This window comes from Manacus candei, unplaced genomic scaffold, assembly GCF_025592945.1.
Source record: "Manacus candei isolate 608988 ecotype Guabito, Panama unplaced genomic scaffold, ASM2559294v1 h1tg000112l, whole genome shotgun sequence".
Lineage (NCBI taxonomy): Eukaryota > Metazoa > Chordata > Aves > Passeriformes > Pipridae > Manacus > Manacus candei.
The window spans coordinates 983,256-1,054,535 of NW_026138160.1; the positions used below are offsets into that span (position 1 = coordinate 983,256).

General features: G+C 43.0%; 6 protein-coding genes and 1 pseudogene across 12 annotated transcripts; 1 reads left to right on the forward strand and 6 right to left on the reverse strand.

The window, feature by feature from the left end:
• Positions 1 to 823: 823 nt before the first annotated feature.
• On the forward strand, positions 824 to 2,078 carry LOC127461766 (olfactory receptor 4D9-like). The gene has a single exon (XM_051769808.1). It carries the CDS (start codon positions 1,155 to 1,157, stop codon positions 2,076 to 2,078), a length of 924 nt encoding a protein of 307 aa, XP_051625768.1. The 5' UTR covers positions 824 to 1,154.
• A 16,529-nt stretch (positions 2,079 to 18,607) lies between these two features.
• On the reverse strand, positions 18,608 to 19,419 carry LOC127461767 (olfactory receptor 4D1-like; annotated as a pseudogene).
• A 502-nt stretch (positions 19,420 to 19,921) lies between these two features.
• SDR39U1 (short chain dehydrogenase/reductase family 39U member 1) lies at positions 19,922 to 25,510 on the reverse strand. Of its 7 annotated transcripts, XM_051769685.1 has the most exons (6): positions 25,450 to 25,510; positions 24,937 to 25,043; positions 24,520 to 24,602; positions 23,814 to 23,935; positions 22,611 to 22,754; positions 19,922 to 22,386 (listed from the first exon to the last, which is right to left on the reverse strand). In XM_051769685.1, exons 1-6 carry the CDS (start codon positions 25,478 to 25,480, stop codon positions 21,971 to 21,973), a joined length of 903 nt encoding a protein of 300 aa, XP_051625645.1. In that variant the 5' UTR covers positions 25,481 to 25,510; the 3' UTR covers positions 19,922 to 21,970. The 7 variants fall into 7 exon arrangements, with proteins under 7 accessions (XP_051625645.1, XP_051625646.1, XP_051625649.1 ...); XM_051769686.1 differs by lacking the exons at positions 24,937 to 25,043; positions 25,450 to 25,510 and adding an exon at positions 24,771 to 24,913; XM_051769689.1 differs by lacking the exons at positions 23,814 to 23,935; positions 24,937 to 25,043 and having other exon boundaries at positions 25,450 to 25,488.
• Positions 25,511 to 32,155: 6,645 nt separating this feature from the next.
• On the reverse strand, positions 32,156 to 33,191 carry LOC127461668 (olfactory receptor 1009-like). The gene has a single exon (XM_051769684.1). It carries the CDS (start codon positions 33,083 to 33,085, stop codon positions 32,156 to 32,158), a length of 930 nt encoding a protein of 309 aa, XP_051625644.1. The 5' UTR covers positions 33,086 to 33,191.
• Positions 33,192 to 38,718: 5,527 nt separating this feature from the next.
• LOC127461768 (olfactory receptor 6Y1-like) lies at positions 38,719 to 39,698 on the reverse strand. The gene is given in 2 exon segments (XM_051769809.1): positions 38,719 to 38,902; positions 38,904 to 39,698. Coding segments are annotated over 2 exon segments (924 nt in total). The 5' UTR covers positions 39,644 to 39,698.
• Positions 39,699 to 63,830: 24,132 nt separating this feature from the next.
• On the reverse strand, positions 63,831 to 64,898 carry LOC127461769 (olfactory receptor 6P1-like). Its single transcript, XM_051769810.1, is given in 4 exon segments — positions 63,831 to 64,024; positions 64,027 to 64,192; positions 64,194 to 64,578; positions 64,580 to 64,898. Coding segments are annotated over 4 exon segments (789 nt in total). The 5' UTR covers positions 64,624 to 64,898.
• Positions 64,899 to 68,565: 3,667 nt separating this feature from the next.
• LOC127461770 (olfactory receptor 6B1-like) lies at positions 68,566 to 69,516 on the reverse strand. The gene has a single exon (XM_051769811.1). The coding sequence runs from the start codon at positions 69,514 to 69,516 to the stop codon at positions 68,566 to 68,568; it is 951 nt and encodes a 316-aa protein (XP_051625771.1).
• Positions 69,517 to 71,280: the final 1,764 nt, after the last annotated feature.

The following is a 71,280-nucleotide window of genomic DNA, read 5'->3' on the forward strand; positions in this document are numbered from 1 at the left end:
GGAGATACCAGACCGTCACGAAGACCCCCCCTGTGTCTTTGTGGTATGACCGTGGTGGAACGACCTTGTCTGGGGTTACGAAGCCCACGGAAGACCCCTTTGCCTGCGTCAAGGGGCCTCGTGAGTGCTGGCAGAAATCCAGCTATCAGCTGCTGCATTCAAGAGAAGGAGAATCTGCTGCCTTAGAAGAGACTCCCGCCTTGAGACTGGAAGCGATCTGTCCTTCTTTCCCTCCTGGACTTTTATTTGGAGGGGAGAAGAGATCTGATCCATTGTAAATACTATATGTCATGGTAGAGATAGTTGTGATTGTGTGTATAATGTGTTATAGTATTTATTTGTACAGTCATTGTAATATATTCCCTTTCCCCCACTTTGAGTCTGGTGTGTTTTGTCTGGAAAAAAACCATCTCACATTAGATTGAGATGAGGGAGGGGGCTTAGACTAGGGAATTGGATTTTTGGGGCTATCTCAAACCATGACATACAGGAAACATTATTACACCATAAAACACTCTGAAGTACTCTGAAGTATTTATTTTCTCAATGATTGCTGGAGCAGGAATCCCTGAGTGGCTACAGTAAACCCACCTTTGTTCACACCCAAGAAAGTTACAGATTTCATAGCAACTTTGTTCCTACCGTGATGCTTAGACAGAATGAATGTGTGAGTGGTTTGTTTGGGTTTTTTTCTTGTTTTCTCTTTGTAATCCTCTGTGGAGAAGAGGAATCAGACAGCTCTGAGACTGCAGACAAAGCAGTCCTATGTGGAATAAGTGGTTTAGATGTGTGAATGGTAAAAGGTAATGTTAGAGGGAAGAACTGTTGCACCGAGGAGGGGCTAAAGCCTGGAGTACTGGGCAAACAGAAGCCTATTTATGAAGATAGCAACTAATTGTAAAGTCACACTGGATTTTAAGGGTAGAGATGCAGAGTAAAAAACTGGAGATCAGAAGAAACAGTTCCAAAAACTCAGATTACCTCCACTGAACAAAATATTCACTGTGTAGTGCAGGGATATAAGGAGTTTGCTAGAATGGGAGTTTTCTGAGCCAAGAGAGCAGAAAGATCATCTCTCTTGGTGTTGAAAATCTTAAATTCATCTGTGTCCTTTCTCTGTTTTTCCTCTCACAGGCATGCGCAGACAGTAATGGATGGAGCCACAGAATGTAACCAATCCTGTAATGGAATTTGTCCTCCTGGGTTTCAACCACAGTCTTAAGATTCAGCAATTCCTCTTCACAGTCTTCTTCATTGTCTACCTGATGACCTGGTTGGGAAACATCACTATCCTCATCACTGTTATCACTGACTTCCACTTGAACACACCCATGTACTTCTTCCTGGCTAACTTAGCATTCACAGATATAACCAAATCATCAGTAAGTACTCCCATTCTATTGTCAGGTCTTGTCTCCCAGCACAAAACTGTTCCATTCAAGGAGTGCATTCTTCACATGTTTTTCTTGCACTTTGTTGGTGGTGCTCAAGTCTTCCTTCTTGCAGTGATGGCAGCTGACCGGTACGTGGCCATACACAAGCCCTTGCAGTACTTGACAATAATGAACTGTGAGGTGTGTTTAGGTCTAGTGGCAGGGTCATGGGCAGGTGGACTCATTCACTCTGCAACGCAGATTGCTCTGCTTCTTCCCTTACCTTACTGTGGACCTAACACTTTGGACAATTTCCACTGTAATGTCCCACAAGTGCTGAAAGTGGTCTGCATTGACACCTACCTGACAGAGCTGCTGATGGTCTCAAATGGTGGACTGATCCTCACAGTAATTCTTGTCTTTCTGCTCCTTTCATACACTGCCATTTTAGTAAAGATAAGGAGGCAAGTCGCAGAAGGAAAGCACAAAGCTTTGTCTACTTGTGTTGCCCAGATAATGGCAATAAGCATAACATTCATTCCAGGAATATTCATCTATGCTCGGCCCTTCAAGACATTTGAACTGGACAAAGTGGCCTCCATCTTTTTCACTGGGTTTGTTTCAGTGCTGAATCCCCTGGTCTACACCTTGAGAAATACTGAAATGAAAAAGGCCATCAGGAGACTTGTTTCTAGGGTTCTGTAAGGGAATAGCTTTACTCCCTGATGAATGGTCGCCCTTATTCTTTGTAACTATTGCAACTTACCATGACTGAAATACCCAAAATTCCAGCAAAGACATTTGCATAAGAGAAACCCTTTTAGAGAACTAAGTCAGAGGAAACTCAACTAAGCTTCCTTTACTTTAAGTGCAGTTTCCACCAATACAGCCTGTGGAGTCAAGGGCAGGTTCCCCTAACACTAAATAAGGTGAGCGGGATATTCTGCTGAAAGACGGTTTTTCACTGTTTTTTGGGAGGTTTGGTTTTTTTGGTCTTTTTTTCAGAAGTAAAGGGATCCTGCTGGCTTTTCAGTGGCATGATTTCTTTTTCTGCTACTATGTCTAATGATGAGTGACTTCTCTTTTTTAATATCAGTCACCTTACATTCTTGTGAGAAAAAAATAAATCTGTTCTACAAAATTATTCTTCTTCAGATCACTTAATTCTTATTGACACAACTCTTAGGGTCTACTACAGGCTGCCTGATCAGGGGGAGCAAGCTGGCAAGGGCTCTTGCTTCAGGATACAGGACTGCATTTGCAGGCTCTCATCCTCATGAGGGATTTCAACTCCCTGGATGAAAAGTTAGTAAAAAATGAGTGAAAAATCTTTGGTTTGGAACTGTTTAATAAGCTGAGAAAAAAAAAGAAAAAAAAAAGAAGTGTTGCAAAGCAGTCTCTCCCCAGCAGCAGGCCAATGCTGAGCTATTCTCAGAGCAATGGCTACTTTCAAAAAACTCCCTCCAGTTTCCTTGGCGAGCATGATATCATATGACATAAGATACCTCTTTGAACAATTTGGGTCATCTATCCTGGCTGTGTCTCTTCCAAACTTCTTGCCCACCCCAAGCCTACTTGGGGGTAGGGCAGCAAGAGAAACAGAATGTTTTTGCTATTGCTGTTGATTCTTTTATAATGCATGTTCACTGTTTTATTAGTCAGAAACCACTTTTCCCAAGCAGTTAGTACCTTAAGAGACAGTATTGTCATTTTAGTCACTTGCTAATTATTGTTATTTAAATTTCCTTCTTTTTCAAAAGCAAAAGTCAATTATTAATTTGACAGTATCTGTTTCTCTGATTTTTTTTCACATTTCTCTGTAAAAGAAAACAACCACACCAAGAAAGGTGAATTTCTCATTTTGAAAGTTGCGATGTTTTATAATCCATTGATTCTTCACCTCTGTGTTCCTCAGTGAGTAGATTATGGGATCAACCATTGGAGCAATGACTGATTTTGAGCAGGATGACTTCTCTCTCAGTTCTGAGGAAATTTCATTCACTTTTCAGTTTTGTACACAGTAAAGTTGACACTTCTCCCCAGAACCAATCTTGCAAAGTTATCACAGCTTTTGCTGCACTCTCAAACACTTCTGCATGACTTTGCCATATGTCTTGGACAATGGCACATTTGAATTCAACATCATATCTGAGTTATGGTTCATGTATTTGGAGCCAAAAACAATCCCCAAACAAAAAAACCACCAAATTTGAGCATATGACAATAACTCTTGTCCTTTAAGATGCTATATATGGTACAGAGGAAGATCAAGCTTAACTTAATGTGATTACAGAGAAGTGAGTGTGAGCTGCCTGGTCACATTTGTTCAGAGGGGAAAAAAAAAGAAACAAACTCCTTAGGAAAGATCTTTCTCTTAGAGGTAAATATGCTGAATCTGGTAGTCCAAGTGAGGTGAGTCTGATGCAGCTCCATGTCCCCAGGTCAAACCAATATCAAGTTCAGTCCAACGAGAATGTAGTAATGCAGCAACTGTGAAGAAAAGAGCAACTACTAAGGAGTTTTACTGTAAGGTAGCTAACAGACATCCATTATAAAAACCACAAAGTGAATTCCATATCTCAGTGCTGCTGAATGCCAAATGATCCAAGGTGGTGTTTCTTCTTTTTGGTACCAATGCAAAGAGACAAAGGAATGAGAAATTTGCCCTATGGAATTTTGTAATCTTAAATATTACATTGGAAATGAACGAAGTATGAATGGAGATATGTGTTTGAAAGCCTCAGGAGAAACTGTAGAAAAAAGACTTATAAAAATATTGTGTTTTAATTGCTTTGTTACATTGCATGTGATTTGATTTAAACAGCCACAGAGCATCATGCAAAAAAAAAAGAAACTGAAGCAGAAAAGATAAAACCAAGATGAAGAACCAGACTGGACCCATAAAATACCTACACAAGAAGCAGAAGGGCAGTGAAATAGCAGGGGTTTGCACACCTCTGGCTTTCACAACAGTGATAACAACCAGAATGTTTGGACACAAGCGTCTTACTAGTTATGGAAGTGTGGAAGCAGAAACAAGTGAAACCTTTGTGAGAATGACTATGAATGAATGAAATCAGGCGTTTAGAACTAATATCACCCTCCCTTTCGAGAAGATTTCACCTTATAGAGTGTTGCATTAATTGCATATATTCCAAGGTCACGTACATGCACCTTGCCATATATCAGTCCTATTTCCACACATTGAATTAAATTTCCTCTAAACCTTCAAATGTAGGGATGGTTTTGAAGTTTGTTCTGAATGGAATAGGCAATTTGGCTTGGTTAATAGCCTGAACCTGAGCTTGCAACATTCAAACTGTAGTTTCCAAATTGAGGTTAAGCAAAAGAAATCTTCACTGCCAATGTGGTTATACTGATCTTTAAAGTCTGTCTCTGCCAGGAAGGTTTAGAGGTGTCATCTGACTTAGTTAACTGACCCTTTTTTCTGGAGAAACAGAGTTAATGAAACTTCATTTACACTTCTACAGACTTTCCTTCTGGGAGTTAATGTATTTGTACTTCTGCCAAAAGATATTTTTGTTTGTTTGTTTTATTCCTTGAAAAGACAATACTGAAAGAAGCCTTTCTTAAAAAAAAAAAAAAAAAAAAAGCAAGCTTAATTGCTCTAATAAAATAACAGTAGTGTAATTAGCCTGAATCACTTTAAGGGACATCGCATTTCAAATGATTCAAGCTTTTAAATTCATGCCTCTTTTAAAGATGTTTCAGACTGCGGTCCAAGAAGAAAGAGACATCCAAAATCATTCATCAGTTTAGCATAAACCTTTTTTATAACTGCTGCAGGGCCCTCCCATCAAAAACTGTCAGCAACTTACCGTGTTTTCTGAACTCATCTCTTCTGCTCCCTATCTCCATATGTCATGTCTGCATGAAAGATACTCCAAATAGAAACTGGCTTGGTAAACAGTGAGACAGGTCTTTGGTTTCTGTAAATCAGAATTTCACACCGAGGAAGGAGCACCGATTTTTGGTATTTTGGAAGGAGCCCTTGATTTTGCTAGAGCTGAGCTCACTTACACCGTCCTCTCTCCTCTATAAAGAAGGGAAGTTCTGGTTAAATTATGCCTTTTAGTGGATCAGAACTACACAAATAGACTAAGGCAGAAGTTTGTGGCTGGGTGCATTTCCCCAACCCCAATATTTGAACTATTGATTTAACATGCCTAATCTGATTTCAAGCTAGTATTAATTTTATATAGTTTTTCTATGCCTCAAAGAGACAGGCATGGGACTCTGTAGGGGACATTCCCATAAGGTTGATCCAAACCCTAGTATACAGTATTGATGTTGCCCGTAAACAAAGACACAAACCAACAGAGTGCCGGTTTATGGGTGCTTTATTCGGGGCCCCGGGAGCCTGCGGGCTAACGCCCCAAGTCAGGATTCCGACGACCCTCGTTCTCAGTTCAGCTTTTATACACAAACAAGTTTACATGTATTCTCACGGCTAAAACAATTACAGTTTCTATAGCAACCCAGGTGCAGTAGTTTATAACAATTAACAATCATCTACTCTAATCATAAATCTGCTTAAGTTGCCTTACCCCCCTAGAAACTGTTTCACAGACCCTTACCACATCTAAGGTACAAATCGTTACGTACATGCTTGACTAAATCTTTTGATTATTGTTTCTACTTCTTCAGTACATTCTATTCCCACGAACAAGGCTGCTGCTTAACTCACTACTGTAATGTGTTGCTTTCTAGGCCTTACCCTTTTACTTAAGCCTTAGCCATTCTACTACTAAATTTAAACTGCTTTGCAACAGTCCCCCCTTTTGAGCATTCTTCAGGCTTTGCTTGCAAGGATGCTCAAATACAGCAATCTTCAGGTTGCAGTTTCTTGATGGATAGGAGGTGATCCATTTTGCGGTGAGATTACTTCTTTTCTTGTTATAGCTTTCATGATTCGTCTCGTATGTTGACCTTCTTTTACAATCATTCCTAAAAGACACTTGTAAACAGTTATGGCTATGACAACAATTATTACAATCAATATTCCGTACTGGATAACAGAAGATATCCATCCTGACACATGGAGACCTAGGGAGCTGAATAATTGTCCTATCCAATTGTGTTCCGCTTCTTTCTGCAGTTTATGAACATTCTCGTCAATTTGTTCTAATTGATTAATATCTTTCTCTACTTCTTGGGTGACATTTGGGATGTGTACACAACAATGTTCATCCTTTGCATGCAGGTAACCGCAAACTCCATGTTCTTTGAGTAATATCAGGTCTAATGCCATGCGGTTTTGTATGGTCATTCTAGAGGTGGCTTGTAATTGTAAATTTAGATCTTTAAATCCTTTCTTAGTGACTGCTGCTAACCTTTCGGTCTGGCTCATCAGTTTGAACAATATTTCTCTATTTCGATATGTTGAAATTGGGGCAAACAAAGATTCTAGTGCCCATCCGAATTTAACTCCTGCTGATGGCTCATGCCAATCTGTTAGTTCCAGGTCATTAATGTCATTACTAACTTCTCTTTTCTCCCGTGATCGCATCTCTGCTGGTGTTAACTTCTCTTTTCTCCAGAGTGGACAAAGAGTAGGTATCCCTAGTGTGACAGGTACAACCGGACCGTCTAGTGGCATGTGGGTGGTCCATTGACCATGTCCCATGACCCATACTAGGTTTCCGGGACTTCTAACTGTAGTAGTGTGACAATCAATGTTTCTCACATGTCCTTTAATAGTATGGTTATATCCTCGACACTCACATCCTAACTGCAGGAGGGCTTTGACTGGCATTAAGCCTATTTCATCGTCTGGGGTATCACATGTATATATTCGGGTACAATTCCAATCCTCTTTTGTATGTGTTTCTGTCCTCCAATTATGATTCCCTCTATTTCCTGTAGAATAAGTTTGATTCTTTTTCCCCTTCCAGTGAATGCACCACTGTACCTTTCCAATATAACTATATGTCTCTAGCAGGCTGGGTCCCCAAATTGTTTGCCATTCTTCCATGGTTGTAGAACTGGTAATATTTTGACAGACCTCTTCTTGTTTTTCTCGTTTTACTGAAGCCGGAACTTTAGAGCATAGGTGTGTTGAATTTGTAACTAAACAGTATCCTTTTAATTCATTAATTGTTTCACTTGTTACCCATGTCCCAATTACTACCCATCGGAAATATCCCGGCATCTGTTCACATTGCTTCTTCATCATTTTGTCACTTAATAAACATACATCTACCGTTTCGCTCCATGTGATGGTTACAAATTTGCAATTCCTTGTAATATTCTTAAACATTTTGGGTATTTCCGGCACTGGAATTATTCCCCATGGAATTGGGTCTCCTGCTGCATGAGGCATAGGGAGACATGCAGTAATTTTAGTAATGTTTTGTACTTTCCCAAAATCTCGAATCAGGCCCACAATTAAATTTTCCTGTTCTATTTCTCTATTCGGAATCTGCAGATCTCTCACATGTCGAGTTTTCCTAGGGGGTATAACTTGTACCTTAGTCATTATTTCCCGAGTTGTGTTTATCATGTGTATTTCTACATATCCATAATCAAAACTCCTTTGAATCCAAACTACACACATGTATGTCCCTTCTACGGTTTTAGACACCTCTGGTACCTGCAGGACGGTATAACCCTTTTGTTGTGTCGCATCCCAAACTGTTGTCACTCCTTCTGTTATGATTCGATCTTGATCCCTCCGTCTCCACTTGACGTGGACATCTCTTAATTCAGCTCCCTGGTCATCTGAAAACAGACAAGTTAAGTTTACATCAGTGTGTTCTGGTACAAACAAATAAGGATCTGGGGTCTCAATTCTCACGATGGTCTCTGCTAAACTTATCAACCCCAGGAATACCACAATCTTCAATTGTTGGCTCGAAATACCATCTTCGTAGGTGAGAGAGGTTCTACCGACCATGAGACTGGAACCTTCTTGACTCGGGTGTAATGGATCCAATTGTCGATTCCCTCGACTTTCACCGCCGTATAAGTGGTCATTATCACCTGGCGAGGACCGTCCCATGTTCCCTTTAATGGTTCCACTGACCAGTTTTTCACATAGACTTGGTCTCCTGGAGAAATGTCATGAACCGGATTCTCCAGGGGCAGAGGCCGATTCCACTGCAGCGCTCCTCTGAGGGCTGTGAGGGTCTTATTCAAAGATAACACATAGTTAAATACTGCCTGATCACCCACTACATGAGGATCCCCTTGGTAAGTAGCCGCATGATAGGGCTTGCCATACAATATTTCGTATGGACTTACTCCTATTCTTTCCCTTGGTTTAATCCTAACTCTCAGCAGAGCGAGGGGTACTGCTTGGGGCCACTGGATTTTGGCTTCCTGACAGATCTTCTTCAATTGACCTTTTAATGTCTGATTCATTCTTTCTACTTGTCCACTAGACTGCGGTCTCCATGGTGTATGGAGATTCCATGTTATCCCTAATACAGCTGACACATCTTGGACTATCCCTGCTGTAAAGTGCGGTCCTCGATCAGAGGACAACCCTAGGGGAACTCCAAATCTTGGGATGATTTCCTTCAGAAGGGTTTTCACTACTTCTTTTGCCTGATTGGTCCTGCATGGAAAAGCTTCTGGCCACCCTGAGAAGGTACAAACATACACTAGCAGATATTTAAAAGTTTGGGCCTTAGGCAACTCAGAAAAATCTACTTGCCAATAGTCTCCTGGTAACTGTCCTACTTGTAGTTTTCCCATTTGTACTTGCTTCCTGACTACTGGATTATTCTTTATACACATAGGACACATTGCATTCACCCTTTTAGCTAGTGTTAACATCTGGTTTGAGAAAATTTCGTTTTTCAAGAATTTCACTAGTGCTTCTGCACCCCAGTGGCACTTGTTGTGTTCCATCTCAAGCACTGCTTTCATTATTCTGACTGGTAAAATTACCTGTCTCGTAGGAGTGATATACCACCCCCTGATATTTTTCTTTGCTTCCATCATCACAGCTAATTTCTCATCTTCAGGTGAATAATGCGGTTTCTCTTCCATGAATGCTATTGCTGGATTATTCCGGGTTGGTAAAAGAACCATTTGAGTCCATACCTTTCTCGCAGCCCTCCTGGCTGCTTGGTCAGCGTATCGATTTCTCTGAAACTCTCGTCCTGGATCAGCCTGGTGTCCTCTGACATGCATTATTGCCACTGCTGAGGACTTATGTATTGCCTCTAGCAATTGTAAAATTTCTTCCCGATGTTTAATCGTTGTCCCCTGAGAAGTAAGAAGTCCTCTCTCCTTCCAGAGTGCTCCGTGAACATGAACTACCCCAAAAGCATATTTGGAGTCAGTCCATATGTTAACTCTCCTTCCTTGGCTTAATATTAAAGCTCTCACCAATGCCCATATCTCGGCCTTTTGTGCAGACGTACCTGGGGTAGTGCAGTCGCTTCTATCACTTGTTGTAAAGTGACTACTGCATACCCAGCGTACCTGGTGCCGTTTTCCACAAAACTAGATCCGTCGGCGTACAGCTCCCAGTCAGGATCTGTCAGTGGTTCGTCCTTCAAGTCTCTTCTGCTCGCGTAGACTTGTTCAATGGTCTCTACACAGTCATGCTCCAGGGTGCCTTCTTCCTGTGTAGACCTAAGAAATTCTGCTGGGTTGAGATGGTTAGTAATTTTCAGTTCAACATCATCTTGTTCTCTCAACAAAGCCTGGTATTGCAACATGCGGCTGGAGGAGAGCCAATGCCCCCCTTTTTGCTCTAGAACTGCTATGACCATGTGAGGCACATACACTATCATGTGTTTTCCCAGAGTCAATTTGCGTGCTTCCTGTATTAAAATGACCGTCGCTGCCACAGCTCTGAGACACCCCGGCCATCCCCCACTTACTGCGTCTAGCCGTTTGGAGAAGTACCCAACCGGTCTCTTCCAGGATCCTAATCGCTGAGTGAGTACTCCTAAGGCCATTCGCTGTCTCTCACAAACATAGAGCTGAAATTCCTTGGTTGGGTCCGGTAGTCCCAGGGCAGGTGCTTCCTGGAGGGCTTTCTTCAGTTCCTGGAATGCTTTTTCTTGCTGTGTCCCCCAGGTTAGCTTGGACTCCTTTGCTGCTTCATACAGTGGTCGAGCAGTCAGTCCGAAGTTAGGAATCCACAGCCTGCACCATCCGACCATTCCTAGAAAAGATCTCAGTTCTTGATTATTTCTAGGCACAGGTATAGCACATATTGCTTGAATTCTATTTGTTCCCAGGCGCCGGACTCCTTGGGAAATTTCACATCCCAGATAGATAACTTTCTGTTTTACTAATTGTGCTTTTTCTTTTGAGACTCGGTAGCCTGCTTGGCCCAGCATGTTTAACAGTTCAATAGTTAACTGACGACAAAGTCCCTGTTCTGTAGCTCCTAAGAAAATGTCATCTACATATTGCAGTATTATATATAAAAAAGGAGATTCTTTTACCTGAGTAGTCTTCCATTCCTCTAGTTCCTTTGCTAACTAATTACCAAATATCGTGGGTGAGCATTTGAATCCTTGTGGTAATCGAGTCCAAGCGAGCTGTCTCTTTCGTCCTGTCTCCGGACTTTCCCATTCAAAGGCAAAGATTTTCCAACTTTCTCGTGCCAGTGGTATGCAGAAGAAAGCATCTTTCAAATCAACCACAGTAAACCACTGAAACTTCTCAGAAACAGATGTTAGCAAGGTATAAGGATTTGCTACAACCGGGTGAATATCTTTTGTAATAAGATTTACTGCTCTCAAATCTTGTACTAATCTATATTTTCCATTTGGTTTTTTTATCGGAAATATGGGGGTGTTAAATTCTGATTCACATTCTTGTAATATTCCTAGAGTTAGGAACTGTGAAATCATAGGGGCTATTCCCTTTCTTGCTTCTAAACTAATTGGGTATTGCCTAACTCTGACAGGTTGTGCTCCTTCTTTTAATTCTATTCTAACTGGGGTGGCTGCTTTAGATTTCCCAGGAACCCCGGTCTCCCATACCCAGGGTACAACAGCCTGTTCAATCTCTTGGGGTATTTCTTCCTTTTCCACTTCTTTCACAACAAAAATTTTTGCTAAATTTTCTTCTGGAATTTCTATCTTGACTCTCCCTTTTTCAAATATAATTTTAGCTTGCAAGGCTGAAAGCAAATCCCTTCCTAATAAACATTCAGGACTGTTAGGCATGTACAGAAATTGATGATCTAATTCTCTTCCCTTAAATTTGATATCTAGAGGTCGCAGAAATATTCTTTCCTCTATCTGTCCTGAAACTCCCACTACTTGTACGGTTGAATCACTTAATGGCCCCATCAATTTATTCATTGCCGAAAAACTAGCTCCAGTATCTATTCTAAATTCCGTCGGCTCCCCCTCTACTTTCAAAACAACCTTTTAGTCTGAATCTAGCCGACTCTGTCTTCCACAACTCCCTAACATAAATGCTTGGGCGACACCCTGTGGCGTGCCCATACCAACAGGGTTTTGTGGATTCACAAAGCTTTGAGGATTCCAAGGATTCATTCCATTTCCAGCATTTAATGGGCATTCGTTTTTCCAATGTCCTTGTCCTTTACAAAGAGCACACTGATTTGGTCCTATTCTACCACGTCCTCCCCCGTATTGATTTCCAAATCCCGACTGATTGTTAAATCCTCTACCCATTCCTCCCCTTCCCCTATTACCACGACTTCTTCCTCTATGGCCACCGGCCCCATTGTTCTCTCCTGAAGCTTGTAAAAGCGCCAACAAGCTCGCTTGTTGTTTCTTAGTACTTTCCTTTTCCCGATTGTTATATGCTTTCCAAGCCACTTCTAACAATTTCTCTAAATCTCTTGTTTCTCTCCCTTCCAGTTTTTGAAATTTCTTTCTAATATATTCTTGTGATTGTCCCATAAAGATCAATGCTAATTGTAATTTTCCAGACTCGTCTTCCACGTCTAAGTCTGTATACTTTCTAGCTGTTTCCTTTAGCCTTTCTAAAAAGGCAGAAGGAGACTCAGTCTTATCTTGCATTACTGAATATAACTTAGACCAATTCAACGTTTTTGGAATGCCACATCGTATTCCCTCTACCAATAATTCCTGGTAAATTTTTAACTTTTTATAATCTGCGGGGTTATTAGCGTCCCAATCGGGATCCTCCCGCGGTACAAAATCATTTACCGTCCCCCGCGCTGCCCGAGGCAGGGTACGAATCCTTTCCTTTGCTCTCTCCACCATCACCTTTAATACCATTTCTTTTTCTGTTGAATCTAAAATTGTATCTATTAATACCTGTAAATCATTCCAGTCCGGGTCTTGTGTTTTTATAACCATTTTTATAACACGAGCCACCCGCTCAGGATTTTCTCTATATGTCCCAGCTGACTGTTTCCAAATTAGTAAATCATTAGGCGAAAAAGGAACTTTTATCATGATTTTTCCCCTGCCTGCTCCAACCGCTTCTCGCAAGGGAGCCATCAATCTAGGGGGTGAGAGCGAAACGTCTGTCTCCCTCCCCCCTCCCCGTCTTCTTTCCCTCTCCCTTCGCCCTCTCCGAGTCCGTTCTGCTAGAGGAGTTCTGTCACATTCCCACCCCCCTTTTTCTTCCTCATCCGAGGATGATTCTAACGGGGGCATGGTGTGTGATTGTGCCCTTGCACGTGAAGGGAGACTATTTCTCGGGGGCGCACTTGGAGTTACTCCGGGGGAGACTAACAAAGACACATCCTCCTCTGGTTCTGAAAACCGTATTTTCCGCCCATGCTTATCATCCAATCCTTTCAATATCTTTATACTCCGCTCTTGACATTTCTTACATTTATCATCCTCCAGTTCCAGTTCTTTCAACACTAAGATACCACATTCCTTTTGCCATTCAGTGTTTTGTTCTAAATAATAAAACAAATCCAGATATGGTATTTCATCCCACTTCTCATTCTCTCGTAAATATCGCATCAAAGGGGTTATAATTTCCAAAGTCAGTGATCCATTTCTGGGCCACTGCATTCCTTCTGTTTCATATTGAGGCCATACATTATTACAATAATCAATCAACTGTTTCTTGCTTAACTCTTGTCCAAGATTTCCTTCCTTCCAATGTTTTAACAAGCAACCAAGCGGAGAATCGCTAGGGATATCTTTTTCTGTGCAGGATAGTGCTCTAAAGGTTTTAAATGACATCATGCTTGCTACTTGCTCACACACACACCACAATCTAAATTCATCAAATTCACAATAACACAACAACACAAAACAATACTTTTAACGACCAGCACGATAACACAACAATATAAACCAGAACAAAACCAAAACCAAAACCAACTCGCCGATTCTCCCTCTGAGAGGCGAGTGCTGGTACAGCGCAGCTTTCGCCGCGTCTTACGACCAGCGCCTAGGCTTCCCAACCAAGGTACCTTTAGCCCAACCCAGCGGGACACTCACTATCCCGTCTTATAGGCAGGCTCCCAACCAACAAACCTAAAAGAATAAAGCACCTTCGGGCTTACCTAGAGGGTTGTCCGGCGGGCGCGGGTCGGGCACGGGTCGATGTCTCCCCAGAAATCACCTGGTTGCCGGCATGGAGTAGATCAGCTCGTGAGCCGCCCAGCTACCCCCGGAGTTCCATCTGGTGTCGCCAAAACTGTTGCCCGTAAACAAAGACACAAACCAACAGAGTGCCGGTTTATGGGTGCTTTATTCGGGGCCCCGGGAACCTGCGGGCTAACGCCCCAAGTCAGGATTCCGACGACCCTCGTTCTCAGTTCAGCTTTTATACACAAACAAGTTTACATGTATTCTCACGGCTAAAACAATTACAGTTTCTATAGCAACCCAGGTGCAGTAGTTTATAACAATTAACAATCATCTACTCTAATCATAAATCTGCTTAAGTTGCCTTACCCCCCTAGAAACTGTTTCACAGACCCTTACCACATCTAAGGTACAAATCGTTACGTACATGCTTGACTAAATCTTTTGATTATTGTTTCTACTTCTTCAGTACATTCTATTCCCACGAACAAGGCTGCTGCTTAACTCACTACTGTAATGTGTTGCTTTCTAGGCCTTACCCTTTTACTTAAGCCTTAGCCATTCTACTACTAAATTTAAACTGCTTTGCAACATTGAGATTACATGAGGAAGACAGAGAGATTTTGGTAAATATGTCACAGAACCCAGTACAGGTATTGTCCTCCTCAGAACCACCACGGCACAGATCTTGGAAAGGTGGGAATTTTTTGTCAGGTGCTGCTGTCCCACAGTATTAGGCTTCTCATGAACCAAGATAGTGCCCATATCTGGTTCCTTAGGTGCCTATCAGAAATTAATTTAAACAATTAGTTTCATTCAGAGTTCACAATAAGCTGTAATAGAGCCAAACTCATGTTTTGGACAAAAATAAAGAAGAAACAGAAGTTGCAAAGGCATTTCGTTGGCTCTTCCCCAGCCTTTAAATATTAATGCATATGTATGCAACTATGTATGTTCATCTGGTATGTGTGCACACAACAAACTACACCCAGCATGCTATCCAGAGTAAACAAATGAAATAAGTGTACCATATTTGTGATACCTTAGGTAATGCTTCTAATGAAAACAGTATGAGTTTTGGTTTAAAGGGAGATCTAGTAAAAGAAAAAAGAAAGATAAGTAAAAGATAAGAAAGTTAGTTTCCTTATGTTATGAAGGACATTACCATAGATATTACCATGTCTAAAATATGTTTCACTTACTCTGAATGCATTTTTACGGAAGAACTCATTTTAACAAAAATAATACATTTCAACATTTTCATTCCTTTCTATTATTTTCAGAAGTCTGTGTGAAATAGTATTTAATAACTAATTAATTAACTTTTTTTGACAAAAATGAGCTCTTGACATGCTGCCACAGCTTATGGTTCTGTCAAGATCACCTCCTGCCATGGGAGAACTTGATCTCCTCAAGGAGGCTCTAAGGGAGATCAAGCCTTGAGCCATGGCTGAGTTACAAACTCCCTCAGGCAACCCACAAGTGGGCAAAGTAAACCAGTGAGCATGACCCATGTGAGTTTGGATCATGCAATTCACACATGAATAGCAGGTGGCTTTTCCAAGACTCCTTTATCAAGGAACAAAGGTATGAGGATGTGGGTACAAGGAGTCTCATGCACACCCTTCCCTTTGCAGGTAATTTGACTACAATCCAGCCACCTCATTCCATAAATATGGCACTGTGGAATTAATTTCACTTAACTTTAGACACATGGACTGTATATCTTTAGGTGTGACCTACCCATTCTTTGTATGCAGTGAAAAGAAACAAACACCTCTCAGTTCTGATACATCAGATCCTTTGATATAATGTCAGCACAAATTAAAAGAAAAATCATGGGAAAAGAGAGAGAAAGAGAGAAGGAAGGAAGGAAGGAGGGAAGGGAGGAAGGAAGGGAGGAAGGAAGGGAGGGAGGGAGGGAGGAAGGGAGGAAGGAAGGAAGGAAGGAAGGAAGAGAGAGAGAGAGAAAAGAAAAAGAGAGAGGAAGAAAGGAAGAAAGGTAGAAAGAAAGAAAGAGAAAAATAAAAATAAAAACATAAACCAAAAGAAAAATATGAAAAAGAAAGAAGAAAAGGAAGGAGGAGCAGCAGCTGAGGGACCTGGGTGTGTTTAGTCTGGAGAAAAGGAGGCTCAGGCGTGACCTCTCCAACTCCCTGACATTGGAATGGGTTGCCCAGGGAGGTGGTGGAGTCACCATCTCCAGATGTGTTTAAGAAAAGACTGGATGTGGCACTTAGTGCTATGGTCTAGTTCACGTGGTGGTGTCTAGTCATAGGTTGAACTCAGTGGATCCAGAGATTTTCAATAAAATGCCCAAGTTAACAGGAATCTAAATTACAGGTTTTCAAGTATTTCATCATTAGGAATTCCCTAACACCAGGAAATGGGAAAAGGGTACGCATTTTAGGCAATCCAAATATGCCCTAAGTTGTTCAAACATTTCTGTAGATTTGCACTGGACTGTAAATGTTTTTTTATTTTCATGATTACTGTCTTTTTTTTCAGGGTTCTGCAGAGTGAAAATGGAATATGAAAACTACGCAGTAGTGACAGAGTTTGTTATTTTGGGATTGTCCCAAACCTGTGAAGTTCAGATTATTCTCTTCCACTCCTTCCTGCTTTTCTATATGATCATTCTGCCAGGCAATGCCATTACCATTTTGCAATTTGAGAGAATTCCCAGCTGAAATCACTCATGTTTTTTTTCCTGGCCAATTTGGCATTCTTGGGTATCTGCTACTGTTTTGTGACCCTGCCCAAAATGTTGGCTGCTTTTTTCTCACACCATAAGACCATCTCCTATGGGCCTGCATGGCCCAGCATTTCTTCCTCCACTTCCTAGGAGCAGCTGAAGCTTTTCTGCTCATGATTATGGCCTTGACCTCCATGCAGCCTCTTTGAGCCTGACCTGTCAGTCAGCTGCTCACCCATCATATTTTGGACTCAGTCCTCATGAAACCTTTTCTGTTGTGTGCTATAAGAATCCAAATATAGCTGCATATGAAGTAGGTTTTATTATTATTATTATTATTATTATTATTATTATTATTATTATTATTTGCTTATTCCCTTTCTTAACTCTCCTACCTGTCCTCTGGCAAAAGAAAAGAAGTGCCTTACAAAGAGAGCATCTCCTGTCAGAGGCCACAAGCATCCAGCCTCTCCCACCCTGAGTCTTACTCACTACTCAGTAAAGCGTGCCTTCCAGCTGCATGTCCATCAACGCTGTAAAGGACTTTGCTATCATCTCTGCTCTGTCCCTTCTTGCAATCCTTCCACCTGTCAACTCAGTGCCTTGACCACAGCTTGTTTCCCACACATGGTGCCACCATCCCTCTAAACCCAGCAAGAGGCACCTATACCTGGACAGAAGCATCCCCAATCTGGGATGGTGTCCATGATCAGATTTGATGTACTGGGGAAATTTCTTCACCCAGGGTTGGCTCCATGGTCCTTGAGAAGCATGATCCTTAAGGAGCACAGTTACCACCATTCTGAGCAGCCTCATGCTTTCTGGTGCAGAGTTTCTGTCCCTTTGCACTCCTGTCACACAACTGACCCTGAAAGCAGTCCTTCAGCACTCCTTCAGAAGTGAAAGACAACCAGTCTATGTCACCTAAGAGCTCCTCAGACAACAGACCAGAAGTATTGACATCCGGCTCCTTTGAAAGGGATTTGGTGGCACCTGCAGTGCACAGACCTTCATTATCTCTGGCACCTACTACACAGGCCCTTCGTGGCCTTGTTAGCCTACCATATGAGGCATAAGGACACTTAGCTGTATCTGAGACCCAAAGGACTATGCTAATTCTGAGTTTGAGGTCATTTGTAGGTTGGGTGGCTTGGTGTTCAGCAGCACTTTCTGTGGCAGATCTGAGAAACTTCTAAGTTTTCTCCTCCATACAACATCCTCCATGAGGTGATGTCAGATATTCCTGCAGACAGAATTTTCTCTTCTCTACATCCATTCTGCTCCCCCAGGTCTCTTCCTGGTTCCAGGTGGCCCAGTTTTGGGCCTGATATTTCCTCAAAAGAAAATTTTAGATCTTCTATCAGGATCTACAAATAAATTTTAATTTCTTAGTGATTCAGAAACACCATGGGAGGTCTGCCTCCTCACTTGTCACATTTGTCCTTCTTTAGCATTATGTTCAGAATGCCTGTTCCATGTAGAAGACTCTGGATTTGTAGGAGACCATGATCATGTGAGGATTGCTGAGATGAAACTGGAGGATGGGGCAGAGCAAAGAAGAGGGGAATGGTGTGGGGGCAGAACCTCCATCCCTGAAGCACCCTTGAGCGAGCCCTGGGACAATCTTATCCCCTCAACCAGCTCCATGTTGTCTAATGTGGGACCAGGACGCTTCCTTCCAGGACTGATCCTAAAATCTACACAGTCCATCCAAAGTGAGGATAAGAGAGGGAAAAGGAGTACAATGAACCTATATCTGACTCTACTATAAAGACCCTTTGTAACTATGTGACAAGCAGATATAAAAATCAAGTTTACCAAGCTAGTTTTCTGGTATGCTAACCTAGAGATGAAACTACACTAGATTGCTGAAGAGAAGTGAGACATGCTGGAGTGGAATGCCCAGCTGTGATTTCCACCAGAGAGAACAAGGGCGAGGTTAGGGCCCCTCACATGGTCAGTACCCTGGCTCTAGAAATCACACCATACTGCACATTCCATGGAGGACAAGAAAACATGTGACTGACCTTCCTGAGCTGATGGGAGGTGAATGTTGCCTTCATCTCACACCTAGAAAGTTGCTCACTTACTGAAGGAGAGATGAATAGTTTTCTCATGGAAGCACCAGACCTGATGTCTTTGGATCTGCTGTCTGGTCTGGTTTCTGTATTCCTCCGGAGAGAAATATTTTTCCCAGTGTTCTCCTCATGGCCTTTTTCATCTCAGTGTTTTTCAATGTGTGAGTCATTGGATTTACCATTGGAGAGACCACAGTATAAACAAGGGAGGCCACCTTGTCCCTAGGGAATTTCTTATAAGGTTGGGCATAGATGAAGATGCAGAGGATGAATATTAAGCTCACAACAGTTATCTGGGTTCCACAGGTACACAGGGCTTTCCATTTCCCTTCTGTGGTGCATGTCCTTATCTTAAGCAAGATGTCAGTTTAAGAAATTACAAAAAGAGTAATAATAATCACTCTACTATTAAACACTATCTGTAGTTCAGCCATGAGAGTATCAGTGCAGGCCAGTTTGATGACTTGAGGGACATCACAGTAGAAATTGTCCAGTACGTTTGGACCACAAAATAGTAGCTGGAGAAAAAAATCAATCTGTACAACAGAATGAAGAAATCCACTGAACCATGCAGTTGCCACCAATCCTGTGCACATATTCCAGTTCATGATAGACAACTAGCACAGTGGTACATAGATAGCCACATACTGATCAATTGTCATCCCCACAAGGAAAAAAGCTATTGCACCTGCAACGAAACAAAACCCTAACTGGGATCCAAATGATGCAGTACAATATGGGTTGCTAGGACAATATACCCATGAACAATGAAGGCAGATTAGCATACTACCAAGTATGAAAAAACACTATCCTGAAATATCATAACTAATGATAGGCCTTGTTTGGTCCTTTTGATTTTTCATACAAGAAATCCTTGACCTTAAAAAGGAAATAACTGCATTGAATGATAGTTATCCTAGCCAACAGATTTTCTTTCCCTCCCTCCTGCCCAAGTACTACCGATTTCAATTGTGAGGAATGTGCATGTCTTTGTCCATGTTTCTGAGACTGTGCGTGTGTGTGTGTTTCGAACCAATACATGCTCCCTACAGGTAGGTAGGAGAAGAGTGCAAGTATGTGGTTGGAGTCTACATTATGGAATTTGGGAGCTACAGGCTTGTTTTGGATTTCAGCTTCAGATTTACAATTTTTTAAGCTGTGAGAGGGGATGTTTGGGTTAGACTGGGAAATCTATAGGACAGGTAATCACAACATGTTCCTACAATCTCAGAAAATTGTCCCAGTCAAGTCTCAACCATGGTTCAGTGGAAATAAAGAGGTACAAGGAAGGGAAATGACAACTTTTATTAGGAAAACAGCAATGTCTCACAATTTGTGAAAGAATGTGTAAGGTGGACTAACAACGCAAATGGTGCAGAACTATCAGTGGTTCCAAAAACTCCAAATTAAGCTGTCTTTGATACTGTGATGCAACTCAGCAGTCAGCCCAAAGCTAACTGCAAAGCAAGGCACCAGTGCAGATCACTCAGCTTGGCTGGAATGAGACCAAAACCCCAGGATCCATTCAGCCACAGACATCCCACATCCCGGTGCCTGGAGAGATGCACCTATCATACACTGGACTTGCCTGTACAAACTGATACACTTACAGAGGTGCTACTGATTTTAAATGCCTCAGCATCTCCCTGCCTATTGCCTCTGATGAGGCCAGCGATCACAGCCCCTGCACACACACAACCAACCCTTTCAATGCCCAGAGGGGTCATTGCCCCCATGAGCACAGCCCATAGGGAGGCCCATTTGGGCTCCAGCAGGTCAAGGAGGAGTGCAGCTTCTGCCAAAATTCCTGGCAGTGGGGCAGTATCAGGGGATGTGGAAGGAGCATGTCTGCTCATTTAGGGATATCTGGTCAAAGGAGTCATAAACAACACAGAGATAAACCAGACACATGATGGGGAGCCAGACGCCATAAAAACAAACCTGATCAGTCACCTGAAGGGGTAAGGCTGAGAACATTTATTTTTACAGTAGGGAAGGAAAGGGAGGGAAACAAAAGAGAGAAAACCTGACCTATTAACATTAACAAAGCAAATAACCAGAAAAAAATGGCACCATTCACACCAACTGATGAGCTCTCAAGAAGCTATAGGCAGCCAGGACTTTGCAACTAAGGATACAAACTTGAGTAGCCAGGATGTTGGATGTGTTAATTGTTGAGGGAACGGGCAAGGGTAGTGAGCAGCCAAAAGGGGGTTAGACAGAAAAGGGTTATAAGAGGCTGGGTGGGTGTAAAACAGGGCCAGTCAGTGCTGGTCTGACTGAGCTCTACACATGACCACAACGCATCCTGGCTTATTCTATCTTTCCATAACTCTCTGAGCAACCTCACTGTCCCATGTGAGCACTGCAAGGGCTAAGTGCCAGCTACTGGGGAGCTGGCATGCATGGATTTGGGACCAATACTGAAGTCAGATGGGGGAGAGAGGGAGCAGGCACCACAGCCTGTGGTAGCAGCTCTGGGAGCCAGCAGGAACTCGCTCTTGTGTCTTGGGACTTCTGGTACCACCCACGGGATCCAGAGAAGGACCAGAACCTCGACTGGACTGTGACCACCACTCTCAACCAGACTGCGACCATCACTCGCACCAACACGTTTTTCTCCTCTCCTTTTACTTTTGGACTCAGGGGATCACGTGGAGCTCAGCATGGGAGCCAACAAACAACATTCTGTTCGTGCCCCAGGGTGCTGGGTTATACATCTGGGTTTTTGTGGGCTAAAACCAATTGTTCGTCTGTATAATTGTATTTATTGTATTATTTTTATTAAATTGTTATTCTGACTTACAATCTCTTTTGAGTTGGGTTCATTTCCCCTGACGGTTTACCTTTAAACCAGCACAACCACTGAGATTGAGAAAGGCAAAGCAGAAGAGCGTAAGTAGGTTTCTATGTCATCATGAAGGAAAGATGGGGAAAAACTTCCAGTACCATGGAAGAATTACAACAGCTAATAACTACAACCAGTTTCCTGCTGCCACCCACCTCTCGGGGAAGAAGACATTCCACCCCCAGCTACTTTGCCAGCAGTTCACATGCACATTGTGGAAAAAGAAAGATGTGCAATTCCACAGTCACAATCCTTTGAGGGGCTTGTGCCCTTCCCCAAATGCAATGCAGCTAACGCAGACTGCAGATGGCAGTAAGAGGGATGACTCAAACTGGGGGTGCACACAGGGAGACAGATGGGGAAAAGATCGCTCACTCTTTCTGGATGGGGATGGGGAAGTGTCAAGGGGCAGGGCTCCCCTCTTTCACCCAGGCGAGTGCATGTGAGCTCACAAAAACAGGGCCCGGCCCAGCCCAGCCAAGGAAGCCTCAAGCCACAATCTCCTTCAGAGCTCCAGCCAGGTCAGGGAAGATGAAGCAGTAGCCACTCTCCAGGGTGCGTTTCGGCAGCACCCTCTGTCCCTCCAGCAGCATGACAGCCCGCTCTGCCCCAAAGACAGCCCGCACAGCCCAGGCAGGCACTGGCAGCAGGGCCGGGCGCCCCAGGGCTGCAGCAAACTCCCGAGCAAAGGTGCCGTTGGAGGTGGCAGAGGAGGACGGGGCAACACCGTTGAGGACACCTTGCAGGCACTCACTCTCCAGGGCGTGACACACGATCCCAGTCAGGTCCCGAATATGGATCCATGGGAAGGGCTGGAGCCCAGAGCCCAAGGGGCCTCCAAGTCCCAGACGGAAAGGCCAAAGCATTTGAGAGATTGCACCACCACCTCGACCCAGCACTACACCTGTGGGGAGAAGAGAGTGAGACCAGGTCCCCTGCCCAAAATGGCAAAAGCCTCCTTCATGCCCAGACCTACAAGCAGGAGACACTCCTTAGAGGGCTGGATTGGAACAGGACCCCAGCAAGAAGAGACAGAAGAACTGATGGCCTTTTCCCACCTCTTCACACTTCTGCACCAGAACCAATGCAGAGTCACCCTTAACAGGCCCCTCAGGGACCTGATCTCACCTGATCTCACCACAACTCCACGAGTTGGGCTCCCAGGGATGAGAGCTGCAGCCTCCCAGGAGCTCACCAGGCGTGAGAAGAAGTCAAAATTCCCTCCAGGACTGTCCTCAGTATACTCAGCTGTGGGACTGGGGCAGTAATAGCCTGAAGGGTAACAGCAGAAATGGGGTCAGGGTTGAATGATGAGACCAACCCCCCCTTCCCCAATGGACCATCTTCCCTGCCTTCAGGAGCCCAGAACTTCTATGAGAAAAAGCTGAAACAATTGGGATTGTTCAGCTTGGAAAAGAAACGGCTTCGAGGTGACCTACTTGTGGCCTTCCAGTGCCTGAAGGGAGCCGACAAGAAAGTTGAAGAGAGACTACTGACAATGACTGACAAAAGGACAAATGGCTTCAAACAGAGTAGGTTTAGATTGGATACTAGGAAGAAATTCTTCCGTGAGAGTGGGAAGGCACTAGCGCAGGTTGCCCAGAGAAACTGTTGCTGCCCCATCCCTGGAAGCATTCAAGACCAGGTTGGACGGGGCTTGGAGCAACCAGGTCTGATGGAAAGTGTCTCTGTCTATGGCAGAGGGGTGGAACTGGATGGTCTTTAAGGTCCCTTCCAGTCCAAACCATTCTGGGATTCTACGATTCCATGAACTCCATCACTCCAACCAGGGACATCCCCATATGAACAGCACAGGGCAATGCTGATGAGTTTTTCAACTACCGATGTGCTCTACGAGTTCAGTGGGATACACTAATACTGAGATTGAGCTGGCAGCCCCAAAAACCAAGTAGGCCTGCAGGCAACACACTGAACTGGCTGCACAGAACGGCACCTGCACTAAAATTGGGCATTACAGAAGATAAACTACATCAGCTTTCAAGACTGTAGCAAGCAAAAATGCAAAGCTGGAGATATGCAGAGGCATTCAGCTGAGGTGCTACAAATCGGTTCTACAGGATGCCTAAAGGCTTTCCCAGGAAAACACAGAAAAGGTGCTGTCCTAATGACACCAAGAGAAAGCATACGGACTCAGATTCCTCTTCAGCAGTACCAAAAAGCTGATCAAGGTTTGCCTAAACACAGTGACGTTGATGGCAATAAAGCTGACATTTCAGGGCAAGATGTGTTCCCCTGGAAGCGTGTTTCTGTCTGGAGGTAAAACCTCTCCAGGTCAGCATGAGTCATATCTTGGCCGGGCCCAACCAATACCTACGCCAGTGACGAGGACCCAAGCACGGGGTGGCTGTTCAGCATCAGCAATGGCTTTGGCCAAGGTCTTTGTGGTCTCAACCCGGCTGCTGATGACTTCCCTGCAGAAGGCATCACCCCATCTGGGAAAGGGAGAGCCACAGATTATATTCCTCACAAGGACAACCTAGGAAACAACAGCACCAAGCGGGAACCCGGCAGACACCTGCTCACAAGCACAGGAGGAGTCATGGGAACTCCCCCCACCCCAGAGCAGTGGGAGGACATGTGACCTTATAACCTAAATGCAGGAGAACTTTGGGAGATGGTTGCTCTTCACTTCCCTCAAAACATTGTGAGTTTTGGACTGCCTTAGGACAAAGGCAGCAGAGCAACTGGACAACAGAGATGGTGTTCCTCATAGAAGTCAAACTTTGGTTCTGATTTTGCATTATCAAATGGAGGCATCCAATGTCCTTTCGGAAAAGTAGAACTAATTTTTCTGACTTACAGCTGTAGATTCAGAAAGGAACCTTTCTTCCAAAGGTCTCTCAGGACCTAACAGGCCCACAGAAATGTTTTGGATACTTGAGGATACAGATGTCAACAGTTAGTTAACCCAAGAGCTTCCTGGACATGTTGTTTCCTCCCTTTCCACATTCCCTGACAAGCACCGGACTGTCTTGCCTTCACCTTGTCCCAACAGCACTATGGGAGATCAAGTTACCTGCGGAAAGGGTTGAGTACATTTTCACCAGCCAAGTTGACCACGGCATCACACAGGGGCAGTCCAGTGCGGGACAACTCTTCCTAGGCAGGAGTAACAGAAACATCACATATCAAGCCTCCCCTCTGCTCAAGCCTTCCCAACAACCAAGCAGGGCAGGCTCCTAAGAACTCCAGCCAGTTCCTTCCTGACACTGCCTGGAGCACAAGCATGAATGGAGAAGGTTTTGCTCCTTGGAACTACATCAGTACCCATTCCAATGACTGTGACCCATGGAGCACCCAGGAGCCCAAAAGTACATCCATAGGAGTTAGATTCCCTGCGGCAGATTCCCTCTATGCCATGGCAGGCCAGGGCCAGCGGGCTTGTTCCTCGGCCCTGCCACGGCCCCCTCCTGTGACCGCTCTCATCTCGCACCCAGCTGATCCGATCCTTGCCCCCCTGTCGAGACACGTGGGTCACTTGGTGCCCGCGGCTCCGCAGCAGCTGGGTCAGGGCTCTGCCCACGAAGCCAGTCCCTCCACCTGGGGAGAGACAGATAGGCCGTCAACCAGGATCTGGACCCCGGCTGCGAGGGCATCACTGCGGGCCCAGGGCGCCCCCCCGCCGGGCCCCTCACCATGGGCGGGAGAAGGGGCTGGTTCCCCTTCAAAACTGCGTCGCGATCACAGGGCTGCCCACGCTCACGGTCCCCCCGCACGCTCACGGTCCCCCCGCACGCTCACGGTCCCCCCGCACGCTCAAGGTCTCCCCGCAGGCTCAAGGTCTCCCCCGCACGCTCACGGTGTCCCCGCACGCTCACGGTGTCCCCGCAGGCTCAAGGTCTCCCCGCAGGCTCAAGGTCTCCCCGCACGCTCACGGTCGTCCCCGCACACTCACGGTGTCCCCCGCACACTCACTGTCCCCCCTCAGCAAGGCCCCCCCACTCACCCACCACCACCCGCATGGCTGAGCCGCGCATGCGCCTGGCAGCGCCGACGGCGCACGCGCCCTTCCTCCCCCGCAGACAGCGCCCCCCGGCGGAAGGGAGGGGCGCTAAAAGGGCCAGCGCCGCAGGGGGCGGGGCCGCTCCCTGGGAACGAGCTGGAAAAGCCGCGTGGAGCGGAGCGGGAGGCACGGGGGAACGGAAAAAAGCCGAGGGGCTGCGCAGCCAAGCGGGAGCACCCCGGCAGCAGGTACAACGCTGAGCTGGGCAGGAGCGGGCAGACGGTAACCCGAGGAGTTCGTCAGAGCAATGAATTAGTTCGTTAAAAGAGCTGAAATAAATGCCTAGAGAAGCTGTGGCTGCCCCATCCCTGGAAGTGTCCAAGGCCAGGTTGAACGGGCTTGGAGCAACATGGTCTAGTGGAAAGTGTTGCTGCCCATAGTAGGGGAGTTGGGTAGGATGACCTTTAAAGGTCCCTTTCAACCCAAACCCATCTGGGATTCTATGATTCTGTCATCCTATTAACTAATTATTAATATTGCTAATCAAAAATGAAGAATTGTGCAGTTGGAAATGAGGCAGGGGCTGTTCTCATTGATGCTGAGCCTCCCTCACCTCTGACACCTTCCTTCCTGCATGTCTCTTCAGGGTCATGGGAAAAGAAATTCCTTCAAGGATGTAATTCTGCCACTGCACTTGAAATGTCTCTTCTGAGATGTGATAAAACACACGTTGGAGACTCAACTTCCCACCTGCAGGCAGCTGGGGCAGCCTTTGCTTTCTGACACACAGAAGCCTGTTTTGTCATCTGCTGTTACCCGTGTCCTGTGAAGAGCAGAGGGTGACACCAGCCTGTAAGCAAGATGCATTGGTGGCTGCTCTGAAATAGTAAGAAGTGCTGGAGATATTTCTACCTACCTATCTGCAGCTCAGTCCACCTAATCATCTGTCCCTACCTGTGAACACAGCCATAGTCATTGCTCCACCTCTCTGTCCATCTGTCTTCCTTCCCCCGTAGCCCACTCTGTCATAGTCACAGAATCATTAAGATTAGAAAAGACCTCCAAGATCATCAAGTTTGACCAAATACCACCATGTCAGCTAAATCGTTGCACTAAGTGTCATGTCACTTTTCTTTGAACACTTCCAGGGATGGTGACTCCACCACTTCCCTGGGCAGCCCTCAGCTGTCCTTATCCCTCTCACCACCAACTGTATAAAAGTCGCAGGTCCTGTGGTAAGCAAAGAAGAAACTGGGTTTCTAGGAGGAACCAGCTGGAAATCTGAGACTAGGAGTTATTTGGACAGGAAAAGGCATCCCTGTGGTTCACAGGATGAAAGGTGGAGATGAACACCTGGCTTCTTGTGTGGCATGTACTGGCAGGTGGGTGGGTGAGCAGGAGCTACTCTCCATACACAGCCTCTGTCACAATGGTGATGTTAGCTGGAGGTGCTTGCAGGCTGTATGCACATTCTCCTTCTAACTCCCCTATAAAGTACAGATGGCTGTACCTGAGTGCAGCCTAGTAGGTCCTACAATGTAAACTGTCAAAAAAGGACAGTTTTAAGGGAACTTTGGATATGTCTCAAACTTGTATTTTCCCTCCACATACTTTTATCTCATGGTGTTTCACTGGATAGAACTTCCTAGAAAGACAAAATCCAGCATGCCATTTCTCACTTCCTCCTCACAACTGCACTATATCCATCTAACAAGAAACCTGCCACGAGTCAGTCCCAACCTGTAACAGAGCCCCAGCACCAGCACCTGATGAAGCCCCACACTTCTGCTTCTGTCAAGGGACAAAGCCTGCCCAAAACTGCTGCTCAGACATGTGAGAATCATAGTATCAGAGAATGGTTTGGGTTTGGATTGGAAGTGACCTTCAGAGCCCTGAAGTTTCTGAGAGTGACCTTGTTCAAATCCCTTACCATGGGCAGGGACATCATTCACTAGACCAGGTCGCTCAAAGCCCCATCCAACCTAGCCTTAAACCTTTCCAGTGATGGGGCATCTACAACTTCTCTGGGCAACCTGTGCTAGTGTCTTACCACACTCTTCATAAAAAATTTCTTCCTTACATATTATTTAAATCTGCCTTCTTTCAATTCAAAACTGTACAGTCACCACAGGCTCTCTTAAAAGGTCTTTCTGTCTTACTCGCAAATCCTCCTTATTGAAAGGCTGCAGTAAGGTCTCCCCAGAACTTTCTCTTTTCCAAACTGAACAAGCCCAGCTCTATCAGACTGTCCCCATAGCAGAGGTGCTCCAGCCCTCTGAGCACCTTTGTGGGCTCCTCTGGACTTGCTCCAACAGATCTGTGTCTTTCTCGTTCTGGAGGCCCCAGAGCCTGATGCAGTACACCATGGGGGGTCTCAAGAGCATAGTAGAGGGGGAGCATCACCTCCCTTGACTTGCTGGCTGCACTTCTTTTGACGCAACCCAGGATATGACTGAGTTTCTAGGCTCTAAGTACACATTGCCAGCTCAATTTTTCATCCTCCACTATCCCCAAGTCTTTCTCTGCAAGGCTGCTCTCAATCCATTCATCCCCTGTATTGATATTGGAGATTGTCCCAAGACAAGTGGAGGACTTTGCGCTTGGCATTGCTGAACTTCATATGCCCAGCCCCCCCTCACCAGATGATTCTCTTTTAGTGCTGGAGGGACAAAACAAGCACAGATCCATGCTACAGGATGGGGTTACCTGAAAGCTCTGGACTGCCCCTGACATGCTGCAGTGGTCTCAGTGAGCAGAAGAGAAACAAGAAAGCACAAATGAACTCTTCACAATTTCCCACCTCTTTGGCATACTTAAAGGGGGAGACCAGACTGTGGTAATAACCAGGGTAATGATGGCTTTGGATTTGACAAAACTCTCCTCAGTTGACCTGAGCTGAAGTCATTGACAGCTTTTGTTGCATGTCTCTGTTAGAAAGTGTTAAATAGTGAAAACAATAACCTTCTGGGGAATACATCTGCCTACATCCAGCACTGTGCCCAGGGCTGTCCTCACAGCAGAACTGCTATGTGGAAGGGCCAGGTGCCAGTCAGATCTGGACACCTCCAACAGCTGCAGCAAGTATCCCATTCCCCAGCTAGCTCAGTCAATGGAACGTGAGACTCATAATGTTGGGGTTGTGTGTTCAAGCTACACTTGGAGCACAGAAGAGGACTGTTATGGTTTAACTCCACCTGGCAACTAAGGAACCCGGAACTTGCCACTCCTCCCCACGGGAATGGGAGGGGGAGAATGGGAACAGTAAAAGTGAGAAAACTTGTGGGTTGAGATAAAAACAGTTTAATAATTGAAATGAAATAATAATGCTAAATCATAATGAAAATAACAAAAAGAGAGAAATAAAATACCAGAAACACAATGGTGTTAATGCAAATGAAAACAAATGCTCAACACCAAATTACTGATGCCTGGCCATTCTCCAAGCAGCAGCCAACCTTCCTCCTAGTTTTATTGCTGAACATGCTATCATGTGGTATGGAATATCCCTTTGGTCAGTTGGGGGTCAGTGGAACCAGTTGTATTTCCTCCTAATTTCTTGTGCACCCCCAGTCTCCTCGGTGGTGGGGTGATGTGAGAAGCAGAAAAGGCCTTGTCTCTGTGTAAGCAATAACTGAAACATCCCTGTATGATCAACAGTGTTTTCATCACAAATCCAGAACATAGCACCCTATGAGCTATTTTGAGGAAAATTAACTCTATCCTAGAGAAAAATAGAACAGTCACAAAGCAGCCTTGGACTAGAAGTCAGGAATAGTGCACAGACCTGTGTTTGTATGAAAAAAATTAGTGTCCACCTGCTCTAGCCATCCTGCTTGGTACACAGGACCTAAAATGTATGACACGGAGGGATGATGTTCAGTGCTTGTGCCTACCTTATCTCCAGTTGCCCTAGGACAGCTGTGTTGGGCACACCCTTGAGGCTGGAAACCAATGCATTTTCATACCCATTATAATCCAAGAATGAGTCTGGATTTGCACAAGAGAATAAAGATGATCCATTCCTGCTCGCTTCTTGTCAGGGAAGCCTCTGGATTTGCTACGGTGTGAAAGCAAATGTCAGTTCTTCAATATCCATAATAAACGTGTCTAGTATAGAGTTAATTGGTCCTGCCTGCAACCAAGCTAATTTTGAGAAAACCACAATTATACTGCAAGCCCTGCCAGGAGGAAGTTGACACAGTGCTACAGATAAAGAAATATGGTCTTGGCATTGCAATTGGCGAGTCCTAGACTTTGTGTTAGCTCTGCAGACCTCAGGACTTGTCTTGCTCTGCTTGAAGAATGACTTGGAATTATTACCAGGCTTATTTTTGTCATAGGCTTTGTTTTGGGCAATGCAGTGATGCTTATAAGAATGTGAATATGTTTCTGTAACAAGGACATAATAATAATTAGTTATTATTCTTTGTAGACTGAGTTCTCTATCTCCCAGAAATAAAAATGAAATGGAGTGTATTTGGTTTATGTGACAAGGTTTTGGTGACACAAGGACTGCAGAGTGGCCTTTGTGAAAACAGACCAGAGGCTCTCCCCATCTCAGACAGAGACAGTTTCAACTGGCTCCAAAACAGACACATCACTGCCCAAAACTGAGCCCATCGCTGACGCTGGTTGCACCTCTGTCAATAATATATTTAAGAAAGGTTAAAAACACTGCACAGCAGCTGTGTGAAAGAGGGTCGAGAAATGTATGAGAGAAATAGCCCTTTGGACACCAAGGTCAGTGAAAAAGAAGGAAGAGGAGGTGCTGCAGGGATCAAAGAGCAGAGATTCCCCTGCAGCCCATGGAGAGGACCACGGTTTAGTTTCCCCCCAGAGTGCAGCCCATGGAGGTCCATGGTGAAGCAGATACCCGCAGTGCAGGCCATGAAACCACCATTGTTCAGTTGATGTTCACTAAAGAAATGCAGCCTTGTGAACAAGGTTGTGGAGAAACACTAAAAGACAAAGCTCAGCAAGAAGTGTCTGTGTTGGCAATTGTTCAGCGGAAACAAGCTGTCTGCAACCCTAGAAGCAGGAGCCCTCAGGGAGCTTGGCGTGCTGCTCTGAGAGAGGCTGAAAAGGAGCAGTACAGGGGGCGTTGTGGATGTGCTCTGTTTCAAACGATGCAGCTGACAGGAGCTGAGTCTCAGGAATGGCCCAAACAGTGACCAAAGCTGAACTGTGCTTCATTAACTTGAAAATATAATTTTTTTTCACTTCAAAAAGTACATATACAATTTGAAAGTACATATTTCTTCTCATGCCCTGCATATGCTATTGAAGTAAAACCTTTCTGTATGAGTACCACTTCATGTTTTTTAACTACCAGATGTAGTGGTAACCAGAAGGGACCCTTTGCTGAGGCTTGCTAGAAGATACTAACCTTCAGGTGCAGAGATCTCTTTTGTACCTGAACATAAATATGGGAGAGTGAAGCTACATTCCATATAGATGTTTTCTACTAATTTAGTTCTTTGGAAGATGCTTATAGAAATTCCAATGGTTCATGATCTACACAAACGGATATTCCTCTGGTATTTTTCCCTACCATACAGGATGGCTCCATATGCAAGGGAAGATAGACGTGTATTTGAGCTTGTAGCACAGATACCTGAGAGAGAGAAAGAGGTAACTATGGGTAGTGATTTATTTCACAGTGATATTATTTGTTTTAAGTAGAAAGTAAACAAATAATTTAAATATTTACTTTCTCTGAAAGGTGACTTCTGATTTCTAGCCAGCTCTATCTTATGTTGCAATACAATGAGAATTGAACAGTCTTCTGGTAGGACAATGCTTATATGGTAACTCAAGAGTCCATGCTTCAGACATTTGATGCTGAAGTTTCAAGTTGGTATTTCCTGAAATGTGCATTTTTTTAAAACCAGAATTTCAAACTACTGCAAGGGCTGTAAAGTTGAACTCAAACCTTACCTTCATGTTATGTCAGATTGTTGTTGTTACAGGTTTGCCTATCACAAAGAAATAGCTCCCATCCTGTTACAAACACTCGCGTGAACATGCACACAAACACATGGAAAGAGAATCTGTTTGGCTTTTTGTTTGTTTAGTTTTTGTCAAAGACCATTTCAGGCACAATATTTTAATTGCCCATTAATGCTTAATGGTTTTAATCTTAATTTCAGTGGTTCCACTGAAAGAGAAGTGATTAAAAGCAAAAAAGGAAAAAAAATAATTAAAAAGACAAGGATTCACAGAGAAATAAATCTTTCAGTTGACTCTTGTTTGATCTAATTTGACTGTGGATGTTTGCAATAAGAATGCCTCCACCTGAACTGCCTCTGTTCTGAGGCACATGAATAAGGTACTGCCAGAGTCTGAGTTTTATGTCCTATTTTAGATATCCAATGCACTTAGATACACTTTAGATTGTCCAATCCAATTGGATTGATTATGCCTTTAAAATGCTTTTATCTTTTGAATGGCTATAAAAGGGCTCTAAATTACAGCTCAAATGGATTGTAAATGCCTAAATATGGTTAAACGAATCCACATCTTCATCTGATCTAGATTCTCTTAGGTTTTTTTGTATCTCCTGCTTTCATCCATGACACTGACCATCTAGAAACACAAAAACCTCTTGAAAGCAAGCCCTGATGTCCTCTGATGTCCCTTTTTTTACATTCTAAGCACCTGTCTGTACCAAATTGGTCACTGTGATGGTTCTCAACCTTAGTAAAGGTGCTTAAAAAAACCTTTCCTTTTTAATTGTTTTTTTCAGAGACCCTTTTACCTCCTTGTTTCGAAGGGTGTAGATGAAAGGGTTTAGCATGGGAATAACAATAGTATAGAAGATCGAGATGGTGTTACTTTTGTCGGGTGAAGATGTGGCCCCAGGCTGAGCATACATGAAGAAAACTGTCCCAAAGAACAAGCAGATGGTCATCATGTGAGAAGAGCAGGTGGAGAAGGCCTTGTGCCTGCTTTCAGCTGAAGGCATTTGGACAATTGTGATGATTATGTAAGCATAGGAGATAAAAACCACCAAGGCAGTGCCCACAATAATGGATCCGCACACAGCCAGCATTACTAGTTCATTGACGAGTGTGTCTGAACAGGAAGCATGCATCACTGCAGCAACATCACAGAAGAAGTGGTTTATTTCTTTGGGCCCACAAAAGGACAAACTAAATGTAAAGCCTGTCTGGATGGTGCAATTGATGCAGCCTGACAGATAAGAGGCCATCACCATGAAAACACAGAGTCTTTTATTCATAATCACTTGGTACAGTAGTGGATTGCAGATGGCAGTGAAGCGATCATAAGCCATCACAGCAAGAAAGAAGGCTTCTGTTGTACCAAAGAGAGAGAAGAAGAACATTTGTGAAGCACAGCCATTGTAGGAAATGTTTCTTCTGTCCAGTGAGAATATCAGTGTTGCTCTGGGAGTGATGACAGAGGAATAGCAGATGTCCAAAGTTGACAAGTTCTCTAGGAAAAAGTACATTGGAGTGTGCAGTTTGGAGTTCATTCTAATGATGAGTATCATGCAGACATTTCCTACAACAGTGACAGCATACATTATTGAAAAGAGAACAGAGAGGAAGAGTTGTGATCCTGGATGAGATTTGAACCCAACCAAAATGAACTCAGTTATCTTGGTGTGGTTTTCCATTTTTTTTTTTCAGATGGTGTTCCAAAAGGAAATTAGGATGCAGTGGATTTCAAGTAGTTTGCCTGGAGAAGCAATTAGAAGAATAAGACAAACAGTGAGATATATCAAAGATAAGAAATATAAAAAATAGTCAGATGGAAAAGATTAGAAAATTGATTAATCTATCATATCTGTATATTTTCATAAACTATTTGTAAATTATTTTTTAAAAATTTGTAAACTAATTACCCTGTGATATTATCTTCAGTATAATGAAACCCTCTGCATGCAGCTTATCTAAAACTATTTTAATTTAATCAACTAGAAACAGACATTTCATTCTACAGTTAAAGACCTATTTCAGGTTTAACTGGGTAGGAAAAAGTCTTATCCTGAGATTGCAACTAGCCCACAAAAGACTGTTCTCCCCTAAACAAACAAAAAAAAGGAATATGCTCCTTCAGATGATGCAAAACAATTAAAAATACATATAAGCCAAGAAATGCATTTAAAGAATGTGGATTTTTTTTTTTTTAAAAACCTATTATTAAAAAAGGTAACACTTCTTTATATGAGAAACCGAGTTTTTTCTTTTTTTAATAGTACTTGAAACAAACCCCTCAAATGTTGAGATTTCTGAAATAAATTTTCTCTATTCAAATGTTAATTCTCACACTACTTGACAGAATGTTCCAAGTAATTCCTTTTCAGTTCTATTTAGTAGTTTTATTTTCGTAAGCTGGGTGTCATCTGAACTAGGCCTGAATACTTTCAGTGGGTTGATGCCTACATTAGAACTCATAGTTTAGATTACCTTTAAATTCAGAAATAAGCACTCTCACTTTAGAATATTTACATAGAAGGTATGAGTAATGTTTTAAGATTTTCTGGTTTTCTCCACTGACCTAAAGGGAAGTCCAGCTCAGGCATAGCTAAATATTCTGTAAGTATAGATGTATAAAGCTGAGTGATAGGTATCCCCATCCAGTTACTGGTATTTTGTTTGGTTTGCTGTTATTTCCATTAGATAATTTTTCGTAACCCACATGTATCTAAACTTTTTAAAACACTGAATTAATTTTTAACACAACACTTCAGCCATTTCTTTATTGTCCTTGAAATGTACCCTTGTCTCTGGGTGCCCTTGGAAGCTCTATTTACTTCTTTGTTCTTATTTACCCGTGCCTTAGAAAAGGGAAATAAATTTGGAGAAGGAACTTCTCTTTGTGTAAGCTTGCTCTTCAAATATTTTGGCTAGTTTCTCTTGGGATTTTTGTGTACAGAGGACTCAAGTTTAGACAGTAAAGGTCAATCATCTGGTCAAAGCTTATTCAAGCCTGTTGTCAATAGCTTCCACTAATGCTAAAGCTTCCCCTATTGTCAAAAGAGAGACACAGATGCATCCACAGTTTGATTCTTCTACCCCCACCATACTTGTTCACAAAAGGAGAAAAACAGTCCCTTAGAGGTATCTGTCTTTGTTAAAGGAATCAAGCTAGCAAGAAAATAATAAGAAAAAAAGAGATACTTTTGTCCACAATAATGGAAAGGAAAATTTCAAAATTACATGTCACTGTGGTCAGCCATGTGATGGATGTGTGATCTTGTCTGACCTAACTGACCTTATATTTAAATTATTATTTTTATTATGTGTATCCATCAATGATTTAAATGTAACAGATGTAAACTTCATAATAATCAAACATATTGTCAACTGAAAGGGATGCTACCAAAAATTGTTTAGTTGAATTGATGCTATCAAAAATTGTTTAGTTGAAATAACAATTGCTACTGCTCTAAGTAAATGTCTTTTTAAAAAAGACTAACAAAAGTCTAAGCTAAGAGTGAAGATGCTGGAGCTGCTTTTATAGCCAGTGAGAGGGGAAGATTTTTGATTCCTCGGAGATCTGAAGAATCTCTGGAACTGTCTCTCGGTTGATGAAAAGCAGAAAGTCTGGAATGTAGACACATTAAATACGGGCTTCCTGTTAGCAGACTTACTTTCTAGAAGAGCTAACTGTATTCATAAGCCCTTATTACTATATGCTATGTAGTCAGAAAAATAGGAAACAACTATTTTTAGTCCAATTCTATCACTACATTTAGCAAAGCAAAGCTCAGACTTCACAAACCACAATACACATACCTTGTAATACTGTGCTTAAAGCCAGGTTTGTTTTTTGGAATTCAGATTTCTTGAACACATTGTCAAAATAATTGAACATATTTTCTACTCCACTAATTTTTCAGTAGTCTCTTGGTAATCAATACATCACTGGCCTTTCATCTCACTGATTCTAAGGGTATTCTCCTTAGCATGTTGCTTATATATACTTTAATAGGTGTGCATAAAACCGCTAGGGATTTAATTTCTGGAGTCTTGGATCTTCACAGCAGACATCTGAACCTCAAATTAGATATTTTTCCCTTGTGCCATTTGTCTTTGCCTGCAGAAGAAAAACCAAGAGTAAAACACAAACAATAAAGTCTAATGCTGCTTCTGTGGCTTTTTTACCCCTGCTTTTTCACTGTTTCTTGTATAGAACTCTTCCTGCTCCTTGTAGGTCTCTTTTTGCTAAGCAAAACATCGTGGACCTAATCAAAACCCTGTTAGCCATTACAATCTGTTTCCTTCCAGATTTTGGAAATAGAACCGACACCCTTGCCTTCTCCCCATCCAATATGTTTCTCTTCGCTAACCAAAACCAACTTTCCTCTAAATGTGCTCTCTTCTCTGACTGGGAGGGAAGGTGTACTCACCACCTAAAGCTTAGAAACGTGATTCACATTAGTGTTCAGCCTCTAATGGAAAACTGATCTGGAATCCAGAAACCACTCCAGGAAGAAAAGAAGCATCTCGCAACTCCTGTGTGGGTATCTCAGACACCCTAGGACATGCTGCTGTTTTTCAACAAGCAAACTTGCATTCTTCTCAACACAGGAGAATCACATTTATTTAAAGCAGACTATATTAAATTTTTGTTGTTTGTTCTGTAGTTTTAAATAAATCTACATGAAATAGATGTTTCTCTTCTTGATATAAAAGCTTCTCAAATTTTGTGACTCATGATAGATCAATTTCTTCTAAACCCAGACTATTTTACATTTGCATACATTCCCATCAGCTCCCGGAGACAGAAAGCAAGATTAAGAGAGATAGTAAGGGTCTCAAAATCTAAAATTGAACTTCCAGTCTTACCTACATTACTTGTGGGAGGTGACTTATTTACACCTAACATTGAATTTACAGAAGTGTTTATTAGGAAAGCTGTCAGACATAAACTTTCAGATGCAAGACATAACTTGTATTCTCAAAAAGACTGTATTTTTATAAGACTTTTCTGTGTTTTCTCTTTTCCTAAGAACACTTAGAAACCTCTGTTATCTAATGACACCATTATTAGTTTACCTAAACCCCATAATAATTGGATGATAATCCTCTTCACAGTGTGTTTGAAAGTTTTTCTTGACATTAATTTCAAAACAATCACCTTCAGATCAGTGCCTTAAACCCAGTGTCAATGTGTGTAGCCAAATCACTGTATTAAAGGAACTTAACACCTTGCAAAATTTAATACTTCAATGGAAAACTCACTATGGAGTACTGAAATGCTATCATTTGCACTTTATAAACAAAAAACTGAAATAAGAGAAGCAATAGATTAGGTGATTATTGGTGTATAAATAATTTAATACACTGTAATAAGAACAAAGTGACCTGACACTGTACTGATTTTGGCTTGGATAGAGTTAAATTACTTCATAGTAGCTTGTATGGGGCTAAATTCTGGATTTGTGATGAAAACAGTGTTGAGGACCCAGGAATGTTTTAGTTATTGCTGAACAACACTGGCACAGTGTCAAGGCCTTTTCTGCTTCTTGTACAACTCTGCCAGCGAGGACGCTGGAGGTGGGCAAGAAGTTGTGAGGGAACACAACTGGGACAGCTGACTCCAACTGACCAAAGGGATATTCTCAACCATATAGCATCATGCTCAGCAATAAAAACTGGGGGAAAGAAAGAGAATGAAGGGATGTTTAGAGTGATTGCATTTGTCTTTCTAAGTAACTGTTATTCATGATTCCTGTTTTCCTAGAGATGGCTGAACATAAAGGCATATGTTATAGATAAATAGAATAAATATCCTTTAGGGTGATAATCCATATGCATGAATTGTAAAGGAGCCTAGGGTAGTTTGCCTAGATGTCTAAATAGACATTAGACTTCAATGTCTAATTTTTAGGTATTTTTAGAGGAATCTATATCTACCTGTATCTGTAGCTATTGATCTTTAATGCAGATCTAAAGAATTACTGGATTTTTTGGCTCCTTTCCAATGGTTCATATTGTAATGTATATTCATATTGTGTCAGTTACCTATTTTCTCATCACAGATTTTCTGCTACTACCTGTTATACAGCCAACATCCTACATTTCTGGTGATAGCTCCCCATTATGGTTAACTTCAGGCTGTTCTTGACACCTCTCCTTAACCTTGTGCTCAAGTCTTCACAAAGGTCTGATTTGAAACAATTTTATCTCTGGCGATACAGGGCAACAATATGCATAGACAAGTTCTTCCAGCAAGTGTCTTGCGGTTTCTTCCCTGGAAAGCTGGATGTTTCATGAACTGCAAAACCTGAAAAGGCCATATGCTAATAAAGAGCATAGAATATCAGAAACTACAGTCTCAGTCATAAACTCAAACCCATATTTAATATGGCCATATAGGGATGCACTTGGCTGACAGATTTATTTGTTTGTTTGTTAGAGAATATTAAATGTTTTGAAACACTGTGATATTCTGAACATGAAGTAGTTTTCTTAGAGGCACCGTTTCACCAGATGATCAGTGTTTAACTCAGTCTTTCCAGACTTGTGCATAAGATCATGACTCCTGCTGGAATACTGCTGGATCCAAGGCTCATGCAGTCTGAAGAAAACATTGAAGTGATCTGTCCTTTCAGTTGTATCTGAATTTCTTCGTGGAGCAAATTATTTGGTGTGCAAAAAGGATATTCAGGGGACCAGGGTTCTGTTGACAGAGGCCAAGTGGCAGTTGCAGCTGTACCATGCGAGCAGCTTGGACTACTCACATTATACTTTCTCTACCGCTGTTAAAGAAAAGTTGTCTTCTTCAGAGGCTGGGTTCATTTTATCCTACACCAGCTATCTAAGAACATTAAAATTACTCATCCTTTTCCATTGCCTATTCATTTCAAGGGACAATAATGGAACCTCAGAGTAAATAAATCGGATGTAGGTATCTGATTTTTACATGCATTTTGCAATGTTTACTGGACCTAGTAAACTATCTAAGGAAAACAAATCTGGGGTTCAGTTCCTAGCATTTCCAAAACTTCTCTTGAAAACTGGAGCAGTCATTCAACTGCAGACTTAAGAATGGGTGACTACATAGATTCTTTGGGGGAAACAAACGAAAAAACCCCAGTCATCTCAAATCAAAACCATAGTATATACATAGATCTAACAGATTTATTAAGCTCTAGTTCAGGAAATATGGGCACTGCATGCATGAATAGGAGAGTTTCATTTTGGCATGGATTAAGGTCTGGACCTCCTGACTTTAGCTCATCAGCACTGCCAGTTGATCTCCACAAAGTCCCTTCTCCAGGAGTCTGTATTTGATTTCTCAGATGTGTCTTGTGCAAGTAAAGGTCTTTCCCAGAGCAAACCAGACTTCCTTGTTTCTAAAACAATATATAAGAGGATTCAGGAGTGGCACAACTACTGTGTACAGGACTGATACCAACTTGTTAGCGCTGTAGGTATACATGAGCTTAGGATGGGCATAAGTGAAAAGAGTAGAACGATAACACTACAGTCAAATGGGAGCTGCAGGTGGAAAAGGCCTTTTGCCTCCCCTGAGAAGAAGGGATCTTCAACACAGTGAACATGATGCAAGTATAGGAGGTCACCACAGTGCAAAGAGGTACCATGATGACCATCAGAGCCAAGATTAAGTCCACTAGCTCAGCCAAAGAGGAATCACTGCAGGAGATATTCAGTAAGGGTGAAATATCACAGAAATAATGATTGATTTCACCTACATCACAGAACGAGAGCTGGGCTATAAAGCTCAGCTTGATAGAAGAAGTGGTCAAACCACACATCCAACACCCAGCTATCAACTGAACACAAAACTGATGATTCATGATGAGTGAATATCTGAGAGGTTTGCATATGGCCAAGAAACGGTCATAGGCCATAACAGTTAACAGAATATACTCAGTACAAACGAAAGTCACAAAGAAATACAACTGTGTTATGCACCCCTGGAATGAGATATATTTGTCATGAGAGAGGATGTCTATAAGCATCTTTGGCTCAATGACAGAAACATACCAGATCTCTAAGAAAGACAGATTCCCTAGGAAGAAATACATGGGGTTTTGCAGACTGTGATTATTTCGGATTATAAGAATGATAAGGAAGTTTTCCAACACAGTTGATAAATAAGCCAGAAGTAAAGCAGAGAAGAGAAGCAGCTGCAGTTCAGCAGTGGTGGGAAAAACCAGAACGAAATACATGACTTTGGTTTCATTCCTCCCACCCATTCTGTAGAAGAAAGATGAGCTTATCCACCTGCAATAAATTAATACAATGAAACCTAACTACACAGGCTTAAATTCATAGCAATATGTTACACCACAATTTAAAGACATTGTAAAAGTTCAGACACTTTGTTGCTGCGTTTTTAGAAACCAATTTTTTCCAATCTATCTGCTCAATTCAGAATTTTTAATTTTAAAAATTAAGGTATGCTTTTTACTTTATATTTCATGGAGATAAATAAGCATTCCAAGTCCTGTCTCATCTAAGATGCGGATCTAAAATAGGCTAAATGAATGATGCTATGATATTGTCCATCCAGTATAAAGAAATTATAGGTTATGAGCTTATAGATAGACATTCACATTGCCAATGTTTTATTTTCTACATCTAAACATTTCTGAAGTTATATCATGTATATCCCATGAACTGTGATGGAATTGTGAAGTCCCACAGGGATATATTCAATCTGATATTTAAAAAACCCTCCAAACATATCTGAAGGAGCCCATTAGAGGTTTCTATGTCTAGCTCTGAGGAGACTTATGTATACATAAAGCTTATTGAGATAAAAGGTCCACATAGTATCTGAGATACAGCATAAGTGCAAGCGAATTATAATTCTGGGTCTGGTTTGTTTGCAACTAACTCAGATTAATCTTTCAGAAATAAAAACAGCCCCACCTGTGCTATTAAAAACAAAACTGTTCTCAACCTTCTGTAGTGGGAATTCAAGTAGAATCCACTGCCTTAGTTGATCCTAGAGAATATGATCAATAGGGTACAGAGGAAGTGTAGACTGTTGTGTCAGTTGCATGATTTATACTAACACAGATAAAACAACCACTTTATTTACCTTTGGTGTCTCATGAGATTTTATTAAGAAATTATAGATAGCCTCCCAGTGGAAGCAATCACAGAAAGAGGAGAGATTGTTTCCTCTGTGATTCCATGCAGAGTAGAAGTAAGAAACTCTGAAAATGTCTAACATTTTTTTCTGAGACACTGAAGAACTAAATAATACCAGGTAGTGTCTATTGATTTTTGTGGGGCAGAGGAAAATAAAAACATACCCTGAGGCAGAGGACATGGCAGTCATCTACCAAAAGCTAATGTAGAAAAATATTTTAGTATCCTAATCTCAATCTAGAGCCTTAACTTAGTGTTTTCACCTACACTGGAGTTACTTGTACAACTTTCAGATCTATAAATAGCCAAGCTATGCATTTTCTGAATAGTACAATACAGTACAAATATTATAGTGAAATGATTCCTCCAGTAGTGTGAAATACCTCTATTAGAATAGACAGACTCAGTTTCTTAAGTTGCCTGATCCTGTATATCTGTCTCCCTTGATGACACTGACATATGGAAACTCAGTTTAGTGCCTGAGTACCTGTTTAAGTACTCACAGTTACGTACAATAATTATCAACTAAAACCCCAGTGTCAAAATGGAATTTTATACATATATTTACATTTAATTATATGTTAGATATAGGATTCATTTGTACCAATTTAAACACCTGATATGCAAACATTTAAGACTGAGTTCAGCTGCCTAAGCACAGCAGTTCAGTGTCATTTGGGATGTTCTCAATTCTTACTTGTTTCCACTTAAAGGGACTCAAAAAGAGGATAGCCACACAAATCCAAGAAGCAGTTTTGGTAGTGTGGTGGGTTTACCTTAACTGAACACCAGGTTCCCACCAAGACTTCTCTATCACTCCCCATCTTTGACTTGTCAGGAGAGAGAAAATATAATCAAAGGCTCATGGGTTGTGATAAGAAAAGGGAGAGATACCTCACCAATTGTCATCATGGGAAAATCAGACTCAACTTGGGGAAATTAACTGAATTTATTACCAATCAAATCAGAGGAAGATAATGAGAATAATGGAGATGATGGACTCTCTCTAATCTACCACTACAGCCAACAACTCTATACAGTACAGATGGTAAGAATATGGCTAGTCTTTTTTTGTCTGATGAGGAGAACGCTGAGAGGTGACCTAATAGCAGACTTCAGCAAGTCCAAGGTGAGCTACAAGGATGACAAGATGAACATCTCAGTTGTGGCAGAAACACTCATCATGGCTGGGCTTCGCGAACGAAGAATCAGGAAAGGGCTCTACCCACGTTTGTCACAAGCACGCTGGTGGCTAAAAAGGCCAATAGGAGACAGGCATGTCCGATTGCAAAAGGCACAGCAGAAAGACTCCTTAGATGGTAAATTCTGCAAGGCATGATTCTTTCTGCGTTGCCTTTTCTCCTCAAGGGTGATCCTGCTGCATTCTCAAAGGCATCAGCAGCATTATAGATGGTGTGTCTCCAGACCTCCCAGTTGGAGGCCAGAGTAGACCAGTTATGTTGATCAATATGGCCAAGGCTGAGATGTTGTTTCAGGCAGTCCTTGTATCTTTTCTTCGGGGCTCCTCTCATGCAGCAGCTGGTGGCAAGTTCACCATAAAGCAAGATCTTAGGGAGGCGGTGGTTGGTCCTTCATCCTGGAGACGTGCCCTGCCCAGCGCAGCTGTGTTCTCAGCAACATGGCCTCAATACTTGTGACTGCTGCTTGTTCTAGAACAGATGGATTGGTCACATAATCTGACCAGTGGATGTTTAGGATCGTATGGAGGCAGCGCTGATGGAAGCGTTCCAGGAGTCGCAGGTGGTGGCTGTAGATGATCCGTGATTCAGATTCATATAAGAGAGTAGACAGCACTATGGCTCTGTAAACACTGATCTTGGTACTTTTCTTCAAGTGTTTATTTTGCCAAACTCTTTTATGGAGTTTTCCAAAAGCACTGTGTGCCTTTGCTAACCTATTGTCTATCTCCCCGTCAATCTTACCATCCGAGGAGATGAGGCTGTCTAGGTAATTAAACTGCTGGACTGATTTGAGCTCTGATTCGCCAATGGTGATATCGGGATGATGGAAAACTTCCTGAAGTGCTGGTTGATAGAGAACTTCTGTTTTCTTTAAGCTGACTTCCAGCCCAAAGAGCTCAGCAGCCTTTACAAAGCAGGATGTTAAACGCTGCAGAGCTGCTTCTGTGTGGGCAGCAAGGGCGGCGTCATCAGCATAAAGCAGCTCCTGGACAAGATGGTTTAAGGTCTTGGTGTGGGCCTTCAGTTGCCTTAGGTTGAAAAGGCTTCCATCAGTACAGTATCAAATGTAGATACCGTCCTGATCCTCGAGGTCTGCCATGGCCCTTTGGAGCATCCTCTGAAAAAGACTGTGAATAGGGTTGGTGTGAGAACGCAGCCTTATTTCACACTGTTCTTTATTAGAAAGGGCTCAGAAAGTGCATTGCCATAACTGACTTGACTGTGCTGATCCTCATGGAGTGAGATGATAATTTTGAGGAACTTGGGGGGACAACCTAAGTGTTCCAAAATCTGCCATAGACCTTTCCTGCTCACAGTATCAAAAGCCTTGGTGAGGTCGACAAAGGTTCCATAGAGACCTTTGTTCTGTTCCCTACACTTCTCTTGCAGTTGTCTGAGAACAAATACCATGTCTGTGGTACTCCTGTTGGCTCTGAAACCACATTGACTTTCAGGTAAGATTCCTTCTGCTATAGCAGGTATTAGTCTGTTTAAGAGTATTCTTGCCAAGATTTTACCAGCAATGGAGAGCAGAGTAATACCATGGTAATTTGAGCAGTCTGATTTAGTACCTTTCTTCTTATATAGGGTGATGATGACTGCATCTCGAAGGTCTGATGGTAGTTCACCTAGTTCCCAACAGCATAGTAAGAACTCGTGAAATTTGTTATGGAGTGCAAGGACCCCATGTTTCCAGACTTCAGGTGGAATTCCATCAACCCCAGCTGCCTTGCCAATTTTCACCTGCTGTATGGCCTTGAGGGTCTCTCCTAAAGTGGGGGCAGTATCCAATTCATACTTCACTGGTTGTTGTGTGATGGACTGAATGACTGTGTCTTGGACTACACGGTTGGTACTGAAAAGGGTCTGAAAGTGTTCAGACCATCGATTCAGAATGGAGGTTTTATCTGTTAGAAGTGTTTGACCATCAGTGCTGAGTAGAGGACTTTGAGCTTGGTATGTAGGCCCATATGCTGTTTTCAGGGCTTCACAGAACCCTCTGTGATCGTCCGTGTCTGCACATAATTGTGTTTTTTCAGCTAGACTGATCCACCACTTGTTCTGGATGTCACGGAGTTTCTGTTGGAGTTTGCTGCTGTTTTTCTTATGTGACAGGATGGCAGTGCAAGGTGTGCTTGGTGGGTGGTTCTCTTCATCCTCAACAATTCCTGGATCTCTTGAATGTTTTCATTGAACCAGTCTTTGTTCTTCTTGAGGGAGAACCCTAAGGATTCTTCAGAGGACTGTTGGATGCTGTTTTTAATATGGTGCCAGAGTGTTACAGGAGAGCTATCTGTAGAATCTGTGGGATGGTTATCTGTCGCGACGGAAAGCTCTAGACACCTCAATATGAGAATCCAGGAACTTCGTTTATTGTAGATTGACAGTAGCTTAATATACACTCTATAATAGGTTCATGAATATTACAGAAATTAGGCTCATTATTGGTACTCAGTTAGGTGGTGATATCATCTTAACTGCTTTCCATTGTTTACACAGGTGGCTCATCAAGTGCCTTTGTTTTGGTAATGCCTAGCTCCTGTTTTTCAGCTCAATTTAGAATACCCAAGGACACTGCCGCTTTCTCAGGGCCCTGCTATCTCAAACTTTCTCATGGGCCTAGTGAAAACTGCTTATACTTTAGCAGTAGTCTTATACTTTAGCAGCTCATCCATAGCCTTAGCCATGTTCATATGTCCTCGCATTTCTAACCAATCCTCTACAATTACCCCGTTTTTTTTATGGGCCAACAATGCTTTCTTTGTCGTAGTATTTAGACATCTAGTAATACAAGAAAAGGTAACACGAGCTATTACTAAGATTACAATAACTGTCAATATCCATCGTAGGCCTTCCTTAATATAATTTAGAGCCCATTCAGACATAGAACCAAAGATAGATTGAAGCCATGAGTCTATAGGACTAGTCGCTACTGTCACTTTCTTTGTATGATCTGTTAACCATTGCAGTTGTTTATGTATGGAGTTACTGTGATCTGAAAGATTAAAACAGCACATACCATCAAAGTCCTTACAACCATGGCCTTGTGCTAACAACAGAAAATCAATAGCAGCTCGATTTTGTAGGACAGCATGACGTAGACTACCAACGTCTTGTGCAAGTTCTGCTATTACTCGGGTGGTGACATTTGATTGTTTCACAGCCCAGCATGCAAGTTTGCGAATGGATGTTAATGCCTGTGCCGTGCCTACACCTGGGACAATAGATCCAAAGACAGTAGCTGTTCTACCCCATAGCTCTACTTTGTCATCACAATCTGAGGAAAGTTGGTTTAGGCTCCTCTTTTGTTTGCGTGATGAAGTTAGATTAAAAAGCTGTAAAAAGGATGGGGATAACAGCGTAAGTGACCCTATATAGCAGGGCCCTCCGAAGGCACGTACAGGAATGCCAGGCCAAGCTCTGTCACCACAAATAAGAAATACACCTGGTGGTAAGGCACGTGCAGTGTTGTTAACCCAAATACCTGGTGAGGAAAGTTTGACTTCAGCTCCATATGCCCCAAGGCTCTGGTTGTTAGTATTGTTAGTGCCACAATAGTCTCCTACATTTTTATAATTAAACCCTGGGGTACGTGAAGTGACATTAGTCCATCTAGACAAATCGTGGCTTTGATGTGCACTTAACCCAGAATGAACCCTAGCATAAAGCAAGTTTGAGTCCCATTATCACTTGTATTACGTACAGACAATGATCCCATTAAGTCTAACTCCTGGGGACTCTGGGGTAAAGAGGTATTGAGAGCTTTTATAAGGCACGCAGATGTATTAGAGATAATTATTTCATTCTCACACGATGATGAAACCCAACCAGCAAATAGTAAGTTTAACTTATATACCGAGTTAAAAGGCATACCAAATAAGCAAGTACGAAAAGGATCTGAGGCAGATGCCAAGGACAAGCAAAAGGATGATTGTCCTGTTTGATTTGCCCAGGTGACCCATATGTTTTTCCGAGGGTCAATGTTGTGAAGAGCCCCAACATTGGCAATCATACCCGTGAAAAGAAGAAAACTTATTACATAGCCGTACAATGAAATAGACAGAAATCCTAACATCTTTGCTATACTAATACACAAAAACAGTAAATCAAGTCCGGGCACGTAAGTCTTGCAGTTCCTTTGTGTACAGTTACTCAGTTAATTCAGATGCTGTTCCAGTGTCTCCCTCTTCAGCAGGTGCAGGGGAATCAGGTGTTGAAGAGGCTGGAGGTGGTGGTGTAAGGTCAGGTGAGGCTGCAGGCACCGCAGGTGTCTCTCCTCCTCGTTCTCGAGGGCTCTCAATTGCTGGCTTGACCCAGCGACTGGGAACCCACAGGGTACCTGTAGAAGTAGACACACAGAAGTAGCCTCGGCCTATAAAGATGACTTCTGCTGGACCTTCCCACATCCCAGTTTTAGGATTCCGATAATGAACCTTCATGGGTGGTCCTTTTGACACCTGCTCTTTCTGATTATGTTTGACGATAGGAGGTACTGAATCATCTCCGAAAATACACAAATGGTTAAGGACAAAAAGAGTTTTGCTAACTCTCTCTCGGGCATCCCTGATGTCTTTGTATTTCTCAAGGTAGCTTTTAATTGTTCCATTCATTCGCTCTACTATAGCTTGTCCAGTAGGCGAATGAGCTATGCCCGTAACATGCTTTATGTCCCACTGCTGCAAGAATTGTCCCAGAATCCTGCTAACATAGGCAGGTCCGTTATCTGTTTTTAACGTTTTAGGGACTCCCATGACAGCAAAGCAATCTGTCAGATGACGCTTCACATCTTGGACCTTTTCTCCTGGCTACAGCGTAGCCCATACGAAGTGACTGTAGGTGTCAATTGACACATGCATGTATTTCAATCGACCAAAAGCAGGAACATGTGTGACATCCATCTGCCACAACTCATTAGCTTTTAGTCCTTTGGGATTAACTCCCACTCCGAGGCCTACTCCTTTATTTTGCTGACTGCAAATAGGGCATGCTTTCACTATTGCTCTGGCATCTTCAATTGACAGTCCATATGAGTGACTGAGACCTTTTGCATTTTGATGATATACAGCATGAGCCTCACGTGCTCTCAGGAAAGGAGATATAGGAGCTTCTGTGACTGTTGACACTAGACGATCTGCTCTAGCATTTCCTTCTCCCAGCCCTATATTCCATTGATGACTCCTGATATGCAACACAGCATATCTGGCTGACCGGTAAGCAATTGCTTTGTGAAGCTGCTGCAATAGTTGCATGAGTCTGGCATTCTTAACTTCTCTAATGCTGGCATCTTCGATTCGATTAGCCACTCCTGCAACATACATCGAGTCTGTAACCACATTAAGTGTTTGATCTAGCCAGTGAGATAATGCCCACACAACAGCTGCAAGCTCTAATGTTTGTAAAGAGTCCTTTAAGTGAGCGCTTAAGAAGCGTTGATGCCATCGCCCTTCGTGCCTCCAGGTGGCTACGGCACGCTGCGATCTTTTTCCAGCGTCGGTGAATACGGTGACTGCATTCTGAAGTGGTGTTGCAGATCGCTTTGGAACTTGCAGCCACGCCTGGTTAGCCATCCAGGCTAGCGTCGGTGACTGCAAAGGACGGATGTTAATGATGGCATCTGACACGAGTAGTGCTCCTTGCAGCTCAGGAGAATGGACTAAATACCAATCTAAGTCCTCCTGTCTTATCGGCACTTGTATTTCATGTGGCTCTGACCCGGTCGCTTGCACAATCCAGTTTCTGCCTTTTTTAATGAGCTCTGATAAAGTCCGAATCCTTTCCTGGACTGTTCTGCGTGGTTGCAAAGACGTTGTCAGCCATTCTAACACAATTTGTTGCCCTTTAGTTGATGTTGCAAGCCGCTTTTGATTGTCCCCCGTTTTTAGTTTTTGCTGCGTGAGGGCTCCCATAAAATGCTTTACTCCTGCCAAGATAGTGAGATTGACAGGTGCACCCTCTATCCGTCGGTGTGTGACATGATCAGCAATACTGGCCATAATCTGATGTAAGAGGTTTCGCTGTTCCGGGGTGACAGTTACTGCTGTTGAAGGGTCTGTACCCTTTAATAGCGGTCTGAGGGGTTCTAGCCACTCATTAGGTATTCCCACTACTGGACGCAGCCACTGTAAGTCTCCTAAGAGTCTCTGAGCATCGTGCAAGGTGGCAATCTCTATATTGATAGACAATTTCTGAGGTCGAACGACAGAGTCTGTGATTTGCCAGCCTAAATAATGCCAGGGACTGGATTCTTGAATTTTCTCAGTGGCTATGACTAAGCCTTGCTGCTGCAACTGATTAACCAGCTGCTGTTTTTGATCTTTTGTAAACTTAGTCGGCTGGGCGAACAATAAATCGTCTACGTAGTGGTAAATTACTGTCGAGGGCCATGATTTTCTGATTGGTTGTAATGCAGCATCCACATAGAGCTGACAAAGAGTGGGAGAATTCTTCATTCCCTGAGGCAACACAGTCCACTCATAACGTTGCGCTGGTCCTTCCTTGTTTACAGCAGGAATAGTGAATGCAAAACGCTGACGATCCTGCTCATGTAATGCAATAGTGAAGAAGCAGTCCTTAAGATCGATTATTAACAGGAACCAATTTTGTGGGATCATAGCTGGATTTGGCAGTCCTGGTTGTAATGCCCCCATCGTATGCATCTGGGCATTTACTGCACGTAAATCATGTAACAGCCTGTATTTCCCAGATTTCTTCCTGATCACAAAAATAGGAGTATTCCACGGGCTAGTTGACAAACGCAAATGCCCCTGTTGTAACTGCTCTGACACCAACGCATGTGCCTGTAAAAGACTTTCCCTTTTTAAGGGCCATTGCTCTACCCACACCGGCGTTTCTGTCTTCCATTGGAGCGGGATTGGGAAAGCCCAGGCAATGGCCGTCATGCTAAAGGGGATCTTGGTTCGTTGGTCAGAACCATTCCATCTGAGCGAGAATGTCTCTCCCTATTAATGCTTGTACTCCATCGGGTAGGGGGAGAACAGACACCGTACAGTTCACAGTCATTTCATCCAACGTGATAGTTATAGGAGGGGACCTTTTTGCCAGAGTCAGACCACCCACTCCTGCAACTGTTGCTCCTGAGTTTACCAAGGGCCACGATGTGGGCCACTTGCAAGCTGCAACAATGCTGACGTCAGCTCCCGTATCCAAAAGAGCAATTAAATGTGCAGCTTGTGAGTTCCATTGGAGCTGGATAGCTTTTCGTGGTCGTCTGGCCAAATCTATTGTTAGCAGAGCCGATGTACCAGTAGATCCGAAGCCCTGATCTCCTCGTTTGGGCTTATCCGATGGTCCAGGAGCGATCTGAGGGAGCGGTATCAGTTGTGCGATACGAGATCTGGCCGGTATATGCAAAGGTGGAAATAGTGTATTTACCATGATTGATATTTCTCCAGTGTAATCGGCATCAATCAGTCCCACTAAAACAGTTAATCCAGCCATTGTGGACGAGGACCGACCTATTAACAAAGCCCCCACTGGTTTGCCGTCGATTAACACTGGCCCGTGCACTCCTGTCGGTATTTTCTGAGGACGCTGGTCTATTAGGGTGCAGTCTATTGTGGTTGCCAGGTCCAGCCCGAGGCTCCCTCTGGTTGCGGGATGCAGTGTGAGGTCTGAGCCAGGAAGCTGTGAGCAGTTGGAGCCGTCACTTGTGTCTTGGCGCGGGACCCCTTCGCGCTGGCTTTCCCGTTTCCCGACCCACGCCAGCACATAGCAGGAACATGCGTGTTTTGCTGACAGCGAGAACACCACACCGGACCGGACTGGCACTCTCTTCGTACGTGTCCGTATGCTCCACACCGAAAACAGCGTCTTTGTGCTGGTCTGCTTCGTTGCGTGGCTCCGGTCGGAGCTTGTAAGGGCGCAAGCACGGCTAAAACCTGAGAGCTAGTAGCCTTCGCCTGCTCCTTTAAGCTTTCACCTAGCTCTTTAACCGCGTTCACTAACATAGCATTAGGCCCCTGGGGTATTTGCGCCATTCGTTCTAATAGCTCCTCAATTGACCAATTACCCGGGAGCGTAACAATGACATTGCGAGCTGTAGAATTACAGTTCTGCAGCGCACACTGCTTTAGCAAAGCGCCGTGCATATATTCGGGAACCCCCGTTAACTGGATGGCATTAGCAACCCGATCTATAAACGATCCAAAAGGCTCATCTCTTCCCTGTTTGATCCCCATATATGACGGAATTCCCCCTGGAGCTTTGATCTTATCTAGAGCGAGACGGGCTAGGCGCATAGACTCCCTGATCTTATCCGGCCCTATTAACGCTTGTGCCTCTATTCTGGCGTATGGTCCGAAGCCCATTAATTCATCTAGTGTAACCCCGTGCAAAGGGTCAGCTGCCTGTCTCTGAACAGCTACGGCCTCCTGGCAAAGCGCCTGCCAGTGCGCACTATGTAGCATTTGCTGATGCTGTGAAAGAACCAACTTCATAATGTTACTAATATCTGCTGGTAAAAGCAAGTTGCTACCCCAAATATAATTTAACATTTGTCGGGTAGGCTCACCCTGGATTCCACTCTCATTAACGGTAGCACACAATTGCAACAACAGCTTCCAATCAAGGGCAGTGATAGTCGCTACCAATCCACCCCCTTCTGCCGGAGCATAAACTACCGGAAAGGCATTAGTTAAAGTTTCTGCCGCTTCTTTATCTCCCGCTTGCAAAGCATCTGCGGCAATGCCTTGCCAGAGCTTTCGCCGCTCTGCCGCGACAGTACTCGATGTATCGGGTGAGGGGAGTGATGCAGCCCCGGTAGACGAGGTCTGCTGGGACTCAGGGGACGGGCTAGGGAACTCTAGGGAAGGGGCAGTGGGAGTAATAAGAGCCTGCTCTTGGGGTTCAGGCGGGATATGTACAACATTAGTCGAGGGAGGCAGCGGGCACGGAGACTCAGCCACGAAAGGATTGCCGATGTCTCCCAAACGCTGCGCAGCGATTCGAGCAGCCTGCTGCTCGGCCTTATGTTGTTGTAAAGCATTAGAAACAGCCTGCCACTGCTTGGCTAACTTTTTAGCTACTTTATCATCATTCAATAAATCCTCCCACAACTTATCCCCGTACCGTTTCCATTCACCTTCATCAAAGACCGTATTGGGGTCCACAAAACACCCTTTCGCAAACCCCACCTTAAGCAATTCTGGTAAATCCTTTTTTAAATCTAACCCTTTAACTCCCCGCTTTCCCAGAAAGCATTGGAGCAATGATAGTGCCGCCAGTCTCTACATTACCTAAAAAAAAAACGTGTTACCACGCTTTGTGCAGCCCTTTCCACGAGACTTTGCGGCTTTGTCGGCGGGCCTCCTTCTTCAGGAGTCTTCCCGGGCGCCGGGTCCAACTATTTCGTTGCTGGGAACGCGGAACTTAACTCTTTCGCCGTCCGAAATCCCCGAAAGGGAGGCGTCCGGCGGCGGCAAGTTGAGCTCTTTTTCGTTCAACCCTTTCGCCTTCTTGTGCTGCACGGCAAGACCGACTGAAACTCCTACCTCCGACCGCGGCTGCGAGAACCCGACTTGGCTCTCGGGAGTCCGACTTGACTCCAACCCAGGAGATCCGACTTGATCTCCTAGGGACCCCCCCTTGGTCCCTGTTCGGGCGCCAAAAAATGTCGCGACGGAAAGCTCTAGACACCTCAATATGAGAATCCAGGAACTTCGTTTATTGTAGATTGACAGTAGCTTAATATACACTCTATAATAGGTTCATGAATATTACAGAAATTAGGCTCATTATTGGTACTCAGTTAGGTGGTGATATCATCTTAACTGCTTTCCGTTGTTTACACAGGTGGCTCATCAAGTGCCTTTGTTTTGGTAATGCCTAGCTCCTGTTTTTCAGCTCAATTTAGAATACCCAAGGACACTGCCGCTTTCTCACGGCCCTGCTATCTCAAACTTTCTCATGGGCCTAGTGAAAACTGCTTATACTTTAGCAGTAGTCTTATACTTTAGCAGCTCATCCATAGCCTTAGCCATGTTCATATGTCCTCGCATTTCTAACCAATCCTCTACAGTTATCAAGCCTAGTTTGAAGATTAGCCTGGAATTTGTTTCTCACTGTGATTGGAGATCGTTGACTTGGAGTCTCCTCCTTGGGATGCTGCCCCTTTTAGATTTGAATTTAAGATTGAGGTTAAGTTTACAGCACACAAGTCGATGGTCCATTTGGCATTCTGCCCTGGGCATCACACGGGTGTGGTGGACATCGCAGACATCTCTCCATCGCACCAAGACATAATCGATGAGGTGCCAATGTTTGGATCTGGGATGCATCCATGTTTTCTTTAGACTATTTTTCTCCTGAAAGATAGTGTTAGTAATGGTGAGGTGTTGCTCCACACATAATTCTAGTAGAAGTCGACCATTATCGTTGCAGTTTCCAACACTATGCTTGCCTAATATTACTTTCCAGGCTTCAAAATTCTTTCCTACTCTGGCGTTGAAATCACCAAGGATAATGATCTTATCATCTGCAGGCACCTTTTGGGTAAGGCGGCGCAGGTCGGTGTAAAATTTATCTTTTTCAGCAGGATCAGCCTGGAGAGTTGGGGCATATATACTAAAGAGGACAACGTGTTGCTTGTTGTGTAGTGGAAGGCATAGGGAGATAATGCGGTCAGAGTGACCTGTCAGCAGATTTTCGAGTTTTGGAATGATAGAGTTTTTGATCATGAAGCCGACTCCTGAGATATGCTTTTTGGTTCTGGGCTTACCAGACCAAAAGAGGGTGTAACCAGCACCATGTTCTCTGAGGCTGCCTTCCTCGTGAAGGCGAACTTCACTGAGAGCAACAACGTCGATGTTGAGACATGACAGTTCATCAGCAATCAGGGCAGACCGGCACTCAGGACGTCCACTATCTGCAGAATCAAGCATGGTTCTGATGTTCCAGCATGCTAGAGTTAATTTGGGTGCACATTTGGAGGCAGGTGTATATGCCTTTGTCTTTTGAGCTTTGTGTGACTGCATTTGTAGAAGATGTCAATACAGGGCTTTGCAAAAGTGGGTAAAGCCTTCGAGCCTGCGCAATGGATTTTTTAGGTGAGACACAGTATGTGCTGAACTGAGCCCACCCTTTAACCCTAAGGCTCATCTGCCAGGGCCGAGTGAGCTTGGATGGTGGCAGCGAGGTCCTCAGGACGCAGGTTTAATTAGAATGACCTTCTCTTAGATGGATGGCCTTACAGGGCTGAACGAGCTCCCTCTGCCTGGGTTTGGAGTTGTCCTTCTCTTCAGTGTGTTCTGGGCTCCCCCTCTTGTCTCCCACAATGGCACAGTCCGCACCGGCAAAGCTCCCCCTCTCTTGCTCCTTTCCGTGCCCGGGGCCGGGCCCGAGCGCCCGGGGCCAGGCCGCGCCATGCCAAGTGCACGCGGCCCGGGGCCGAGCCGGGCCGGCAGAAACACTAACATAGGGCAAAAGCCACAAACTGCAATTTATCAGGGTACATCAGGAGAAACTTTTTTTATGTGAAGGGAAATGTAGTGTTTGGCAAGGTCATATCCAGAAAATGATTGAATCTCTATGCTTGAAGGTTCTGGTTCTGTTATCCCAAAGGGGTCTAGATCTACATCTACAACAGATAAAAGAGTTGAAGGGAAAGAAGCCTTTAATGTAGGGAAAAGAATGACTTCCTATGAAGATAGACAGGGCAGTGGCCTGAAACCAACACCAGAAAAGCTGCAAAGCTACTGCCTCCTGCAGTGAAAGGACCTGTTTATAAACACATTGTACCTCTCTTCTATTTAATGCAGATAATTTTGAGATTTTTTGTATTAAGAAAAGTTCATAAACATATATTTTACAACACGGTCTGTCATTTAAGTTTAAAAAGCCTGTTGGTTTTTGTGAGTAATTAGTAAGTCCAGGTGTGCTGGTTTAAGAGTTAACCACCAGGGGGAATGAACTCAACTCAAAGGAGAGATTATAAGTCAGAATAACAATTTATTAAAATAATACAGTAAGTACAATAATACAAACAAACAATTGGTCTCAACCCACAAAAACCCAAATGTATAACCCAGTACCCTGGGGCATGAACAAAGTGGTGTTCCTTGGGCCCCGTTTGAGTCCAAAGTAAAGGGAGAGGGGAAGAACCTGCTGGTGGGAGAGCTGCTGCAGTCTGGCCAGAACTGGTGATCGCAGTCCAGTGGTGGTCTAAGTCTGGTTGAGAGCGATGAGAATGTTCCAAGACTCCAAGATTATATATCCTCCAGTTCAGGCAGGAATGTTCAGTGCTCCCCTCAGGGCGGGGAGTTCCACAAAGGGTGTGAGGACAAAAGCATCCTCCTATCTCACAGGCCTCTTAACACCTAGTTTATAGCCTGAGGAGTCAGGCTCTATGGGCAGAGGGTGTGAATAGTCTATTGACAACAATAGTCTAGTTTCTGGGAAATTACATGGAAGGCTATAGAATACACAGTTTTGGGTTACACCCACCATGATGAACTGCTCTTCAGCTGTCCTAACTAGGACACCAGGTAACAAAACAATGTTGGGAGAAGAGACCTGATTCTATGACATTGAAAGGGGAGTATTGGGAACTTCCGTAGGGTGAAAGATATTAAAAGATACTGAGAAAGGGCTGCTGTCTTACAAGGTGTCACATACTAAGGATGTAGTTATCATATAAGATTGCAAAATTAGCAAAACCAAAGCAAATGTTGAAAAAACCGTAAGACTTACTTGTTTATTTGGAGGAAGGAAAAGGAGAAAAAAGGAATATAGCAAACAATATCATTAGGGCTATTCTGGGATCTATGTTGAGCAGCCCTGTACTTAGTCAGTACAGCCTGGTGCAGGACAACAAATGTGTTATTCTGATCATAGGGTGTGTCTGACTTTATTTCACTGTCAGAGATCTGGAGTGATTTCTCTAGTGCTGGTCAGGGAAGAAGGAAGAAACTCCTTCCCAGAGGGCAAACTAAGCTTTTTATCAGACTGCCTCTGGTAGAGATGGACCACATGAGGCTGGAATTAGAACCACAAACCTTCATACCTACTGTGTTCTGTGACCTTCCCTAGTCCCACAATAGGGAGAAGATGAGAATTTTAAGTGTAGGAACCTCTGCGACTGCCTGTATAGATAAGGCAAAACAGCTTCATCCTGTGTGGCTGGAGTAAACCTTGAAGGTTTACGTGGCATTTGAAAAGATGAATTGGAAGTCAACACCTGTATATTCACAGTGAGCACTAACATGATCAAATTACAGGTATGGAACAGAAAAATAACGTGCATGACATGCAGCTGTCTTCTGGGTAGTTAAAAGCTTGTGGATTAATTGATCCTCTGTGTGTAACTTCTGTAACACAATTCAGGCAGAGCCTGACCATTCTAAAAGGGATGGTTGACAAAATGAAATCTAGGCATTCTGGGCCACCTAGCCAGGGGAACTGAATTGCTGTATACAATATTTAATTGCCAAACATTGCCAACCACTGTAAAAATAAAGATGAATGTCTTGTTAAAAGAATTTTAAAATAAATGTTGACTTTGCTTAAAGAGAGGATCATATTTGAAAATGCAGAATCATAGCATCTTAACATTGCTGAGGTTGGAAGAGCTGGTCAAGCCTTGCAGTTATATTTGCTCTACATGTCAAGGTTTTGGTAGCAGAGGGGCCTCTGTGAAAAGAGACCAGCGGCTACCCCCCGTCAAACAGCCGGTTTCAGTCAGCTCTGAAACAAGACTCACTGCTGCCCAAAACTGTGTGGCAGATTTGAGAGAGAAGAATGAGAAAACTGTGAGACAAGCAGCCCTGTAGACACCAAGGTCAATGAAGGGGGCAGATGCCCCATGTGCAGGAGATTCCTCTGCAACCCATGGAGGACCACAGTGTAGCAGACAACTACACTACAGGTCACAGAGGGCCCCGGGCTGAAGGAGGTGGAGATGCCCTGAAGGAAGGTGCAACCCATGGAGAGCTTGTGCTGTAGTGTGTAGTTTCTTCTCTTTACACTAGCTGTAACAGGGAAGGGACTAAGTCAAGGGAAAAAACACAGGTTTGAGAGATTCTGGAACGTGAATAAACCAAACACCGTTGCTAGTTGGCAAAAAATAGCTATTTATTAGAAAAAGGTGGCAAACAAGGAAAAGGAGAAAAACAGGCGCCTGAGGGAAAAAGACTAGGGCGGAGGAAAAAGTGCATAAAAGACCCTAGGAAGAAGGCACCCCCCCCCCATACTCACCCAGGTGTCACCTGTAAGCAAGTCTTACCCATGTTAACCAATAATGAAGTCCCTCTGCAGCAGCTGCGGGTTCATGGGGGGTGGCAGGCTCCCACTTCAAGCAGGCGTCCCCGCTAAAAGCAACTTGGTCCATTGTGAAGAGCCAGCCCCCCTCAGGGCACGTGTCTGCCTTTATAAAGTTTATTGAGAGCACCTGCCCCAGGGAGGTGTGGCCAGCACCACCCCGTCAGGGGCTCTCAATCCCACCCCTTCTGTTATGTAAGTGCACCCCTCCTGCGCGTGTGTGAGCACCTTGGAAATCCCCTGATGCAGGTGCAGTGAATTGGGGGGGGTCTTCCCCAATTGAGGCGGTGGGGTGCCTTCATCACCTTCCTCATCATTTTGTCCTCCAGCTGCCCTTGGCAAGCAATGGACCAATCACAACAGACCAATTAAAACAGTTTACACAGAAGTTCTCCCTCCAAGGCCAAGTTCACTGCTTTATCAGCAGACTTGGCAGGAGAAAACATAAACTACTGCAGGTGGCTAGGGCCAAACACAGACCAAAAAAAAAGAAAACATCCCAACTTTGTCCCGAATACACTAGCTCAAGGTACTAAAGAACCAAAGGCTCTCAAAACATTGGTTAGGTGAAGTTTTGGAGCCTTGTGTATTTTTAAAGGAATACTCCCAGTTGAACTTGTGGCTCTGGGACTGGCATCTTAAGAGCATATATTGTTATTGTAGATCTCTCTCTGTTTCACTATAAAGTGCTATTTTTCTGACTGTCTCTGTCTAAAGTCTATATTGAGTATTTAGTGAATATAGGACTCTTCTGCAATGGAACACTGGTTCTGTCTTTAAACAAAACAGCAGTGGTACTATATTTAGCACCCATTAGACTTGGATGCAAAGATCTCCTCTCTCTTGCTCTTTCCACATGGCCCAATACTCTGAAACTGTTGCTGTCTTGACATGGTCACAGCCAGCACAGCTTCAGGAGAGGAAAATCCTGCTTATCAAACCTAATTTCCTTCTATGACATGATAACCCACCTAGTTCATCAAGGGTAATGTAATATTTTTGGATTTCAGTAAAGCTTTCAATACTGTTTCTCCCAGGATCCTTCTGGACAAAGTGTCCAGACCACAGCCAGATAAACACATCCTGTGCTGAGTGAGCAATTGGCTCATGGGTTGAGCACAGAGGGTGACAGCGGCTGAGGTGACATCAGGCTGGCACCTGTCACTAGTGGGGCTCCACAGGGCTCCATCTTGGGCCCTGTGCTCTTCAGCATCTTCATCAATGACTTGGACACAGGACTGGAAGGGACACTGAGCAAGTTTACTGAAGACACAAGATTGGGAGGAGCTGTTGACTCCCTCAAAGGCAGGGAGGCCCTGCAGAGAGGCCTCGACAAATCAGAGGGCTGGGCAATCACCAACCTTAGGAAGTTCAACAAGGGAAAGTACCAGATTCTGCACCTAGGATGGGGCAACCCTGGATGTACAGACATATGGGAATGAGACCTGGGGTTCCTGGTCAGTCACTGCCAGCAGTGCCCTGGCAGCCAGGAGGGCCAACTGTGTCCTGGGGTACATCAGGCCCAGCATGGCCAGGCGGGCCAGAGGGGATTGTTCCACTCTGCTCTGCCCTGGGGCAGCCTCACCTGCAATATTGGGGCAGTTTTGGGCACCACAATATAAGAAAGATATGAAGCCATTAGAGAGTGCCCAAAGGAGGGCAACAAAGATGGTGAAGGGCCTTGAGGGGAAGGCGTGTGAGGCACTGAGGGTATTTGGTGTGTTCAGCTGGAGAAGAGGAAACTGAGGGGAGACCTCACTGCAGTTACAACTTCTGGGCAGGGGCAGAGGAGGGGCAGACACTGATCTCTGCTCTGTGGTGATGCCTTAAGCCCCTAATGTTTTTTATTTTTCTTGTATTGGTAAGCCTTATAAGTTTTATAAGTAGATTTTAAAAGCAGCAAGCCTCCCTCCTTTGTCCCTTGTCCCTTTCCCTTTCTGTCTAGCACCCTTGTTTACACATTCCTTAACCCTCTTACCCCATTCAATGCTCCCTATATCACTCATACCCCTGAATATAGCAGAAATGTTTAGTCTTTTGTCAAGGCAAGGCCTAGATTGTTGGCAGAACAGCATATCAGGGCCTAAACCACAGAATACAGTCAAGAACTAGGTAACTATGTACCCTTTGTGCTCTGAGGGAGATGAAGACGGGATGAACAGGGCATCCTGAAAGCCCCCCGACTCAATTCTCAGGGGGTGGACCCAGGGCAGACCAGAGTAAAGGCCACAGGGTGGACACATCTGGGATTGGATGGATGGTGTTATAAAATGTAACATCTCAGGCATGGCCTGCGGGCATCTTGTAACATCTTAGCCTTGGCAAAATAAACCTTTCTTATCTCACCCCTAATTAACTGCTCTGGAGATTTTTTCAGCACCTAACTCCCACGGCAACAGTGGGGACCAGTAACAGGACCCCAGGGAATGGCCTAAAGTTGTGTCAGGGAAGGGGTTCAGATGGGTTATTAGAAAAAGATTCTTCCCCCAGAGGGTGGTCAGGTACTGGACAGGCTTTCGGGGGCAGTGGTCACAGCACCAAGGCTGACAGAGCTCAAGAAGTATTTGGACAATGCTCTGAAGCACATGGTGTGACTCTTGGGGATGGTCCTCTGCTGGGCCAGGAGTTGGACTCAATGATCCTTGTGGGTCCCTTCCAACTCAGCATATTCTGTGATTCTGTGATCATTACTTGCTTCATTTTGTCTGTTCTCCATCCTGTATGTGCAGAATAGAAGCTCAGTACCATGTAGAAGCATAAAAATCTGTATGTAATTCTTACTGGTTTATAAAAAATGTGAACTTTCAGATTAACTATTACAGTATTTTCAGCCTAGTGAAGGGCCACAGGAAAGCAATAACATTGCAGGACCTTGTCTTTGGACATGCAGGAATCTTGTCTGTAGCTGAACAAGACATCAATGTAGTTGTGTAGGAGGCGTATCCAAGGCATCGGGGACGTGCCTGGGCAGAGAAACCCAAAAGAGCATGCACCGACGTAGACAACCTTATTGGTCAAAGAAGTCACATGGTTTTAAGGGATAAAACCAGCACTGAATTTGAAATAAATCTCTTTGTTTCACCACTCACGAGGAGCATCTTTTTCCTTGTGCATGCCACTACATATGGCGCACCCGAACTTGGGACTTTGAACTTATATTAAGTCAGTTTAGCTTACCCTGAATCAGGAAATTCAGCGGTAGATTCCGATTATCGTGTCGATTAATCCGATGCGGGAATCTTTTACCACAAAAACTACAGATGTCTTTAAGTCATTGTCTCAGAGCATCTGAGAAATGCAATTCTAGTTTAGTGAGCTCCAAAAATATTAGGAAAAGTGCACAGGAACAAGAAGAAAAGAAGAAAGAAGAAAGAACCGACAGATCGAGGCAGCTGGAGAGAGCAAACTGGAGCAAAAGTGATGCAGCTCACTGCCGCAGCCTGCCGCTTCCTGACAACCCCTGCCTGTCCGTGATGACAACGTAGACCCTCCAAGACGAGGAAGAACCACTCAGAAGCCGTGGAGACCCCAAAGGAACTTTCCGCTGCTTTTCGCCGCTTTTTGCCGCCAGACCGGTGCTAGGACCGCCCGCCGCCGATCGCCGCTGAATTTCATCGCTCCCAAACCACCGGAGAGCCCCCGGACCCTGCGCCCCGCACCGAGATGCCTGTGCCAGCGCCCACGCTCACCAGCTGCCACCCGCCGCAGCCCGGAGCCGCCACCACAGACGCACCTGTGCCTGAAGCTGCCGCCGCCGATGCCGAAAGCTGCCACCGCCACGCGCCCGCTGCTCGCAGCCCGCACTGAGGACCCCCGCTGCCAACACGGGGACGCCGCAGCCTAGCCTCAAGGACCCAGTCAACCGAGAACCGGGAGAAGCCAGCAAATAGACAAAGACTTTCCAGCAGCGCACATTTACAGCACCAAGACTTAAAGAAGCAGGGTTGCAGGTTGCGCCAGAGAAAATTCAGCGATCGCAGCCCTGGACTTACCTTGGATGGAGGATCACCCAGCAAGAAATTTCCCCACAGCCACTGCAGCTCGAGGTAAAGGACACTTGAACTTTACATGAGTTGCAAAAACTCCTGGGAGCCATTAACTGGTTAAGGCCTATTTTAGGCATAACCACAGAGGAGCTACACCCTCTATTTGTGCTGCTAATGGGGGACTCCAGCCTAACATCTAACAGGTCTCTGACAGCAGAGGCAAAGCAGGCGTTAGACATTTGTGCCAAGGCAATGGAGAATAGGCTGGGCAGGAGGAGAAATCCTGAACTGCAAATCTGCCTAGCCTTAGTTCCCAGCAGGTACCAGCCATTTGCAGTCTTGTTTCAGTGGGATCAGACTGAGAAAGACCTGCTGCTAATTCTGGAGTGGCTCTTTCTGCCCCACACACCACCTAAGACTGTGTTGACCATTAACAAAATGTTTGCTAAGCTTGTCATTAAAGGCAGAGGACGACTGCAGGAGCTGGACAGAAGGGATCCTGCCATTATCTACATCCCAGCTACGAAGGACAATTTGGATTGGATGCTGGCTGAGGATGCAGGATTCCAAGCTGCCTTGGCAAGCTTTGATGGTGACATTTCAGTCACCATCTGTGCTCCCTAAGCACAGACTGTGGGCAGAAATTGGTAAGTTACCCTTAAAAGCCACTACCAGATACAAAAATAAACCAGTAAAAGGCCTCACAGTATTTACAGATGCATTTGGGAAAACACAAAAGGCTGCAGTGACCTGGGTAAACCCTAATACAGGATAATGGGAAGGAGAGGTACAGACCATGAACCAAGGCTCTGTGCAGGTTCTGGAACTGGCCGCCATTCGTATTGCCCTGGGGAAATTTTCTGAACAACCTGTTAATATTGTTACTGATTCTTGTTATGCTGCGGGGTTAGTCTCACGTCTGGAATGTTCATTTCTTCGGGATGTCTCTAATCCTCATCTGTTATTTGAAATGCGTTCTATTTGGGTTCTTATCAATCACAGAAAGTTTGATTTCTACATAAGGCACACCAGATCTCACACTGACATGCCAGGGCCAATAGCTGAAGGGAACCGGGAGGCTGACAAAGCAGCTATGTTTAACACCATACCCAGGGTCCTAGAGCAAGCAAAATTGTCCCATTCATTTTTTCATCAGAATGTACGCTCTCTAAAGAGATAATTCAAAATAATGATTAATCAGGCTCGAAACATTATCATGACATGTCCAGACTGTCAGAAAATCACACCCATGCCATCTCAGGAAGGCATTAACCCCAGAGGGTTAATGGCAAATGAGATCTGGCAAACCGATGTCACACACATCTCCGAATTTGGCACATTAAAATATGTACATGTAGCTGTAGACACACATTCACAATACATAACTGTTGCAGCACACACAGGTGAGAAAGCCAAGGATGTAATGAGACACTGGCTCAGTTGTTTTGCTACCCTTGGTACCCCAAAACAAATAAAGACCGATAACAGACCGGCATACATCTCAGAAAAGGTAAGAAATTTCCTATTAGAGTGGGGAATTTCACATGTCACAAGAATCCTACACTCACCTACCGGACAAGCAGTTGTAGAAAGGGCACACTGCACACTGAAGGAAATGTTAGCTAGACAAAAAAAGGGGGAGAATCTGTATAGTCCGCAAGAACGTCTGTGGAAAGCCACATATGTTATCAATTTTTTAAATTGTGACAGTACTGAAAGAAGCAGGTATGAAAAGCAGCACAAATCTCAGGCATTTGCCTCTCCCAAACCACTAGTCATGGTAAAGGATTTGATCTCGGGACAATGGACAGGACCCCTAGATCTTATGACTTGGGGGAGAGGTTACGCCTGCATGGCTACAGGAAAAGAACAAGTGGATTCCTTCCAGGTGTGTAAAACCCTATTTAGGTACACAGTCACAGCAGCAGGAACCAGAGTAACGCAGAAGTTATAAAAGAGTTATGTTTATGTTTCAGGTTTACATTAAGGAACAACCAATGTGGTAAAAAGCAGTCTGTAAAATATCTGTGCATGTGTGAGAGTGAGTGAATGACGGCCGTCGCTGAATGAGAAGAGTGAATGAATAAAAGAGTTGTTTGATTGGACAAATATTAAAACACAAAACACCTCACAAAATAACATTACCACCACCACAAGGTCACTTTAAGAGAATTTAGTTTTGCTAAGCTTAGCCTGTTTTTTAAATAAAGTTGAACTCCCCAGTTATTTAAAAACCCTCAGGTTAATAAAGGTTATAAGTTTGTACACGGTTGGGCTAAGTTAATAAAGTTATTTCTCCAAGTTGCACTACCCTATAGGAATATAAGAAAGTTTTAAAAGGTTTACAATAGAAGTACAAGCGGCCAAAGCAAGCGATATGCTGGGCCATTGCGAGCTTTGGTAGTTTACAATGTACTGTTCTGATTGTTTGCACTGTTGTTTTTGCACTGTTTTCATGACTTCCTTAGATAATTAAGAGGGGGGTGATGTAGGAGGCGTGTCCAAGGCACGGGGGACATGCTGGGGCAGAGAAGCCCAAAAGAGCATGCCCTGGCATAGACAACCTTATTGGTCAAAGAAGTCACATGGTTTTAAGGGATAAAACCAGCGCCGAATTTGAAATAAATCTCTTTGTTTCACCACTCACGAGGAGCGTATTTTTCCTTATTATATAAGGACGTGCGTGCCGCTACATAGTTGCATCAGAACTGTTTTAAGCACAGAGTCATTCTAAATAAATAAACAAACAAGTAAAAAACCCAAATAAAGTGGAAAAAAAGGATCCCTTAAAAGAAGTGCATATTAGGATCCATGGGGGAAGACACATGGGAGAAATTGAGAAGTTCACATTGTGGAACAGAGAAATGGCAGTGAATAGCACAAAACAGACTGATAGAAGACCTGAGTGAACAGATGCAAAAGGCTTTGCAGTAGGTTACAATCAAGGAATTGCTCATTACCATGGCCAGCTTCATCAAAAGGGGCCTGTCCACAAAGCTTATCAGGGTATATCTGACACTATGATATGTTTAGCAAAATGGCCACAGATCACTCCTTAGAGTAAATTAATTTATCAGTACAGATGTTGACAAAGGCAGTAGATATGCAGTCACTTAATCTAAAATACATAAAATTCCAAAACAACTGCATGTTCAGTCATATTCAAACTAAGACACAGTGACTTCAGCAGACTATATGAGAGAAATTATTGAAAATGACCTACATAAAAAGGGGGGGAAAGTTATTTTATTTGCAGTGTAGAGGATTTAAAGTCTTCAATTTATTTTGATTATTTATTTCAACCTTTCTTAAGAAGTCAAGCTTCCATTCCACAGTAAACACCTTCTTACCTTCTACTGTTACTATCTTCCAGTAGGATTGATTCAAATTCCTAAGCTTCTTGCAGAATATGAAACAGTGTGGAGTGCCCTGAGACCTCTCTTTTTGGACTGGCAGATATGATACAGGAACTGCAGAAAAGACTCTTCCCTTCTAAAATCACAATTGTAAATTTGTAAAGCAGAATACCCAAGGTCTTTAAAACATTAAGCAGGTGCCTGTAGTTAGGCATATGCATCCCACCTTAGCTGTCAGATATTGCCTGAATTTGGATCATATGCTATTAACAGAACATTTAAATTGTTTTCTCAAAGCCATTGATGTATGATATCCCAGACATGTCTTTTTGTTCCCTGAAGTGCATGTCAGTCAAAACAGATAAGGGGTCAAATATATGTCCCAGTTTCTTGAGTTATCCAGCATTATTATGATTGCAGATCTAAGTATAGTCTAAATATTAAAACCTTTCCTTCTAACTCTCACACTTACATTCTGTCAATAGGAACTATCTTAATGGTGGACAGCAATGGCTTGAAATACCTTGGAGAACATCTGCCTAACAATGAAGATTTTTTCAAAGCCACTTTAACCTCCTGGTTCCTTAGGCAGTAAATGAAGGGATCTAGCATGGAATATACAGTAGTGTACACAGTAGACACCAGCTTGTTGAAGTCAAAAAATGGATTCTTTTGGGTCACCCATACATGAACAGAGAGACTGAAAAGAAGATAATGACTACAGCAAGGTGAAAAACACAGGTGAAGAAGGCTTTTTTCCTGCTCTGGGATGTGGGGATATGCAAGATGCTGCTGCTGATGCATATATAGGAAATAATTAATTGTGACAGAGTGTGGAACCAGCAAGATAAGTAAGGCCAGGATGAAATTCACTGTTCCAACCACCATCATGTCCGTATATGATATATTCAGCAAGGGCCTGATGTCACTCAAGAAGTGCTTGATGATATTGGAGCCACAAAAAGACATCTGAGAGATGAAAACTACTTTCAGCATGGAGATAAAGAAGCCCATGAACCAGGAGCATGTGGCAAGTAACATGATGACTGAATAGCTCACGGGATTGCAAATGGCCACGTAACAATCATAAGTCATAACTGCAAGGAAGACACACTCAGTACAAATAAGGGAGCTGAAGAAATAAAGCTGCATCATACTGCCTCCAAAAGATATATTCTTGCTTTCAACAAGAAAGTTCACCAACAGTGGCTGGGATGTACCAAGCCTCCTGGAAGGAGAGGTTGCTGAGAAAGAAACACATGGACTAGTGGGGCAGGTAGTTCATCTGTATGAAGATAATTGAGTATATTTTCCAAGAAGTCAGCATGTAGACCACTGTCCTAGTTAGAACAGCTGGGACCAGTTCATCATTGTATGGGTGTAACCCAAAACTGTGTATTCTATAGCCTTCCATGCCATTTCCCAGAAACTGAACCATTTACATTTACAATTACATTATCAATGAACCATTTACACCATCTGCCCATAGAGCCTGACTCCTCAGGCTATAAACTGGGTGTTAAGAGGCCTGTGAGATAGGAGGATGCTCTTGTCCTCACACCCTTTGTGGAACTCCCCGCCCTGAGGGAAGTGCTGGGCATTCCTGCCTGAACTGGAGAATATATAATTGTAGAGTCTTGGAACATTTAACCACTCATGGGATCCAGAGGAAGGCTGCAGACCACCACTCTTGACCGGACTGCAACCACCACTCTTGACCGGACTGCAATCACCACTCTTGACCAGACTGCAACAGCACTCTCACCAACAGGTTTTCTTCTCTCCTTTTACTTTGGACTCAGGGGGCCCAAAGAACACCACTGTTCATGCCCCAGGGTGCTGGGTTATACATTTGGGTTTTGTGGGTTAAAACCAATTGTTTGTCTGTATAATCCTACTTATGGTATTATTTTATTAAATTGTTATTCTGATTTATAATCTCTCTTTTGAGTTGAGTTCATTTCCCCTGCTGGTTTACCTTTAAACCATCACAACCACCAGGAATATTACGAAGATCAACATCTGAAATTCCATGGTAATTGGAAATCCTAAGATGATAAATTCCTGGAAACTTTTTTTAATCCTTCATGACAAAGGGCAGAGCATCAAGCTTCAGAGAAAAAGTAAAGGCAATGAAAAAGAAAATGGATGAATGTTTTAAAGATCAAAGAAATAATGAGAAGAACTGCAGAGAAAGAAAAGAAAAAATGGTAAGATAGAAGAGAAGAAGAATGATAATGGTAAGAAAAGGAAAAACGTGAAGGGAGGGAGAAAAGGAAGAGCATTATTACATTCAGATCATACACCATTTTGAAGATATGAAGGACAAATTCAATATGATATTTTGGTATCTGGTTCATAATTAGTGACCTGGTGAAATCCATGGGTGTTTAATGCCCATATAACAGCTGGATGCACAATTCTCTTTAATTTACAGGGGATGCTGAATATCCAGGATGCATCTGTATGACTTAGATTTCCAGAACTAAGCCCAATTGTCTAAGTCATTCCAGCACTGCCTGTGAAATAGAGCTTGGTTCCTGCTACATTTTCACGGCATAGGAAGCCTCAAGATATTCACTAAGTGAAACAGATATTTCCAGAGAGCATCATGGGTTATACTAAATAAAGCTCTCCGGGAAGATGAATTATGTTTTGGAGGAATGCATTTCATTTCTATGTCTGTGTCTCTTCCACTCCCATACCCTGTTTTGCTATTTCTCTATTTGTCTGCCTTTAATTTATTTTTTTAATGCTAATTTTCATATACAATTCTTATTTTCTACAAATCAAAATTGAAAAGACAAAAAACCCCTCAAGCTGGAAACATTTCTCTCCTTTAACCTTGCCATCTTGAAATCTAATATAAGATTTAAAATATCTTGTTTTAAAGTTCTACTACTGTAATATTTTATTTCTTGTTAAAAGCAAAGAAACAAGCCACCTCTTCTCCCTTTCCCAGATTTATTAGAGAAGAGCATATAATAAACTAGATTTTCAGTGATGAAAGAACATTCATCCTCATAAGACTTGCTGACACTGAAACATCAGTCCAGGTATTGTTAATTTAAAATATTTTATACCTGCAGAAGTGGTTATATAGAACATAATTGAAGACTTACAATGTGCAAACTCAAATAGCTTTGTAACCACATTACTGTTAGCTTTTATTACCATGAGAAATTCCACAAGTCTAAAAAGAAGCTGAAAAATGTTGTCTTTTTTTCATAGCCTAAATTACATTATTAACCAATTTGTCTCCCTGGCACATATATTCAGTACTTCCTGACCCGGTCAATATTAATTCTGTTTATGAAACCAGGGATATCTGGGTGTTTCAAATTTCAAATTGTTCATCTTACACATCAGTCAAATCTCTAAATAAGCAATTGCAAGAGAGTGACTCTCCTAAGTCAAATACAATGCTTACATTTGTCTGTCACTTGAACTGGAGTAAACACCTGAGCTACCTTAATGTAACAAGACTATATTGAAAAGCGGGAATTCATCTAATGAAATTTAGATAGCTATCAGTTTAATTATCCAATACACAATAGAGTCAACTTGTTTTATTTCTAGGAAATATAAATATACAGGTAGTACTTCTCCCATTGAGAAGTTAACAGGTCAGAGGAATTATTCCATAGCCACATCTATTCCTCTCTTCCTTGACTCTATAAGCACATATCAACAAGCAGCTCAGAAGCTTACATATGTTGCTCACTGTAGTTCCTGTGTATGCTGTACACACTGAAATATCAGTGGATAAATTCCTCCTTGGAAGGACGTGATTGCCCTTCAAAAATTCCTGAAGAACTGTATTGTCTCCTCAGTTCAGCATAAGACTGCATGAGATGTAAGTAATTACTCACGGGATTGCAGTGTTTACTTTGCTTGTGTATAATTAAGGGATCTGAGAAGGAAAACCATGAAGACTAATTCTGGCTTTCTGATGCTCTCTCTGCAGCACTTGCTGTTCAGGAAACAAAACAATAACCTAACTTAGCTGCTGTGAAATGTTTTCTGGAGGTGATTATTCCTCACTTACCAGCCAGTGATTCTCCCTTTGAATAAGTCACTGACAGAAATTCTTCAGGAACTACACAGAACTATGTAATATGAATCTGTACCTGAGTAGTTATCTATTATTGTGCCTATATGTTCAACTGTTTCCACAAACCATATACCCCTGCAAGTGGAACTAATTTGTCTATACATTCATGTATTGTGACCATTTCATAAACAAGAGGTCTGACATCTCACTCAAGACCTTTGGCAAGACCTTAACCTTTCTGGAGAGAAGGACATTTGAAATACAACTAGGCATCTCTATCCACGTACATGAATGTCTTTGTGCAAGAGCCTGCTGCATTTGTTACTTCATGACCTCTTTGTCTTTTCTCTTGAATTGCTTCAAGTTCTTCTTGACCCTCTCCTTTGAACGTTACCTCAGGAAAGATCAGGACTCCTACAGGTCCAGTGTCTGTATAGATACCATATGGCATCAGAAATGCTGTTAGGTGCCTGTGTTTAGACAACTAATTTTTCTTCAGTGCTTATATCTCCTCATACAATACAGAAGAACCAGAGGAAAATAGCACTTGAAAATCAGGAGGCTCACTTAGCATTTAAAATGGAAATCAAACTATGCAAATTAACCCTCTTCCCCAAACTTAAAAGTTTGTTTTGTGAATCACAGTTACTTCCCAAAGTTATATTCGAAGTTAGTAACAAAGGAACTTCTCAGTGTTGATTCAAGTTCTCCTATGGCAGCTATCTAAAATGACTGATATAATCTGAATTACAGAAGTTCCCATGCTAATCCCTGTGAAAAAAGGTTGACATAACTATTTATTTGCTGCCTCAAGTTCTTTGAAGTTCATTTTAAGTTGGATCAGAGTCAGAATGCAATATTGTTCTTTGATGCATACCAAAGATATAATTAAAGGAAGGTGATGATGTTTATTGTCTTTTCTACTCCTCAGGAATGATGTGTAATAAGTTCAGTAGAAATACCTTCTTTTACATTCGTGTAGTATGAGCATTCATTGATGTTAGCTGAACATGCAGATGGACTCAGGAGAAGGAATTCTTAACCACTGATGTTGAAAGAAAAGCATAATACCCATTTCTGTCAAAGTCTTATTAGACTTTCATAGGATACAGAAAAATTCAGTCAGAAGACTATCTTCCAAGCATTATATTAGTGATCAGATGCTGAAACTCTGGAGAGAGCAGCCATGGCTTTCCACAAAATGTCTTTTACTTCCTGGTTCCTCAGACAGTAAATGAATGGATTTAGCACTGGAGTGACTATAGTATAAATTATAGAAACCAGCTTGTTGAGATCCAAAGAGTTTATACTCCTGGGTCGGGCATACATGAAGAGGGTGGCTGAGAAGAAGATGATAACGACAGCCAGGTGAGAAACACAAGTGGAGAAGGCTTTCTTCCTGTTCTGGGCCTTGGGAATTAACAAAATGGCGCTGATTATGCACATGTAAGAAATTACAATGACAGAGAGGGGAATCAACAAAATAAGCAAGGCCAAGACAAAGTCCACCATCTCTGCAACTAACCGCTTAGTGCAAGAAAGGTTGAGCAAAGGGCTGATGTCACAGTAGAAGTGGTTGATGACACCAGTACCACAGAAGGAGAGCTGGGAAATGAAGAAGACTTTTAGCAGAGACATCAGAAAGCCAACCAGCCAAGAGCCCACGGCCAGGTGCACACAGACTCTGTGGTTCATGATGACTGTGTAGTGCAGCGGCTTGCAGATGGCCACACAGCGGTCATAGGCCATGACAGCCAGAAGGACACATTCAGTACAGACCAGGGCAATGAAAAAGTAGAGTTGGGCCATACATCCTGTGAAGGAGATGTTCTTACTCTTCACTAGAAAGTTGACCAACAATTTAGGAACGGTGACTGAGATGTACCAGGCCTCTAGAAAAGCTAGATGGCCTAAGAAAAAGTACATGGGCTTGTGGAGCTGGTGATTTCTTATGACTAAAGTGATGATAATTATGTTTTCAATGACAGCCAGTAAATATACAATGAGGAAAATTACAAACAATAAAGCCTGTAGCTCTATGATGGTAGGGAATCCCAAGAGGATGAACTCATGGATTTGGGTATCATTTTCTTGTATCATGATGACCTTGAAGACCTGGAATGTGTAAGGAGGAAAAATAAAGCAATAAGAAACATCTTGTATTATCTCCCCCAAGCATCCTTTTCATACTAGAGTTACAAATACCCAGTTTAAGTAGACATTCCACACCAGTTGTTTAATTGACATTCTTTATTATTTAGCAAATTCTGAAAATGTTTGAGGCCTATAGCAGAATTGGTGATTCAGATCCTCACTTCAAGAAAATGCTTAGGCTTCACTGATTTCCTCACAGGCCTTCTTATCCCTAACTTCACTTAAAAGACAGTCAAAGGGAAGAGGCAACATTAATAAATGTGATGATGTGCTTTTGATCTCAGTTCCGAGCTACCCCCCAGATGGCCGCTAATGACAAGAGATCTAGATAAAAGCACAGTCTTTCTCAGTGACTGGACTCATGTAAAGGAAACTTGTCTTGAGCTGTTTTATTCTCTCCCTTTCTCTTAAATATTTGAAAAAAAAAAAGAAAGGTGTTTTTTTCTCTCAAATATAGTATTTTAATTAAGTTTGCTAGGGTTATGGGATGTATGCATTTTTTCTTTCAAAATTGGAAAGGACCTGTGCACCTGAAAATTTCTCTCATTTTCAATATATTGATGGATTGACTAATTAGGTCATTTCTCATCCCAAATAGCAGCTTTCGTATAATCTTAGACTATAGTAATTAGGGTACCCATTAATAAATTTTTCTTCTGCATTAATTGATGGAATTAATCTTGATTTATCCCAAAATACCCAAAGTTTGATGTTTATTCTTCTTCTTTTCCACTTAGGGAAGGTTTCAAACAATATTTTTTAAACTATTCATGAACATTCCTATCCAATAATCAACTGATTTTCTAGAATGATGTTCAGGTTTTATGTTTCAGAAAATATTTTTCATATAAAACATTAAAAAAAACATAAAGAAAGAGAACCACGTTTTTTTGTGATTTCATTATTTTTTGTCTTTGAATTTCAAAATATTTATTTCACTTTTGATTTTTCTCTTGCCTATGGATAATCTGTATAGAATCAGTCTAAATACATAACTTACATATTTCATTAGAAGAACATCTCTGCTGCCAAATATTGAAGTGACAGAAAATACAATACAATTTAATTTCTAAGGGGGTGGCTTTCATGTTTTCCAGCTTGTAATGTATGCAGGACTCCACAACTGTATTTTAACAACTTGGTGTAGGTACCTTCCGTGAGATTTAAGCTGTGGTAAATGCTGACAGGTAAGGCAGGTAACTTGGTTTCTGGTGTAGCCAATGGAGATCTAAGCAGTACAAGGGAAAAATCTAGCTTAAGTGATCTTAGCATGCTATAGAATACAAACCATAATTGAAAAGTGTCTGAATGAAAAGGATGTCAAAAAGAGAAAATAATAATCATGATTCCACATTCTAATACAGGCTTTAAAAATTCCAGATGTACCTCATAGTATCCTAGAATATTGACTAACAATAATTTAATAAAAAAGAGTGATTAATTGGAGTATTTCAGGCACCTGTCCTCAAATACTGGATCACTCTCCCAGTTTTGAGAATGAAGCTTCTCAGGGTAAAAATAATGGTGATTGTTTTTTACATTGCAGTCCAGTGAAAGTGGAATACAAGTGCCAGATTTTACCACATAAATATCTTGCACATAATACAGCAAGAGGGAGTGAAGGAAAGATTATATTTAACTCATACTCTCAAAAGAGGTCATAGGATTTTTAAAGTACAATAAAAAATTTCCTTATTTTTAGACTTTTAA

Excerpts from the sequence above, each read along its gene's own strand:
- SDR39U1 (XM_051769685.1), bottom strand. The coding sequence starts at position 25,480 with ATGCGCGGCTCAGCCATGCGGGTGGTGGTGG. Across the intron at positions 25,044-25,449 it reads AGCCATGCGGGTGGTGGTGG|GTGGAGGGACTGGCTTCGTG; the intron begins GTGAGTGGGGGG and ends GTCTCTCCCCAG. Across the intron at positions 24,603-24,936 it reads GCAAGGATCGGATCAGCTGG|GAAGAGTTGTCCCGCACTGG; the intron begins GTGCGAGATGAG and ends ACTCCTGCCTAG.
- LOC127461668 (XM_051769684.1), bottom strand. The coding sequence starts at position 33,085 with ATGGAAAACCACACCAAGATAACTGAGTTCATTTTGGTTGGGTTCAAA.
- LOC127461770 (XM_051769811.1), bottom strand. The coding sequence starts at position 69,516 with ATGATACAAGAAAATGATACCCAAATCCATGAGTTCATCCTCTTGGGA.
- LOC127461766 (XM_051769808.1), top strand. The coding sequence starts at position 1,155 with ATGGAGCCACAGAATGTAACCAATCCTGTAATGGAATTTGTCCTCCTG.